This window comes from Pan troglodytes, chromosome 20, assembly GCF_028858775.2.
Source record: "Pan troglodytes isolate AG18354 chromosome 20, NHGRI_mPanTro3-v2.0_pri, whole genome shotgun sequence".
Taxonomy (NCBI): Eukaryota; Metazoa; Chordata; class Mammalia; order Primates; family Hominidae; genus Pan; species Pan troglodytes.
The window spans coordinates 22,299,170-22,362,845 of record NC_072418.2 but is presented as its reverse complement, the minus strand read 5'-3'; the positions used below and the strand labels follow the sequence as shown (position 1 = coordinate 22,362,845).

At 49.0% G+C, this 63,676-nt stretch overlaps 2 protein-coding genes across 10 annotated transcripts; one reads left to right on the top strand and one right to left on the bottom strand.

Annotated features, from left to right (window-relative positions):
• Positions 1-24,832: 24,832 nt before the first annotated feature.
• On the bottom strand, positions 24,833-39,911 carry ZNF101 (zinc finger protein 101). Of its 2 annotated transcripts, XR_010153770.1 has the most exons (5): positions 39,425-39,911; positions 30,351-30,477; positions 29,553-29,613; positions 27,857-29,158; positions 24,833-25,399 (listed from the first exon to the last, which is right to left on the bottom strand). XR_010153770.1 is itself a non-coding variant. In XM_001137465.8 (4 exons), the coding sequence occupies exons 1-4, from the start codon at positions 39,851-39,853 to the stop codon at positions 28,039-28,041; spliced, it is 1,737 nt and encodes a 578-aa protein (XP_001137465.2). In that variant the 5' UTR covers positions 39,854-39,911; the 3' UTR covers positions 25,500-28,038. The 2 variants fall into 2 exon arrangements, 1 of the variants encoding a protein (XP_001137465.2); XM_001137465.8 differs by lacking the exon at positions 24,833-25,399 and having other exon boundaries at positions 25,500-29,158.
• A 660-nt stretch (positions 39,912-40,571) lies between these two features.
• On the top strand, positions 40,572-62,890 carry ATP13A1 (ATPase 13A1). 8 transcript variants are annotated; one of them, XM_054672843.2, is made up of 27 exons: positions 44,391-45,139; positions 45,912-46,064; positions 48,410-48,499; positions 48,606-48,796; positions 50,989-51,061; positions 51,248-51,403; positions 51,481-51,550; positions 51,631-51,737; positions 52,214-52,343; positions 52,464-52,519; positions 52,743-52,869; positions 52,944-53,081; positions 53,158-53,278; positions 53,699-53,856; positions 54,255-54,430; positions 54,505-54,615; positions 55,679-55,804; positions 56,602-56,710; positions 58,462-58,661; positions 58,739-58,835; positions 60,329-60,489; positions 60,560-60,674; positions 60,763-60,959; positions 61,741-61,883; positions 62,103-62,214; positions 62,298-62,441; positions 62,556-62,890. In XM_054672843.2, exons 5-27 carry the CDS (start codon positions 50,996-50,998, stop codon positions 62,664-62,666), a joined length of 2,931 nt encoding a protein of 976 aa, XP_054528818.1. In that variant the 5' UTR covers positions 44,391-45,139; positions 45,912-46,064; positions 48,410-48,499; positions 48,606-48,796; positions 50,989-50,995; the 3' UTR covers positions 62,667-62,890. The 8 variants fall into 8 exon arrangements, with proteins under 8 accessions (XP_024207534.1, XP_003316269.1, XP_024207533.1 ...); XM_003316221.7 differs by lacking the exon at positions 45,912-46,064 and having other exon boundaries at positions 44,267-45,139; XM_024351765.3 differs by lacking the exon at positions 45,912-46,064 and having other exon boundaries at positions 44,267-45,139; positions 48,573-48,796.
• Positions 62,891-63,676: the final 786 nt, after the last annotated feature.

Sequence of the window (63,676 nt, the reverse complement as noted above, 5' to 3'; positions counted from 1 at the left end):
CAGGTGTGATGGCACGTGCCTGTTATCCCAGCTACTCATGAGGCTGAGGCAGAAGAATCACTTGAACCCAGGAGGCGGAGGCTGCAGTGAGCCGAGATCACACCTCTGCACTCCAGCCTGGGTGACAGAGACAGACCCTGTCTCAAAAAAAAAAAAAAAAGAGAAAGAAAAATAATAAATAAATAAAAGTTCACACTAGACCATTTCTCTGTGACAACCCAGGTGGCTCTAAAGTGAGGGCTGAAGAAGCTGTGGCAGAATGTGTGTCATGCCCCTTGACCATACAAGATCCACTGTCCCATAACCACCAGCTCTGCACCAACCACCACAGAAGTCTCAAAACGAACTGTGGCATCATAGAGACATGCCCTACCATGTCCCAGCTACAGAACACAGTCAGACGAGACCAGGCACATTCAGGGTAGTATGGCCATAGACTGCAGGATACGATCAACTTCTTACCTTCCCTAATTTGCCCACCCCAGATTTTCTGGCACATTCCACCTGGCTTAGGCACTGACAATGACAAGGTTTCTCCTCAGTGCGTGTCACGTGTGCTGCTGCAGGGCTGGTTTCATAGCCTTGCCTCCAAGGCCAGCACTTAGTGCTTCGTGGAACAGAACCCACCCTGCAGAACTCCAGCCTTGTGGTATACGGGAAGCCGCCATATCAGAGAGGTGCCACCGGCCATGGAGCCGACTCGCTTCATGTCACTCCCAGAATGCAAGGTGTACTGAACTCCCAAGAAACTGTCCTGACAGCACCGAAGAGTTCCTCCTTTGCTGAGCTGTGCAGCCATGGTAGGTGTCAGGCCCTTCCTTTGGTGGAGGCAGTGCCCACTGTTACCTGGATAGCAAGTCAGAGTGTCCTGCCAGGGATGTGGCAGGAATGAGGGAAGCCAGCTCACCATCCAGCCTCACAACAACTTCCTGTCTCTCCCTGGATACCAGAAGTGATATTTCTGTGACTTCAAGATGTTTAGTCTGAGTTTTGTAGGCCTCCATCCTACCCCAACAGCAGATGTGGGTCAGGGGGCAGCCTTGCAAGGCTTGAGCATGGTGGGGTCCCGTGAGGCGATCTGGGGCGAGGTCTGCTGGCAGATGAGCCCTTAGTGAAGGTGAGAGCTACCAGGAAGAGCTCAGAGGAGGGCATGCAGCTGAGCCATGAGATCCACGCCTTTGCTGCCCTCATTGTGCTCTCAGTGGAAAAGCAAACTGACACATGGTCAAGTCATGAGGGATGTTTCTGGAATCATCTACAATTTATAACAGTTGAAGGGCTGGAGCAGCAGCATCAATCCATTTCCAGCCCTTTTGCATCCTTGAACTCCCATTTTCTACTTTTACAGAAAAGCACTTTTTAGAGTCTGTATGTTCAAGTAGTGTAAAATGTCTTCCCCATCAGCATGGGCTAAGGAGCCACTGTTTGTGAGAGGCTTGGGGGCCGGAAGCACCTCTCTGCCACATGGGATGTGGGTGAGAACAATTCAGTCTTTGAAGATTAAGTGTATGTGAGCTTATGGCGAGGTTTGTGTAAAACCTGTTTGTGTGTCTGTTTGAGTCCTACAATTCAATAAGTGTTTTTTTGTTTTGTTTTGTTTTTTTTTGAGACAGAGTTTCGCTCTTGTTGCCCAGGCTGGAATGCAATGGCGTGGTCTTGGCTCACTGCAACCTCCGCCTCCCGGGTTCAAGCAATTCTTCTGCCTCAGCCTCTGGAGTAGCTGGGATTACTACTCCACCACGCCCGACTAATTTTTATATTTTTAGTAGAGATGGGGTTTCATCATGTTGGCCAGGCTGGTCTCAAACTCCTGACCTCAGGTGATCCACCCACCTCCCAAAGTGCTGGGATTGCACCACCATGCCCGACTAATTTTTATATTTTTCGTAGAGATGGGGTTTCACCATGTTGGCCAGGCTGGTCTCAAACTCCTGACCTCAGGTGATCCGCCCACCTCCCAAAGTGCTGGGATTATAGGCATGAGCCACCACACCTGGCCGATTCAATAAGTATTAATCTCCTTGATATAACAGGTTCTCTAGTTGGTGTAATGAACAAATCTACACTAATATCCCTGTCTCCTCCAACCTGACATTCTAGAAGAGAAGAAATGAGAATAAGCAAAAATATACAGTAGATCATAGTGGTTATTCCTCAGGAAGGAGAGAAACCTGGAGTAGAGGGGGCAGGCCTGGGGTCTGTGTGTCTCTGCAAGCATCTGTTGGTATCTCTGGGCCATTTTTATCTGTGAGTTTGTGAGTTTATGTGTCTGTCTCTGGGTGTGTCCACCTGTGTGTACAGTGAAAATGGTTATGATCTCTTGTTGGTCTGGGAGGCTGTGGGGGCTGTGTGTGTATATTTTTTAATCTAGATTGCTTTCATTTCATTTTCTTGCCTGATTTCCCTGACAGCATCTCCCTTAACACATTGAGTAAAACTAGTTAGGGCCGGGCGCAGTAGCTCACGCCTGTAATCTCAGCACTTTGGGCGGCCAAGCGGGCAGACCACTTGAGTCCAGGAGTTTGAGACCAGCCTGACCAACATGGTGAAACCCCGTCTCTACTAAAAATACAAAAATTAGCTGGGTGCGGTGGCATCTGCCTGTAGTCCCAGCTACTTGGGAGGCTGAGACAGGAGAATCACCTGAACCTCTGGGAGGTGGAGGCTGCAGTGAGCTGAGATGGTGACACTGCACTCCAGCCTGGACAACAGAGTGAGAACTCCGTCTAAAACAACAACAACAACAACAACAACCTGTTAGTGCATACATCCTTTTTTTCCTGATCCAGTTTTTCACCGTCAAAATGATGTGGGTTTTTCATATATGGCATCAATTGAGATAATTGTCATTTTCCATCATTTTGCTAATGTGGTATATGACAATGATCAGTTTTCATATTTTCAACCATTTTTATGTTCCAAGAATAAATCTCACTTGGCTATGTTACGTAATGCTTTTAATATGTTGCTTCCTATGGTTTGCTGGTGTTTATTTCAGGATTCCTGCATCACCATTCACAGTAGGAATTAATGCAATCTTCCTTGCTGTCAAGCCATTTCACACCTGCTTGTGAGTCCTGCCCTGAGACCTCAATTATGTAATAAGCCTCTTTATACTCACTCACTATGTTTCTGCCACATAGAACCACATGTTCTGCGTGTCAACATCAGAACCACATGTTTTCAGGTGACACTGGCAGTTGTCACCATGAACAAGATGTCTGGATGCTGGTCACCACGCCACAGGTCTGTTCTCTCGTCCGGGTTGCTAACCTGCTCTGCTGCCCAGCAGCCAGTGTGTACTTTGAGCTGCTGCTTGCTGCCCTGTGTTGCATTGCTGAGGCCTAGCCAGCCTCAGTTCCGGATTCAGCTGAGCTAAGTCAGCAGTTTGCATAATTCCTTTACATTGAGGAGCAGAAGTATGGGATTGCAGCACCCCCCACCCCCTTTTTTTTTTTTTTTTTGAGATGGAGTTTCGCTCTTGTTGCCCAGGCTGGAGTGCAATGGCATGATCTCCACTCACCACAACCTCCGCCTCCCGGGTTCAAGCGATTCTCCTGCCTCAGCCTCTCAAGTAGCTGGAATTACAGGCATGTGCCACCATGCCTGGCTAATTTTTTGTATTTTTAGTAGAGACGGGGTTTCTCCATGTTGGTCAGGCTGATCTCGAACTCCCAACCTCAGGTGATCCACCTGCCTTGGCCTCCCAAAGTGCTGGGATTACAGGTGTGAGCCACTGCACCCAGCTGATTGCAGCCCCTCTTACACAGTCCTGGGTCATATGTTTTGGCTGGGACCTAGCTGTGGTTTTTTTGTTTTTGTTTTAGTTTTTGTTTTTCTAGACAGAGTCTCACTGTGTCGCCCAGGCTGGAGTGCAGTGGCGGGTTCTTGGCTTACTGCAACCTCTGCCTCCCAGGTTCAAGCGATTCTCCTGCCTCAGCCTCCCGAATAGCAGGGATTACAGGAGCATGCCACCACACCCAGCTAATTTTTGTATTTTTAGTAGAGATGGGGTTTCATCATGTTGGCCAGGCTGGTCTCGAACTTATGACCTGAAGTGATCCATCCGCCTCGGCCTCCCAGAATTCTGGGATTATAGGTGTGAGCCACTGCACCCGGCCTAGCTGTGGCTGTGTATTTTAGAATGAAGCTGTGACTAATGCTGGGTATTGGCCTTCATCTAGGGTGCAGGCTGGTGGGGAGATTTTTTTTCTTCTGTGCAAGTTGTGGGCCCATCAAGTAGTCATTCCTGAAAAAGTAGTCATCTGAAAAACAGAAAGAACAAAAAGAGTGGGGACTGGGAAGCTGCTATTAGATGGTGTCTTGAGGTCCACACTCTCCAGGACCCTTAAATACCTCTGCTGCTGCTGTTGCTGCTCACGCCTCTAATGCAACAAAGACCCAGATCCTCCAAGGTTGTCAGAAATAACCCTCATGGCATCCTTTAGTTCAGCAAAGATGTTAGTTCAGACCTAAATAAAGCCTTGTGTCCTTAAACCACACAAAGCATCTCTCACCATGCAGGAGGCCCCTAACTGATAGTAGTTATTTGAAGATCTCTGGAGGAAAAAAAATAACACATGCTGCAGTAGAGAGGGCCCTCCCCTCCCCAAAGTATTTCCAGTGAGCAGAAAACAAAAAGTGAAGGAGAGCCGGGCGCGGTGCAACACGCCTGTAATCCCAGCACTTTGGGAGGCTGAGGTGGGTGGATCGTCTGAGGTCAGGAGTTCGAGATCAGCCTGGCCAACATACCGAAACACCGTCTCTACTGAAAATACAAAAAAATTAGCTGGGCCTGGTGGCGGGTGCCTATAATCCCAGCTGCTAGGGAGGCTGAGCCAGGAGAATCGCTTGAACCTGGGAGGCACAGGTTGCAGTGAGCCAAGATCGCACCATTGCACTCCAGCCTGGGCAACAAGGGCGAAACTCCATCTCAAAAAAAAAAAAAAAAAAAAAAACCACAGTGAAGGAAGGAAGATAGATTTTTGTTTTCTTTATTCCAACAAAAAAACCTGAAACAAAAGTCCATAATTTGAGCCATTTGGAAATTGAATGTATACTAAAAGCGTCTGACAAAATTCAACACCCCTTTCTTGATTAAAAAAAGAACAACCTAACAAACTAGGAATAGAAGAAAAATACTCAACATAATAAAAGCCGTATTTGAAAACACAGCTAACACCATAATCAGCAGTAAAAGACAAAGCTTTAAAAGGACACTCCTGTTGGACATACCACCAGCCCTCACAGACCAATTAGATGATTAAAAAAAAAAAAGGCATCCATATTGGACAGGAATACGTAAAATTATCTCTTTTTGTTAATGGCAAGATCCCTGTGAAGAAATCCCTAAGGATTCCATTTTTAGGCCAGTCATGGTGGCTCATGCCTATAATCCCAGCACTCTGGGAGGCCGAGGAGGGCAAATTGCTTGAGTTTAGGAGTTCAAGACCAGCCTGGGCAACATGGTGAAACCCTATCTCTACAAAAAATACAAAACTTGGCCAAGCACAGTGGCTCACACTTGTAATCCCAGCACTTTGGGAGGCCGAGGTGGGTAGATCACTTGAGGTCAGGAGTTTGAGACTAGCCTGGCCCACATGCTGAAACCCCACCTCTACTAATAATACAAAAATTAGCTGGGCGTGGTGGCACGCACCTATAGTCCCAGCTACTCAGGAAAGCTGAGACATGAGAATTGCATGAACCCGGGAGGCATTCATGCAATGAGCCGAGTTGCAGTGAGCCGAGATTGTACCACTGTACTGCAGCCTGGCCAACAGAGACAGTTACAAAAAAAAAAACTATATATATATATATATATATATATATATATACACACACACACACACACACACACACACACAAATACAAAAATCAACCAAGTGTCGTGGCTCACACCTGTAGTCCCAGCTACTTGGGAGGCTGAGGCAGGAGGATCGCTTGAGGCCCAGAGGCAGAGGTTGCAGTGGGCCAAGATTGCTCCACTGCACTCCAGCCTGGGTGACAGAGCGACACCCTGTCTAAAGAAAAAAGAAAGATTCCATTTTTAAAACTTAAAATTAATGTAGTTCTTCAGTATCCCTGGGGAATTGGCTCCATTGTGCCCCTTGGTACCAAAATTTATGGAAACTCAAGGCCCTTATAAAAAGTGGCACAGTATTTTTATAGAAATGTCAACCTAAGGCCAGGCGTGGTGGCTCACAACACTTTGGGAGGCTGAGGCGGGCGGTTCATGAGGTCAGGAGTTTGAGATCAGCATGACCAACATGGTGAAACCCCATCTCTACTAAAAATAGAAACGTTAGCCGGGTGTGGTGGCATGTGCCTGTAATCCCAGCTACTCAGAAGGCTAAGGCAAGAGAATCGCTTGAACCCAGGAGGCAGAGGTTGCAGTTAGCTGAGATCATGCTACTGCACTCCAGCCTGGGTGACAGAGCAAGACTCCGTCTCAAAAAAAAAAAAAAAAAAAAAAAAATCCAACCTAAAAGAAAGAGGCTGAGGCACAAGTATAATTTAACAAGTTTACTGGAGCCAAAGAGAGAACAGCTTCCTGGGAGACTCGGACCCAAGTGACCTTGGATATGAACTCCGTTCCGCCTTTGTTACAAGCAGGCGTGTGTTTTGTTTTTTGTTTTTTGGTTTTTGGGTTTTTTTTTGTGACAGAGTCTTACTCTATCACCCAGACTGGAGTGCAGTGGTGCAATCATGGCTCACTGCAACCTCCACCTCCTGGGTACAAGCGATTCCCCCACCTCAGCCTCCCGAGTAGCTGGGATTTCAGGCACCTGCCACCACATCCGGGTAATTTTTGTATTTTTAGTAAAGACAGGGTTTCACCGTGTTGGCTAGGCTGGTCTCAAACTTCTGACCTCAAGTGATCTGCATGCCTCTGCCTCCCAAAGTGCTGGGATTACAGGCATGAGCCACCACACCTGGCCACAAGCAGGTTTTTAAAGGCAAAATGGGGTACAGGGAGTGGCTGGTATAAAGTCGTCAGGAATTCTCATTGGCTTACAGAAATGACATTGATTAGTAATTGGTTATCCATTGTTAAGCTATAGGACATGGGTTATAGTGTCTGGTGCAGCATTAGTGGTTAATTTACGGCTACTTGTGATATACAAGTCCCCCATCTAAACCAAAACCAAAGAGGGTATCACTTTTACATGAGGATGTACGAAACTTCCCAGCTCAGGAAATCACCGAGCAAGTCCTGCAGATAGGGAAGGAAACCTCCCCTGCCCAATGGGGCAGATCCTTTAAAGAACTATGCCCAGAGGATCAGAAACATGCTTGGTTTATGGATGGATCCACCAAATACATTGGTGGGACCAGATGCTAGAAGGCCATGGCTTATAATCCTGTTAAAAACATAAACATTTCTGATGAAGAAAGGGGTGGGAACAGCCAGTTAGCTGAACTAGTAGCCATCCTCCGAGCTATTCAAGAGGAGGCCAGAAGGATTTGTCACTTGTATACCAACTCTTGGTCAGTAGCAAATGGTCTTACTACCTGGAAACCCCAGTGGTAACAAAACAAATGGTTAGTTGGGAATAAAGAGGTTTGGGGAAAACAATACTGGGGAGATATCTGAATCCTGGCGCACACTACCATTATCACTGTTTTCCATGTTGATGCTCATGCATCTCTGCTTTCTCTTGACAGACTATTTAATCAGCAGGATGATCAATAGGCCAAAGTTTCCACCATAACTGCAAACTTGAATACAGATGAATGGATTACAACGTGTTCAAGCCTTTCAATGACAGGCATTGTAATGTATGGTGGTGTAATTGATAGTGATTATTGGCCTAAATGCTACTAATCTAGTGGCCTAAATGCTCCACTTAAAAGATACAGAATGGCAGAATGGATAAGAGTTTACCAGACTGGGTGCAGTGGCTCATGCCTGTAATCCCAGCACTTTGGGAGGCTGAGGTGGGCGGATCACCTGAGGTTGGGATTTTGAGACCGGCCTGACCAACAGGGGGAAACGCTGTCTCTACTAAAAATACAAAAAAATTAGCCAGACATGGTGGTGAATGCCTGTAATCCCAGCTACTTAGGAGGCTGAGGTAACAGAATCGCTTGAACCCAGGAGGCGGAGGTTGCAGTGAGCGGAGATCACGCCATTGCACTCCAACCTGGACAACAAGAACTAAACTCCAACTCAAAAACAAGATTTTACAAGCCAAATACCTGCTGTCTTCAAGAGACTCACCCAACACATAAGGACTCACTTAAACTTAAGGCAAAGGGTTGGGAAAAGGTGTTCCATACAAATGTACCCCAAAATCTAGCAGTAGTAGCCATTCTTACATCAGACAAAACAGACTTTAAAACAAAAACAGTTAAAAAAAAAAAAAGACAATGAGGGACATTATATAATGATAAGAGGACTACTCCAACAGGAAAATATCACAATCCTAAATATATATGCACCTAACACTGGAGCTCCCAAATTTATAAAACAATTACTACTAGACCTAAGAAATGAAATAGATGACAACACAATAATAATGAGGGACTTCAATACTCTACTGACAGCAATAGACAAGTCATCAAGACAGAGTCAATAATAACAACAACAACAACAACAAAATGGACTTAGAACTATATCCTAGAACAAATGGAGTTAAAAAATATTTACAGAACATTCTACCTAAGAACTGCAGAATATACATTTTATTCATCAGCACTTGAAACATTTTCCAAGATAGACATATGATAGGCCACAAGTCTCAATAAATTTAAGACAATCAAAATTATATCAACTATTCTCTCAGACTACAGTGGAATAAAAGTGAAAATCAACGCCAAATGAACCATCAAAAGCATGCAAATACATGGAAATTAAATAAATTTTAGAAATTAAATACATGGAAATTGAATTAGAAATTAAAGATCAACCTGTTTCTGGATGAGCGTTGGATGAAATCAAGATGGAAATTTAAAAATTATTTGAACTGGATGCACCCACCATGTCCATGGAGAGAGGCTGAGGTGGCCGAGCTCCGGCTGGAGGTACTGGGGCACCAGGACAGCAAAGATGTCGGCTTCCTTAGTCCGGGCAACTGTCTGCGCTGTGAGCAAGAGGAAGCTTCAGCCCACCTGGGCCCCCCTCACCCTGACACCTTCAGCAGTAAACAAGATAAAACAACTTCTTGGCCAGGCATGGTGGCTCACCCCTGTAATCCCAGCACTTTGGGAGGCCGAGGCGGGTGGATCACGAGGTCAGGAGATCGAGACCATCCTGGCTAACACGGTGAAACCCGTCTCTACTAAAAATACAAAAAATTAGCCGGGTGGGGTGGCGGGCACCCGTAGTCTCAGCTACTCAGGAGGCTGAGGCGGGAGAATTGCTTGAACCTGGGAGGCAGAGGTTGCAGTGAGCCGAGATCGCAGCTGGGCAACAGAGTGAGACTCCATCTCAAAAAAAAAAAATTCCTTCATTATTGTTGTCATGCATTAAAGCCCAAGAAAGGCCTAGGAGAAACTTTTTGGTGGGCTTTTGTTACATCCCAGCCCTTGTGTAAGGGCGCTGGCTTTTAATATTTAACTTAACCACTCAGTCAGTACTGAAACAGTTGTTATGGAGGCCTGCGTTAGTGAGACCTGGCCTGCCACAGTCTCACATTCTTCAGATAAAAGTTCTTTTCTCATAACCTACACTCATCTTCCTATATACTTTAAATCATCTCTAGGTTATTTATAATACCTAATACAATGCAACTGCTGTGTAAATAGTTTTTATAATAAGTCATTTAGGAGATAATAAGGGGGGAGAAAAGCACATATTCATTACAGACACAGCCATCCAATTTTTTTCTGAATATTTTCAGTTCGTAGCTGGTTGAATCCATAGATGCAGAACCCAGGAATATGGAGGGCTGACTCTATGGGATTTCAGCAAAGGCGAAAAACACAAAATCAGCAAGAAAAATAATAATGAATTGTGTTTCTACACACTAGTGGTGACCAGGCAGAAAAGAAAATTAAGAAAACAATCCCATTTACAATGGCACAAAAACAAATACTTGAGAATAAATGTAACCAAGAAAATAAAAGACTTCTACACTGAAAGCTACAAAGCATTGCTAAAAGAAACTAAAGAGTCCGGGCGCAGTGGCTCACACCTGTAATCTCAGCACTTTGGGAGGCCGAGGCAGGTGGATCACCTGAGGTCAGGAGTTTGAGACCAGCCTGGCCAATAATGGTGAAACCCCGTCTCTACCAAAAATACAAAAATCAGCCGGGCATGGTGGTGCGTGCATGTAGTCCCAGCTACTCAGGAGGCTGAGGCAGGAGAATCACTTCAACCCAGGAGGAAGAGGTTGCAGTGAGACGAGACCACACCACTGCACTCCAGCCTGGACGACAAGAGGGAAACTCCATCTCAAAAAAAAAAAAAAAAAGAAAGAAAGATACAAATACCTAGAAAGACATCTGTGATATTATGAAATATTTATTTTGGTTTGTTCCTGTTTCCTTGGCCTACAGCTCCTAAAAGCCTTGGAATCAAAGTGATGTTGAGTTGACTAGTGACTGCGGGCTGTGCATAGCCTCAGGATGGGGTGGTTGCCAGGGGAAGCAACCATGTGATTAGATGGTTAGGATACTCTGCTTCACCCCTGACTCCCCTGTGTTACTGGAAGGAAGGCCAAGAGTGTGAGTTGTCCAGGTCCTTGGAGTTTTTGAACAAAGAACTGAACAAAACACACAAAGGAACGAAACCCAGGACCGAAGCCGCAAATGCAAGGATTTATTAAAGGGAGAAAGCACATTACAGGGTGGAAGTGAGCCCGAGCAAGCAGCTCAAGGGACCAGTTACAAAGTTTTCTGGGTTTTAAGTACTTCTTTCAAGGTCCCCATCAGTTACCCCTTATCTGGATGAAGGAGTTGGCTGGTGGCTAATTAAAGGCTGAGGTGAATTGGTGCCCTCTGAAGATGAAGGGATGGGCCATGCTTGGCCCGCAGCCAATCCAGGGCACTTTCCATCTGAGATGTGGTGGAAGTGGGAGGGCTGGAGGGAAAGTAGCCTTCGATCCTTTGCTGCTCCAGGCTTGGGGAGATGGGGTTTTTCCTTTTGGTTTAGCTTTAGGCAGTTGGCGTTAATTGGCCTTAGATTCTCTGCCCCCAGACCTTGGTGTTTTCCTTTGACCCAGCTTCAGGAAGTCAGCGCAAATTGGCCTTAAGTTCCCTGCCTCACCTGGAGGAGAGAGGTGCTGAAGTTTAAGGCTATCACCAATATCCAATGATGTAATCAAGCCGGGCGCTCGATTACATCATTTCTTCAGACCCCCAGTAAAATTTATTTAATCCTAATGGTCCTGTTAAGAATTCCAGGCCGGGCGCAGTGGCTCACGCCTGTAATCCCAGCACTTTGGGCAGCCGAGGCAGGTGCATCAGAAGGTCAAGAGATCGAGACCATCCTGGCCAACACAGAGAAACCCTGACCCTACTAAAAATACAAAAATTAGCCAGGCGTGGTGGCAGGCACCTGTAGTCTCAGCTACTCGGGAGGCTGAGGCAGGAGAATGGCTTGAACGCGGGAGGTGGAGGTTGCAGTGAGCCAAGATCGCACCACTGCACTCCAGCCTGGTGACAGAGCAAGACTCCATCTCAAAATAATTAATTAATTAATTAACTGGCACGTGAGGTGAGGGCAGTCTTATGGCACTGGGACCTGAACCTGTGGAATCTGATGCTATCTCCAAGTAGCATCAGAATTTAGTTCAGTTAGGGGGCAGCCTCCTGCTGTCTGCTGGAGAGGAATGCTCTGCAGACTTGCTTGCTTGGTGTGTGTGGAAAGAGCCCCCACATCTGGTCGCAGAAGTGTTGCATGTTATCGTTTGAGAATAAGAAAAAGAACTATTGTGTTTTTCTGTATTCTCAGAGAATTCCATGCTCATAGATCAGATGACTTTATATTGTTTTTTTGTTTTCTGAGACAGTCTCACTGTGTCTCCCAGGCTAGAGTGCAGTGGCGCGATCTCGGCTCACTGCAACCTCAGCCTCCTGGGTTCAACCAATTCTCCTGCCTCAGCCTCCCGAGTAGCTGGGATTACAGGCATGCACCACCACATCTGGCTAATTTTTGTATTTTTAATAGAGACAGGGTTTTGCCATGTTGGCCAGGCTAGTCTCAAACTGGCCTCAAGTGATCTACCGGCCTTGGCCTCCCAAAGTGCTGGGATTACAGGCGTGAGCCACTGCATCCAGCCCAGATGACTTAATATTGTTAAGATGTCTCCACTACCCAAAGTGGTCTACAGATTTAATACAATCTGCACCAAAATTTCAACTGCTATTTTGCAAAAAGAGTATATATATACTCCCTGTTTTTGCAAAATACAAAAGGATGCCATTGAAATATCTGTACACACACACTCACCATCAGAGATCATAAGAGAAGTGCAAATTAAAAGCATAATGAGGTCGGGCATGGTGGCTGACGCCTGTAATCTCAGCACTTTGGAAGGCCGAGGCAGGTGGGTCATCCGAGGTCAGTAGTTTGAAACCAGCCTGACCAACATGGTGAAACCCTGTCTCTACTAAAAATACAAAATTAGCTGGGCATGGTAGTACATGCCTGTAATCCTAGCTGCTTGGGAGGCTGAGGCAGGAGAATCGCTTGAACCAGGAGGCATAGGTTGCAGTGAGCTGAGATCACGCCACTGCACTCCAGCCTGGGCAACAAGAAACTCTGTCTTAAAAAAAAAAAAAAAAGCACATAATGAGATATTTCCTCACACCAATTAGAATGGCGAACATCAGAATAGCAGGCCAGAACTATAATAATAATAATAATAATAATAATAATAATAATAATTTAAAAAAAGAATAGCCGGCCAGGTGCGGTGGCTCATGCCTGTAATCCCAGCACTTTGGGAGGCCGAGGCAGGCAGATCACGAGGTCAGGAGTTCGAGACCAGCCTGACCAACATGGTGAAACAAAAATTAGCTGGGCATGGTGGCACATGCCTGTAATCCCAGCTACTCCGGGGACTGAGGCAGGAGAATCACTTGAACCCAGGAGGCGGCAGTTGCAGTGAGCTGCGATCATGCCACTGCACTCCAGCCTGGGCGACAGAGCAAGACTCCATCTCAATAAATAATAAATAAATAAAAAGTGTTGGTGAAGACATAGAGATATTGGAGTGCTTATGCATTGATGGTGGGATTGTAAAGTGGTGTAGCCATTATGAAAAACAGCATTGTGAAGAACAGGTTGTAAAAAAAATGAAGGCCAGGCATGGTGGCTCACACCTGTAATCCCAGCACTTTAGGAGGCCGAGGCGGGTGGATCACGAGGTCAGGAAATCGAGACCATCCTGGCCAACATGGTGAAACCCCATCTCTACTAAAAATACAAAAATTAGCTGGGCGTGGTGGTGCGCACCTATAATTCCAGCTACTCAGGAGGCTGAGGCAGGAGAATGGCTTGAACCCAGGAGATGGAGGTTGCAGTGAGCCGAGATCATGCCACTGCACTCCAGCCTGGAGACAGAGTGAGACTCCATCTAAAAATAAATAAAAAAAAGAAAAATGGTATGACCATATGATCCAGTAATTCCACTTCTGGGTGTATATCCCAAAGATTTCACAACAAGATCTCAAAGAGAAGAGAAAGAAACTTTGTCAGTTGGTACAACACCGATGAACCCTGAGGACATTAGGCTGAGTGAAATGAGGCAGTCATCAAACAATAAATGCTGTAGGATTCCGTTCATATGGACTAGCTGAAGTAGTCAAAATGCAGAAACAGTGCAGCAAGGTTTGTTGCTGAGAATGGGGGCTGTAGAATGGGGCTGGGGTGGTGGGCAGTTGGAAGTAGTGTTTAATGGATATAGATTTTAGGTTTTGCAAGATTGAAAAGGTCTGAAGATCTGTTGCCCAACAGTGTGAATAGATTTAACACTGCTGACCTATACACTTGGGGTTAACTTGGTATATTTAATTTTTTTTTCAGACAGAGTTTTGCTCTTGTTGCTCAGGCTGGAGTGCAGTGGCATGATCTTGGCTCACTACAAACTCCGCCTCCCAGATTCAAGCAATTCTCATGCCTCAGCCTCCCAAGTAGCTGGAATTACAGGCACACACCGCCATGCCCAACTAATTTTTGTATTTTTAGTAGAGATGGGGTTTCGCCATGTTGACCAGGCTGGTCTCGAACTCCTGACCTCAGGTGACCCACCTGCCTCGGCCTCCCAAAGTGCTGGGACAGACGTGAGCCACCATGCCCAGCCGTTATATTTAATCTTAAGAGTTTTTGCCACAAGAAAAAAATAATAAATCTTCAAACCTTTTAAAAGAAACTACTAAACAGAATTTCCATGTGACATCAGTTTTTGTTGTAGGTAGAAATAAATAGAAACATATGTCCACACAAGACCTTGGGCATGAATGTTTATAGCAGTGTTATTCATGACAGCCAAAAGGTGGAAACCAAATAATCCATCATTGAATGCATGGATAAAATATGTAATAGCCAGACAATGGAAAATATTAATAATTCCATCATAAATCTAAATGATGTACAGGACCATACTACAACATGGATATCCCTTCAAAAAACTATAGTAAATGAAACCCAGTTAAAAATTCCCCGTATGGTATGATTTCATTCACATGAAAGTCCAGAGCAGAGAAATCTGCTGAGAAAGAAAGTCAATTGCTGACTGCCTAGGGCTGGGTGTTGAGTAAAAAAGATGGGAGGATGGGGGGAGTGGATACCTAAAGGGTACAGGGGTTTCTCTTTGAGGTGATGCAAATCCACTGTGGTGATGATTGCATGTATCTGTGAATATACTATACCTATGAATTATGCACTTTAACTGGGTGTATTGTGTAGGATATGCATATTTGAATAAAGTGGTTGAAATAAGTAAATTCATTAGGAGTTTTGGTCCAATTTAACAGTATTGAGTTTCCAGGTTTATGCCAAATTTACGTACCCCTTTTTTGTTTTTCTTTTTTCTTTTCTTTTTTAATTTTTTTTTTTTTTTTTGAGACAGAGTCTTGCTGTGTCGCCCAGGCTGGAGTGTAGTGGCACAATCTCGGCTCACTGCAATCTCCACCTCCCGGGTTCAAGCGATTCTCCTGCCTCAGCCTCCTGAGTAGCTGGGATTACAGGCGCGCACCACCACGCCCGGCTAACTTTTGTATTTTTAGTAGAAGCAGGGTTTCACCAAATATATCGGCCAGGCTGGTCTCAAACTCCCGATCACAAGTGATCCGCCCACCTCGGCCTCCCAAAGTACTGGGATTACAGGCATGAGCCACCACACCCAGCCTTTTTTTTTTTTTTTTTTTTTTTTTTGGTGACAGTCTCACTCTGTCACCAAGGCTGGAGTGCAATGGCTCAATCATAGCCCACTGCAGCCTTCACCTCCTGGCTCAAGCAATCCTGTCACCTTAGCCTCCTGAGTAGGTGAGACTACAGAAGCAGGTGACCACACCCTGCTAATTTTTTTATTTTTAATACAGATGGGATTTCATTATGTTTCCCAGGCTGGTCTTGAACTCCTGGGCTCAAGCGATTGGCCTCCCAAAGTGCTGGGATCATGTGAGCAAATGCATGTGACCTGTTTTTCTTAAATATACCAGTGAGAATAGGAATTTGATTGCCTTGGAGATATTATGGCTTTTTACATTTCAAAATTCTCTTAAGAGTCAGGAGTGGTGGCTCAAACCTAGAATCCCTTTATTATATACGGTGACATCACTGTTAGATGTCTGTGTTTCTAAACAAGGGTGACAGTTTTTTTATATATTCAAGATAGTAGTTCTTTGCTGTATGTGTAGTTTGAAAATAGTTTCCCACTCAGGAGCTTATTTCATCATCTTAACTGGGTGTTTCTTTTCTCCTTGTTTTTTTGAGACAGAGTCTCACTCTGTTTCCCAGGCTGGAGTGCAGAGGCGCGATCTCAGCTCATTGCAACCTCCACCTCCTGGGTTGAAGCAATTCTCCTGCCTCAGCCTCCCAAGTAGCTGGGATTACAGTCGCCCGCCACCACACCCGGCTAATTTTTGTATTTTTAGTAGAGATGGGGTGTCACCATGTTGGCCAGGCTGGTCTTGAACTCCTGACCTCAAATAATCCTCCCACCTCGGCCTCCCAAAGTGCTGAGATTACAGGCATGAGCCACCGTGCCCAGCCTAACTGGGTGTTTCATAGAGCTAAAGGGTTTTTCATACAAAATTTTATTTTATCCATTTTAAGTGCACCATTCTGTGGCATGAATTATATTCATAATGTTAAACCATAACCATGCCAGGTGCACACCTGCAATCCCAGCACTTTGCGAGGTCAAGGCAGGAAGATCGCCTGCATCCAGGAGTTGGAGACCAGCCTGGGCAAAGGAGACCATCTCTACAAAAAAATAAACAAAAAAAAATTTAGCTGGGCCAGGTGCGGTAGGTCATGATTTGAATGAGGCTAGGCACTGATTACACGCCTGTAATCGCAGCTGAGATTACAGGAGGCTGAGGCACGAGAATCACTTGAACTTGGGGGTCAGAGGTTGCAGTGAGCCAAGATCGAGCCACTGCACTCCAGCCTGGGCAACAGAGCAGCGATACTCCGTCTCGAAAATAGTAATAGTAGTTAAGTGTGTCCAGTTTACTGATTTTGAACTTTAAGCAAGACTCTGTCTCAAAAAAAAAATTGTGGGATATGCTGGACGAGGTGGCTCATGCCTGTAATCCCAGCACTTTAGGAGGCTGAGGTGGGTGGACCACTTGAGGGCAGGGGTTCGAGACCAGCCTGGCCAACATGGTGAAACCCCCATCTCTACTAAAAATACAAAAAAAAAAAATTAACCAGGTGTGGAGGCGCACGCCTGTAATCCCAGCTACTCAGGAGGCTGAGGCAGAAGAATCGCTTGAACCCGGGAGGCAGAGGTGACAGTGAGCCGAGATCACACCACTGTACTCCAGCCTGGGCAACAGAGCAAGACTGCATCTCAAAAAAAAAAAAAAAAAAAAAAAGCGGGGGTGGGGAGGATATAGCAAAAACAGTGCTTAGAGCTACATTTAGAGCATTGGATATATACATCAGAAAAGAAATATTTAAATCAGTAATGTAATCTTGGGCTGGCGCAGTGGCTCACGCCTGTAATCCCAGCACTTTGGGAGGCCGAGGCGGGCGATCACGAGGTCAGGAGATCGAGACCGTCCTGGCTAACACGGAGAAACCCTGTCTCTACTAAAAATACAAAAAATTAGCCGGGCGTGGTGGCTGGCACCTGTAGTCCCAGCTACTCGGGAGGCTGAAGCAGGAGAATGGCGTGAACCTGGGAAGCGCAGCTTGCAGTGAGCCGAGATCGCACCACTGCACTCCAGCCTGGGTGACAGACCAAGACTCCGTTTCAAAAAATAATAATAATAATGTAATCTTCCACCTTAAGAAACTAGAGAGGGCCGGGCGGGCGTGGTGGCTCAAGCCTGTAATCCCAGCACTTTGAGAGGCTGAGGCGAGCAGATCACAAGGTCAAGAGTTAGAGACCAGCCAGACCAACATGGTGAAACCCCGTCTCTACTAAAAATACAAAAATTAGCCAGGCGTGGTGGCGGGTGCCTGTAATCCCAGCTACTCGGGAGGCTGGGGCAGAGAACCGCTTGAACCCAGGAGGCAGAGGTTGCAGTGAGCCGAGATTGCACCACTGCACTCCAGCCTGGGCAACAGGGCGAGACTCCATCTCAAAAAAAAAAAAAGAAAGCCGGGCATGGTGGCTCATGCCTGTAATCTCGGTCCTTCGGGAGGCCAAGACAGGCGGATCACCTGAAGTCAGGAGTTCGAGACCAGCCTGACCAACATGGAGAAACCCCCGTCTCTACTAAAAATACAAAATTAGCCAGGCGTGGTGGCACATGCCTGTAATCCCAGCTACTCAGGAGGCTGAGGCAGGAGAATCACTTGAACCCGGGAGGTGGAGGTTGTGGTGAGCCGAGATCACGCCATTGCACTCCAGCCTGGGCAAAAAGAGTGAAACTCTGTCTAGGAAAAAAAAAAAAAAAAAACTAGAGAGAAAAAGAGCAGTATAAACTTTTATCTGGCCAGGTGCAATGGCTCCACCTGTAATCCAAACACTTTAGGAGGCCAAGGCAGGTGGATCACTTAAGGACAGGAGTTCGAGACCAACCTAACCCATATATCAAAACCCCATCTGTAGTAAAAATACAAAAAATTAGCAGGGAGTGGTGGCTCAAGCCTATAACCCCAGCTGCTCGGGAGGCTGAGGCATGAGAATTGCTTGAACCCAGGAGGTAGAGATTGCAGTGAGCTGAGAGCACAACATTGCACTCCAGCCTGGGCAACAAGAGCGAAACTCTGTATAGATAAGACAGATAGATAGACAGACAGACAGATAGATAGATGATAGATAGATAGATAGCCAAGTGTGGTTGATAGAGCCTGTGGTCCCAGTTACTTGGAAGTCTGAGGCTGGAGGATCGCTTGAGCCCAGTTTAAGGCTACAGTGAGCCATCATCACGCCACCACACTCCAGATAGAGTGAGACCATCTCTAAAATTAAAAATAAGTTCCAATCCTGGAACACCCTGTTTAACTTACATTGGGCCACGTAAACTTATTTAAACTGGTGGGGTCTCAGAGTTCCCATTTCTTTGTAAATGATAAAGATTTAGTATTTTTTTAAGAGACCAGGTCTCACTATATTGCCCAGGCTAGTCACAAATTCAGGCCTCAAGTTATCCTCCTGCCTCAGAGGCCACAGGCACACGCCACCACACCCAGCTAATTTAATTTTTTAAGATATGGGGGTCTCTGGGACAGGCGCAGTGGCTCATGCCTGTAATCCCAGCACTTTGGGAGGCCGAGGCAGGCAGATCACATGAGGTCAGGAGTTCGAGACCAGCCTGACCAACAGGGCAAAACCCCATCTCTACTAAAAATACAAAAATTAACTGGGTGTGGTGGGAGGGGCCTGTAATTCCAACTACTCAGGAAGCTGAGGCACAAGAATTGCTTGAACCCGGGAGGTGGAAGTTGCAATGAGCCGAGATCATGCCATTGCACTCCAGCCTGGGCGACAGAGTGAGACTCCATCTAAAAAAAAAAAAAAAAAAACAGATATGAGGTCTCATATCTTTATGAGTAGCTGTAGCCCCAGCTACTCTGGAGGCTGAGGCAGGAGAATCGCTTGAACTCGGGAGGCAGAGATTGCAGTGAGCCGAGATCGCGCCATTGCACCCCAGCCTGGGTGACAGAGCGAGACTCCATCTCAAAATATAAATATATATAAATATATATTTTAAATTATATTTATATATAAATATATAAATATATAACATAAATATATAATTTATTTATATATAAATATATAACATAAATATATAATTTATTTATATATAAATATATAACATAAATATATAATTTATTTATATATAAATATATAACATAAATATATAATTTATTTATATATAAATATATAACATAAATATATAATTTATTTATATATAAATATATAACATAAATATATAATTTATTTATATATAAATATATAACATAAATATATAATTTATTTATATATAAATATATAACATAAATATATAATTTATTTATATATAAATATATAACATAAATATATAATTTATTTATATATATAACAAAAATATATAATTTATTTATATATATAACAAATATATAATTTATTTATATATAAATATATAAATAAATTATTTATTTATATATTTATACATAAATAAATTATTTATTTATATATTTATACATAAATAAATTATTTATGTATAAATATATAAATATATAACATAAATAATTTATTTATATATAACATAGATATATAATTTATTATATATAAATATATAACATATATAATTTATTTATATATAAATATATAACATATATAATTTATTTATATATAAATATATGATATAAATATATAATTTATATATAAATATATGATATAAATATATAATTTATATATAAATATATAACATAAATATATAATTTATATATATAACATAAATATATAATTTATATATATAACATAAATATATAATTTATATATAAATATATATCATTTATTATATATAAATATATAATATAAATATATAATTTATTATGTATAAATATATAATATATAGTTTATATATAAATATATAATATATAGTTTATATATAAATATATAATAAATATATAGTTTATATATAAATATATAATAAATATATAGTTTATATATAAATATATAATAAATATATAGTTTATATATAAATATATAATAAATATATAATAAATATATAGTTTATATATAAATATATAATAAATATAGTTTATATATAAATATATAATAAATATAGTTTATATATAAATATATAATATATAGTTTATATATAAATATATAATATAGTTTATTTATATATAAATATATAATAAATATATAATTTATATATAAATATAAATTTATATATATACATAATATATTTATATATAAACATATAATTTATTTATATATAAATATATAATTTATTTGTATATATATAATTTATTTGTATATAAATATAAATATATAATTTATTTGTATATAAATATATAATATAAATATATAATTTATTTGTATATAAATATATATATAATTTATTTGTATATATATAATTTATTTTTATATAAATATAAATTTATTTTTATATAAATATATATTTATATATAAAAATATATTAATATAATATCTATATATTATATTATATATAATTTTTATATATTTATATATAAATATATTGATATATAAAGATATAACATATATAAATATATATTAATGTAATAGATAAATATATATTAATGTAATAGATAAATATATATTAATGTAATAGATAAATATATAATTTATTTATATATTCATATAAATAAAAATATATTAATATTTAATATAAATAATATATATAAATATATTATATATATATAATAAAAAATGTATCAGATGGGCCTTAGTCCCCAGGAGGGAGGGAAAGCAGTAGGGATGGAGTGCCGGTAGGGATGGAGTGCCAAGGGCCTGGGCTCTGCCTGCCTGGGGGAATCCGTTGGTGTCACTGGGACATTACTCTGGAGGGCTTGTGAGTTGGTTGTGTCTGCAGCTGTATGTGCAGTGACAAGGTCGTGATTTTGTTTGTCTGAAGGGCTATGTGTGTATGTCCATTTTATATATTTTTTATTATTTTATTTTATTTTGGAGACATAGTCTTGCTGTGTCCCAGGCTGGAGTGCAGTGGCACGATCTCGGCTCACTCCAACTTCATCTCCTGGGTTCAAGCGATTCTCGTGCCTCAGCCTCCCGAGTAGCTGGGATTACAGGTATGTGTCACGACGCCTGGCTAATTTTTGTATTTTTAGTAGAGACAGGGTTTCGCCATGCTTGCCAGGCTGGTCTCGAACTCCTGACCTCAAGTGATCTGGCCGCCTCAGCCTCCCAAAGTGCTGGAATTGCAGGTGTGAGCCACCATGCCCAGTCCTTAATGATTTTTAAGCGTACAGATCAGTAATACCAACTATACTAACCTGGGGTTGCAACCAATCTCCAGAAAGTTTTCATCTGGTAAAACTGAAACTCTGTACCCACTGAATAACAGCTCCTCACTTCCCCCTCTCCTCCTTACCTGCTAGCAACTAACATTCAGTTTCTGATTTTATGAATTTGACAATTTTCCATGGATCATCTGTGTAGGATCACACAGTATTTGTCTTTTCGCGAGTGGCTTATTTCTGCATAATGTCCTCAAAGTTCATCCATGTTGTAGCATGTAAAAGGATGTCCTTTTATAAGGCTAAGGAATATTACATTGTTTGCATATACCATTTTTTTTTTTTTGAGGCAGGGTCTCCATTGCCCAGGCTCGAGCGCAGTGGCACAATCACAGCTCACTGCAGCCTCGACCTCCTGGGGTCAAGTGATCTGCCTGTCTTGGCTTCCCAAAGTGTAAGCCACTGCGCCCGACCAGTATATCCTTAAAAATGAAGGGAGTCGTGGCCGAGCGCAGTGGCTCACGCCTATGATCCCAGCACTTTCGGAGGCCGAGGCGGGTGGATCACAAGGTCAGGAGTTAGAAACCAGCCTGGCCAACATGGTGAAACCCCGTTTCTACTAAAAATACAAAAAATTAGCCGGGTGTGATGGAGCACGCCTGTAATCCCAGCTACTCTGGAGCCTAAGGCAGGAGAATCCCTTGAACCCAGGAGGCAGAGTTTGCAGTGAGCCAAGATCGCACCATTGCACTCCAGCCTGAGCGACAGAGCAAGACTCTGTCTCAAAAAATAAAAAATAAAAATGAAGGGAGTCGTGGCTCACACCTGTAATCCCAGCACTTTGGGATGCTGAGGCAGGCAGATCATGAGGTCAGGAGTTCGAGACCAGCCTAGCCAACATGGTGAAACACTGTCTCTACTAAAAATACAAAAATTAGCTGGGCATGGTGGTGCATGCCTGTAGTTCCAGCTACTCAGGAGGCTGAGGCAGAAGAATCACTTGAACCCAGGAAGCAGAGGTTACAGTTAGCCAAGATCGTGCCAGTGTACTCCAGCCTGGGCGACACAGCAAGACTCTGTGTCAAAGAATAGTAATAATAATAATGAAGGGAGTCTCTTGTAGGTAGCTTATAGTTCAGTAGTGTTTTTCATGTGTTTTAAAAATCTATTCAGCCACTCTATATATTTTGATTGGAAATTTAATCCGTTTACATTTAAAGTAATTGTTGGCCAAGCATGGTGGCTCACACCTGTAATCTCAGCACTTTGGGAGGTTGAGGCAGGCAGATCACTTGAGGTCACAAGACCAGCCTGGCCAACATGGTAAAACCCCGTCTCTACTAAAAATACAAAAATTAGCCAGGTGTGGTGGCATGTGCTTGTAACCCCAGCTACTCAGGAGGCTGAGACAGGAGAATCGCTTGAACCTGGGAGGCAGAGGTTGCAGTGAGGTGAGATCATGCCACTGCACTCCAGCCTGGGCGACAGAGCGAGAACTTGTCTCTAAATAAATAGAGGCCAGGCATGGTGGCTCACGCTTGTAATCCCAGCATTTTGGGAGGCAGAAGCAGGCAGATCACCTGAGGTCAGGAGTTCGAGATCAGCCTGGCCAACAAGGTGAAACCCCGTCTCTACTAAAAATACAAAAATTAGCTCAGTGTGGTGGTAGGCACCTGTAATCCCAGCTACTCAGGAGGCTGAGGCAGGAGAATGGCGTGAACCAATGAGGCGGAGGTTGCAGTGAGCTGAGATCGCGCCAGCCACTGCACTCCAACCTAGGCAACAGAGTGAGACTCTGTCTCAAAAAATAAAATAAAATAAAATAAAAAATAAAGTAATCGTTGATAGGTTAAGACTTACTATTCCCATTTTAACTGTTTTCTCACTGTTTTATAGATCCTTTGTTCCTTTCTTCCTCTTTCTGTCTCTCTTTGAGAGTTAATGATTTTCTGCTTTGATTCCTTTCTCTTTTGCGTATCTGCTATAGGTTTTCTCTTCTGGGCTACCATGAGGGTTACATAAAGAATCTTAGCTATCGAAGTCTATTTTAAGCTAATAACAACTTAATTGATTGCATACAAAGGCCCTGCAGTTTTACTCCGTCCCGCCCCCCCACCCCCACAATATGGACATTTCATTTCATGAGTCTCATGTGAGACTTTTGACTTTTGAGTTAATGCTGGAATGAGTTAAGACTCTGGGTGACTATTGAGAAGGGATTATTGTATTCTGCAATATGAGAATATGAGATTTGGAGGGATAGGGGTGGAATTATATGGCTTAGATGTGTCCTCTCCAAATCTCTTGTTGAAATGTGATCCCCAGGCTGGGCACAGTGGCTCACGCCTGTAATCCCAACACTTTGGAAGGCCAAGGCGGGCGGATCACGAGGTCAGGAGATCGAGACCAGGCTGACCAACATGGTGAAAACCTATCTCTACTAAAAATACAAAAATTAGCTGGGCGTAGTGGTGTGCCTGTAATCCCAGCTACTTGGGAGGCTGAGACAGGAGACTCACTTGAACCCAGGAGGCGGAGGTTGCAGTGAGCCAAGATCGCGCCATTGTACTCCAGCATCGGCGACAGAGCAAACCTCCATCTCAAAAAAAAAAAAAAAAAGAAATGTGATCCCCAGTGTTGGCTGTTGGGCCTAGTGGGAAGTATCATACCATTGGGGCTGATCCGTCATGAATGGCCTAGCACCATCCCTTAGGGATGAGTGAATGCTCACTCAAGAGAGTCTGAGACCTCCCCCTCTCTCTCCCTTGCTCCTACTCTTGCCTTGTGACATACCTACTCCCACTTCACCTTCTGCCAAGAATAAGAGCTCTGAGGCCTCACCAGAAACTCAGCAGATGTGATACCATGCTTCCTCTATAACCTGCAGAATCGTGAGCCAATGAAATCTCTACTTTACAAATTACCCAGTGTCAGGCATTGCTTTACAGCAATGCAAAACTGACTAAACACCACAGGATCTTTGGGAGGCTGAGGCGGGCAGATCACCTGAGGTCAGGAGTTCGAGACCAGCCTGGCCAACATGGTGAAACCTGACCTGTACTAAAAATACAAAAAATTAGCCAGGCGTGGTGGAGGGCACCTGTAATCCCAGCTACTTGGGAGGCTGAGGCAGGAGAATCACTTGAACCTGGGAGGTGGAGGTTGCAGTGAGCCAAGATTGTGCCACTGCACTCCAGCCTGGGCAAGAAGCGTGAAACTTTGTTTCCAAAAAAAAAAAAAAAGGGGGGGGGATCATCCCAATAGATGCAAAAAAGTTCAATACAACTTGATGAAACACTCAATAAATAATGAACAGAAGGGAACTTCTTCAAACTGAATTAAGGCATTTATTAAAAACCTGCAGCTAACATCATACTTGATCAGGAGACTAAATGCTTTCTCCATCAGATTAGATAAAAATATTGTCATATCACAGGGCTATCCTTAAGTCAAAATGAACCATCCAAATAGTACTCAGAAATAACGACAAAGAGTAAAGAGCAAAAAATGGGAATGATTCACATGAGACAATACTCTATGGTAAACTTTACATACTGATAAATTGATACCAAGTCCTTATTAGCAAAGAAAATGGAGTCAACATTGTATCATGCCAAAAAGAGTAGTTTTCCCCATAATAAAGGAAAGTGGAATACATATGATGGGTGAGGAATATGCAGAATCTGCCACATAACACCAGTAAGAAATCTCTATTAATAAAGACTCATGGGCCGGGCGCAGTGGCTCACTCCTGTAATCTCAGCACTTTGGGAGGCCAAGGTGGGGTGGATCACAAGGTCAGGAAATCAAGACCATCCTGGCCAGTACAATGAAACCCCGTCTCTACTAAAATACAAAAAATTAGCCAGGCATGTCGGCACGCGCCTGTAGTCCCAGCTACTCAGGAGGCTGAGGCAGGGGGATTACTTGAACCCGGGAGGTGGAGGCTGCAGTGAGCCAAGATCGCGCCACTACACTTCAGCCTGGCGACAGAGCAAGACTCAGTCTCAAAAACAAAAGAAAACAAACAAAAATAGACTCATTTTGTAATGGCCCATTCATCACAGAACAATTAAACACTACATAAAAATTAAACCTGCTTACATATTAGAAATAAATTTCACTTCACCCACAGATCCAACACTTTAAGATGGATAGAAAAAAAATGAAAACTAAAATGGATAGAAAAAAATTTTATTAACTAACTTAGGATAAAAACACTTCCTATTAAACCTCAGGTACCACTGCTTAAAGAGTATCATTCTCACATTTCCTTGCAAAAGTGGAAACCCATAATCCAAAGATCCTTTTTAAGAATGAGTCACAGGGGCCGGGCAAGGTGTCTCATGCCTATAATCTCAGCACTTTGCGAGGCTGAAGAGGATGGATTCCTTGAGGTCAGGAGTTCAAGACCAGCCTGGCCAATGTGGAAAAACCGTTTCTACAAAAATACCAAAAATTTAGCTGGGCATGGTGGCGTGCGCCTATAATCCCAGATGCTTCGGAGACTGAAGCAGGAGAATTGCTTGAACCCAGAAGTCAGAGGCTACAGTGAGTCAAGATCGCGCCACTACACTCTAGCCTGGGCAACAGAGTGAGACTGTGTCTCAGGAAAAAAAAAAAAAAAAGGCCAGGCGCGGTGGCTCACACCTGTAATCTCAGCACTTTGGGAGGCCAAGGAGGGCGGATCACAAGGTCAGGAGTCTGAGACCAGCCTGAACCACATGGTGAAGCCCCATCTCTACTAAAAATACAAAAAAATTAGCCAGGTGTGGTGGCATGTGCTTATAATCCCAGTTACTCAGGAGGCTGAGGCAGGAAAATTGCTCGCACCCAGGAGGCGGAGGTTGCAGTGAGCCGAGATTGTGCCACTGCACTCCAGCCTGGGCGACAGAGCAAAACTCCATCTCAAAAAAAAAAAAAAAGAAAAAAGAATGAGCCACTGATAAATGCTATATAACTTTGTGTAATAACTCATTCATGATTAAGTTTTTGAGCATTATATAATAATTAATTTGCATCAGGCTTTCAAAATTACTTACGTTTATAGGATTTCTTTCGAGTGGATGTTCTCACATGATTAATTTTTTAGACAGGGTCTCGCTGTCGCCCAGGCTGGAGTCCAGTGGCGCAATCTCCACTCACTGCAACCTCGACCTCCCAAACTCAAGCAATCCTCCCACCTCAGCTTCCTGAGTAGCTGGGACTACAGGCGAACACCATCATCCCTGGCTAACTTTTCTATTTTTTGTATACATGGGATTTCTCCAGGTTGCCAGGCTGGTCTTGAATACCTGGCCTCAAGCAATCTACCCACCCCAGCCTCCCAAAATGCTGGGATTACAGGCGAGAGCCACTGTGCACAGCCCATGTGAATTTTAATTATTGTTAAAATTGAAGTTTCCTGTATTTTCCAAACTACTAACGTTTCCATCCAGTGTGTATTCTTCGATTCATACCATCCATCTCCAGTGTGCACTGACACGTGTCTTTGAATGGAGATGAGAGCAATGAGAGTTTCCCCATATTCTGTACATTTCTACAATTTTTCTCCAGTATGAGTCCTTTTATGGCTCTGAATAGAACTGGAATATCTGAGGTCTTTGGATTTTTTTCCAGTTAGTCTTTTCATATCTTTGGAAACTGAATGTATTCCCATATTCCTTACATTCATAGGATTTCTCTCCTGTATAAATGAGAATTATTTCTTTCCCTTTTTTTCTGAGACAGAGTGTCACCGTCATCCAGGCTGGAGTGTAGTGGCACGATCTCAGCTCACTGCAGCCTCAACCTCCCAGGCTCAAGGGTTCCTCCCACCTCAGCTTTCTGAGCAGCTAGAACTACAGGGATGCACCACCTCACCCAGTTAATTTTTTTTTTCTTTGGAGATACGGGGCCTTCTTTTTTTTGTTTGTTTTGAGACGAAGTCTCGCTCTGTCACCAGGCTGGAGTGCAGCGGCGCGATCTTGGCTCACTGCAACCTCCAAGTCCCTGGTTCAAGCAATTCTCCTGCCTCAGCCTCCCGAGTAGCTGGGACTACAGGCACACACCACCACGCCTGGCTAATTTTTGTATTTTTAGAAGAGATGGGGTTTCACCATGTTGGCCAAGATAGTCTCCATCTCTGGACCTCATGATCCACCCACCTCGGCTTCCCAAAGTGCTGGTTTTACAGGCATGAGCCACCAGGCGATATGGGGCTTTTTTGTGTGTGTGTGTGATGGAGTCTCACTTTTGTCGCCCAGGCTGGAGTGCAATGGCGTGATCTCGGCTCACTGCAACCTCCACCTCCCAGGTTCAAGCGATTCTCCTGCCTCGGCCTCCCGAGTAGCTGGGATTACAGGTGCCCACCACCATGCCCAGTTAATTTTTTTGTATTTTTAGTAGAGACGGGGTTTCACCATGTTGGCCAGGCTGGTCTTGAACTCCTGACCTCAGGTGATCCACCCGCCTCAGCCTCCCAAAGTGCTGGGATTACAAGCGTGAGCCACCGTACCCAGCCGATATGGGGCCTTCTTATGTTGCCCAGGCTAGTCTCAAACTCCTGGGCTCAGGTGATCCCCCTGCCTCCTGCCAAAGCACTGGCTACGCCCGGCCAAATGAGTTCTTTCATGAAGTCTAAGGTAATTTGAAAAAGTAAAGACTTTACCACACTGTTTACAATCAAAGGGTTTTTCTCCAGTGTGAGTCATTTCATGTCTTCGGAGGGAACTGCACCACCCAAAGGCTTTACCACACCTTGTACATTCATATGGCTTTTCTCCACTATGAGTTTTTTTATGTCTTCGAAAACAACTGGGATAATTGAAGGTTTTACCACATTTATTACATTCATAAGGTCTTTCTCCAGTGTGAGCTCTTTCATGTGCTTGAAGGGACGTGGGACATCTAAAGACTTTGGCACATTTTTGACATTCATAGAGTTTTCCTCCACTATGAGTTCTTTCATGTCTGTGAAGGGAACTGGAACAACTGAGTTTTTTCCCACATTCCTGACATTGGTGGGATTTCTCCAGCGCGTGAGATCTGATTTCATGTGTCCGAAGGTAACCTGCGGAAATGAAGGCTTTAGCACATTGTTTACATTTGTAAGGTTTTTCTCCAGTGTGAGTTCTAACATGAATTTGAAATAAACTGGGATAATCGATAGGTTTTCCACAGTATTTACATTCATAGCGTTTTTCTCCAGTATGCATTTTTCCATGTTTTCGAAAGAAACTGGAAACCGTGAAGGCTCTCACTATTTCCCTACATTTATAGGACCTCTTTCCAGTGTGAGTTCTTTGATGGATTTGAAATAAATTGGGAGAATTAAAGGCTTTCCCGCACACCTTGCATTCATAAGGTCTCTTTCGAGTTGGTGTTACTGTGCGCCGTGCACCACTACTGGGGGAAATGGAGGCTTTCCCATGTTGTTTCTGTTTACGGGGCGTCTCTCTCCATTCCCCACCACACTCAGATCGTTTGTGTCCAGCATGAGCTCTCAGGTGCCTGTCCAGGAATGAATGACGGAGGAAGACTTTCCCACACACGCTGCATTTGCATGGTTTCACTCCAGTATGACTTTTCTTGTTCAGGTGACAATCAGGAATCTGGCTGAAAGTTTCTCTGTGTTCATTCCCTTCTTTACGTCCACAGAGCCTCTCCACCAGACTTCTATGAAAAATGACAAACGCATTATCAATGCTTGGTTTATTAATGCTTTTCTACTAATTGACATGTCTTAAGACTTATGCTGCTACCAAAATCAGGAAAAGTGGAGGTTTTCTCCTGGGTCAGAATTATTAGAAAGGAAGTGTACTGATGATTCTGCTACCCAGCTCCCCATAGCAATTATCCAAACAGTGACATCCATGTCACAGATTCTTAGTACCCTGTCCAGACACTCAACATCTACATTACATTGAAGGATAGATTTTTGGTGGCAATCTTCTAATAATCAGTTAAAAACCTAACATTGTACTTATTTGTCTTGTATTTTTTTAAAAATTTTCCTGACCTACTAAGATTCCCTCAAGAGACACTGCTTCCTCTTGTGAGTGGAGATTACCTTAGCTTAATCCCCAGATTTTGGTACAGATTCTCAATGTCCTGGTCTTTCCATTGGATTCCTAAAATGTAGACCCAGAGAAATTATTATGAATTATTTAAAATTACAGAAAAATCACTAGGTTCTAAGTTCATTAAACACTGCCACAATGCCTGATTTTTTTTTTTTTTTGGAGACAAAGTCTCACTCTGCCACCCAGGCTGGAGTGCAGTGATGCAATCTCTGCTCACTGCAGCCTCCGCCTCCTGAGTTCTAGTGATTCTCCTGCCTCAGCCTCCCGAGTAGCTGGGATTACAGGTATGCACTACCACACCCAGCTAATTTTGTATTTTTAGTAGAGATGAGGTTTCGCCATGTTGACCAGGCTGGTCTCAAACTCTTGACCTCAGGTGATCCACCTGCCTCAGCCTCCCAAAGTGCTGGGATTACAGGCAGGAGCCATCACACCCAGCAATACTTCTGCATTTCTCAACATTATCTCAACATTATCCCAAAGTGCTGGGATTATAGGCGTGAGCTGCCACAATTGCCCACCCCCCACTTTTTTTTTTTTTTTTTTTAAAGAGACAGGGTCTCATCATGTTGCCCAGGCTGGTCTCAAACTCCTGGACGCAAGCAATCTTCCCACCGTAGCTTCCCAAAGCACTAGGATTACAAGGGTAAGCCACTGTACCTGGCCCACGATGCCCCATTTATTCACCAACGTATTCTCTTTCCACATTCCAAACTGTGCAACCACACTGGTGACCAAAGCACACTTGTCTTCTAATTGACTAAGGAAGGAAATGTCCTTCTTACCGACTGAGGTCAGGTTCCTGAAGGTTTCCAGCGTCACATCTCTGTAGAGATTCTTCTGGGAAGGACTCAGCAAAGCCCACTCCTCCTGGGTGAAGTTCACAGCCACATCCTCAAAGGCCACTGAGTCCTGAAACATCCCACAGGTGTGGAGGAGGAGGGGTGAGACTCAGCACTGGGGATCTCTACTCAATACATGAGTGATCCCATGACGCCGGGCTCTCCAAACACTCACTCCATGATTGAGTCATCGGCCTCCTCCTCTCTATCTACACGCACTTCCTCCCTTGCAGCAGTTCCAGTGTGAGAACTGACCTACTCAGAGAGCCAGCCACAGAGGAGGACCACCCTCTCTGTGGTGGGTCCAGGGAGTCAGTTGTGCTGCTGCGTTGCCCCAAATGCTCTTTGCAGAGTGGATCTCTAGTACCTGTCACAACAAACTCCCACCACCTGGTGTGCAGACAGCGCTCATTTCAGCAGTCCTGAGTCTGGGTATCCTTAGAAAGGCCTGTTCACCAAGTTCGACCTTTGCTACTATCGGGGTCAACTTAGACTACGAGAGGGATCCCATCAACTTAAGTGACAAAGTGGCTTACTGTGGCTAAACGGTTTATGGTATTGACAGACAGGATGGTACTGACTGAACTGTTTTCCTTCTGAAAGCCTACTCTTTTGTTCCAAACTAGAAGCGGTGCCTAGGGCACTAGCCCCAGAAAAACACTCTGGGCACAGAGTCTTTAATGAGCTTTCCTGGGAGACAATATGTCACACGTGTTGTCACAACTTGTCCACTGGGGAACTGAGCTCATCCCATGTGGTTATACCAAGAGAGAATATCCTGAAGCTTGCAAGCAGTTTACTCTAGACCAAATTTAATCAAGTAGTAAATAAGATTCATGATCAATATTTAATTGTCCTAATGGAAGAATTTTAAAATTTCTGTCAGGTAATGTCAAAGCAGTATGGAGTAAGTGGAAAGATAACATGTGTTCCTAGAAAAAACTCAATAAGATGTCCCTTCTTCCAAATGATATCCTTATAAAACTTCATAAATACCCAATACAGCTGGGTGTGGTGACTCACACCTGTAATCCCAGCACTTTGGGAGGCCGAGGCAGGTGGATCACTTGAGGACAGGAGTTTGAGACCAGCCTGGCCAACATGGTGAAACCCCATCTCTACTAAAAATACAAAAAATTAGCCAGGCGTGATGGCGCATGCCTGTAGTCCCAGCTATTTGGGAGGCTGAGACAGAAGAATCACTTGAACCCAGGAAGCGGAGATTACAGTCAGCTGAGATCATGCCACTGCACTCCAGCCTGGGCAACAGAGCGAGACGCTGTCTCAAAAAAAAAAAAAAAAAAAAAAAAAAAAAAAAATCCCCAAAACAGACATTTTAGGTCAACAAAAGCTACTTTTCCAAACCTCCCACCACCTGGTGTGCAGGAATTAACATCTAATAATTGTCAAGCCTTCTGAATAGCAGGTGGATGGCTTACCTAACACCAAAGATTTCCAAACCATCACATTCAGGACAGCATACTATTAGCAGAGAGATAAACAAATAGATCAAGGAAAAAGAAGAGAGTCTTCAATGGGCCAGTATTCATATGAAAACTTGGTTAATAACAGAGCAGGCATGTAGAGTAGTAGGGTGGACCACTTGAGGTCAGGAGTTAAAGACCAGCCTGGCCTACATAGTGAAAACTGGTCTCTATTAAAAATAGAAAAATTAGCCTGGCGTGGTGGGCCTGGGCAACAGAGCAAGACTCCACCTCAAAAAACAAAAAAATTAAAAGTTATAGCCACCTCTAGAAAAATTTTTTTAAAACATTAGCAGGGTATGTTAGCAGGTGTCTGTGGTCCCAGCTACTTGGGAAGTTAAGGCAGGAGGATTGCTTGAGCCCAGGAATTCAAGGTTGCAGTGAGCTAGGATTGTGTTACTGCACTCCGGCCTGGGTGACAGAGTGAGACTTTGTCTCCAAATAAATAAATAAATAAATACAGATTGATATAATATTTTTTGAGATAGGATCTCACTCTGTTGTCCAGACTAGAGTGCAGTGGTACAATCATGGCCCCTGCAGTCTTAACCTCCCAGGCTCAAGTGATCATCCCACCTTGTTCCCTACTACAGGTGGGCACCACCACACCCAGCTAATTTTTGTATTTTTTGTAGAGATAGGCTCTCCCTGTGTTGCCCAGGCTCCTCTCAAACTCCTGGGCTAAAGCGATCTGCCCACCTTCGCCTCTGAAAGTGCTGGGACTACACGCATAAGCCACTGTGCCTGGCCTATTATCTTTAAATGAGGCTAAGTCATAGGTCAACAGAATGATTCCCCTCACCTCACCCCTTACACTCACAGCAACAGCAGCAGAATACATACATATAGCAGAGGACAAAAAACTGTACAACTCAGGCTTAATTTCAGAAGTCCTTTAGAATACTTCAGTAAATTATATAACTGATTACGTGGACAAATGTCTACACATACACAATATACCAAGACTGAGTCATGAAAAAACAAAAAATCTGAACAGAGCTGTAGTAGCAGGAGATTGGCATAGTAATAAAAAAAAAAAAAAAAGCCAGGCACGGTGGCTCATGCCTGTAATCCCAGCACTTTGGGAGGCCAAGGCGGGTGGATCCCCTTAAGTCAGGAGTTCGAGGCCAGCCTAGCCAACATGGTGAAACTCCGTCTCTACTAAAAATACAAAAAATTACCTGGGCGTGCTGGTGGACGCCGGTAATCCCAGCTACTTGGGAGGCAGAGGCAGGAGAATCGCATGAACCCGGGAGGCGGAGGTTGCAGTGAGCCGAGATCATGCCATTACACTCCAGCCTGGGCAACAAGAGTGAAACTCCATCTCAAAAAAATAAAATAAATTAAGAAAAATAATAAATTGGCTGGGCGCGGTGGCTCACGCCTGTAACCCCAGCACTTTGGGAGGCAGAGGAGGGTGGATCACAAGGTCAGGAAATTGAGACCATCCTGGCTAACACGGTGAAACCCCGTCTCTACTAAAAACGCAAAAAAGTAGCCTGGCGTGGAGGCAGGCACCTGTAGTCCCAGCTACTGGGGAGGTTGAGGCAGGACAATGGCGTGAACCTGGGAGGCAGAGGTTGCAGTGAGCCGAGATGGCGCCACTGCACTCCATCCTGGGCGACAAAACGAGACTCCATCTCAAAATAATAATAATAATAATTTTAAAAACCTCAACAAATACAAAACCCAGGACACCAAATAGTTTCACTGCTGAAATCCACCAAAAATTTAAAAAAGAATTGCTATCAATCCTCCTCAAACTCTTCCAAAACTGAAGAGGGGACATTTCCAAACTCCCTCTATGAGGTCAAAATTATGCTGACACCAAAGACAGACACTACAAAAAACAAAACTACAAATGCCCTTTATGAATATCAATGCAAAAAATCCTCAAATAAATGCTAGCAAATCATACCTGACAGCATATTTAAAGGATTATATGACATCATCAAGAGAGATTTATCCGCAAAATGCAAGGATGGTTCAAATATGAAAAACAATGGGGCTGGGTGCGGTGGCTCACGCCTGTAATCCCAGCACTTCGGGAGGTCGAGGCGAGTAGATCACTTGAGGTGAGAAGTTCAAGACCAGCCTGACCAGCATGGTGAAACCCCATCTCTACTAAAAATACACAATCAGCCAGGTGTGGTAGCCCACGCCTGTAGTCCCAGCTATTCGAGAGGCTAAGGCAGGAGAATCACTTGAACCCAGGAGGCAGAGGTTGCAGTGAGCCGAGATCACACCATTGTACTCCAGTCTGGGCAACAGAGGTAGACTGTCTCAAGACCAAAAAAGTCAGCTACATTTATATGCACCAAAACTGAATAATGTGAAAAAGAAATTAAGAAAACAATACCACAAACAGTAGCACCAAAAAGAATTGAATAGGCCAGGCGCGGTGACTCACATCTGTAATCCCAGCACTTTGGGAGGCAAAGGCAGGTGGATCAAAAGGTTAGGAGTTCAAGACCAGCCTGGCCAAGATGGTGAAACCCCGTCTCTACTAAAAATACAAAAATTAGTTGGGCGCGGTGGCAGGCACCTGTAATCCCAACTACTTGGGAGGCTGAGGCAGGAGAATCGCTTGAACTCAGGAGACAGAGGTTGCAGTGAGCTGAGATCGCACCACTGCACTCCATCCTGGGCAACAAAGCAAGACTCCGTCTCAAAATAATAATAATAATAATAATAATTTTAAAAACCTCAACAAATATGAAACCCAGGACACCAAATAGCCCAGACTGGGCGATAGAGTGAGACTCTGTCTCAAAAAAAAAAAAAAAAAAAAAAAGAATTGAACGCTTAGAAATTACAAAACCAAGAAGTCGAAAGACGACTTGTACACTAAAAACAACAAAATGTTGCTGAATGAAATTAAAGACAAATTGAAAAATATCTTGTGTTCATGTGTTCGAAGACTTTACATTATTCGGCCAGATGCGGTGGCTCATGCCTGCAACCCTAGCACTTTGGGAGGCCGAGGTGGGTGGATTACAAGGTCAGGAGTTCAAGACCAGCCTGGCTAACATGATGAAACCCTGTCTCTACTGAAAATACAAAAATTAGCCAGGTATGGTGGCACGTGCCTGTAATCCCAGCTACTCCGGAGACTGAGACAGAAGAATTGCTTGAACCCAGAAGGTGGAGGTTGCAGTGAGCCGAGATCATGCCACTGAACCCCAGCCTCGGCGACAGAGCAAGACTCCAGTTAAAAAAAAAAAAAAAAAAAGCCAGCACATTGGCTCATATCTGTAATCCCACCACTTTGGGAGGCCAAGGCAGGCAAATCACCTGAGGTCAGGAGTTTGAGACCAGCCTGGCCAACATGGTAAAATCCCATCTCTACTAAGAATACAAAAAAAAAATTAGCCAGGCGTGGTGGCATGCGCTTGTAGTCCCAGCTACTCAGGAGGCTGAGGCAGGAGAATCGCTTGAAACCAGGAAGTGGAGGTTGCAGTGAGCCAAGACCGTGCCACTGCATTCCAGTCTGGGTGATAGAGCAAGACTCTGTGTCAAAGAAAAAAAAAAGACTTTACATTATTTGGAAGGTACTACTTCCCAAAATGATCTGCAAATTCAATACAATCCCTATCAAAATCCCATGTCTGGTTTTTTTTGTTTTGTTTTCTTTTTTCAGAAATAAAAATACCAGCCAGTCACAGTGGCTCATGCCTATAATCCCAACACTTTGGGAGGTCGAAGTGGGAGGATTGCCTGAGCTCAGGAGTTTCAGACTGGCCTAGCCAACATGTTGAAACCCCGTGTCTACTAAAAATACAAAAAATTGGCTGGGCGTGGTGGCAGGTGCCTGTAATCCCAGGTACTTGGGAGGCTGAGGCAGGAAAATCGTTTGAACCTGGGAGGCGGAGGTTGCAATGAGCTGAGATCGTGCCACCGCACTCCAGCCTGGGCAACAGAGACCCCCCCCCCCCCAAAAAAAAAGCCCGTTCTAAAATGCATATAGGGCTGAATGTGATGGTTCACGCCTGTAATCCCAACACTATGGGAGGCCGACGCAGGAGGACCATGAGGTCAGGAGTTCGAGACCAGCCTGGCCAACATGGCAAAACCCTGTCTCTACTAAAGCTAAAAAAAATTAGCTAGGCGTGGTGGAGGGCACCTGTAATCCCAGCTACTCAGGATTCAGCTACCGGGTTCAGCTACCGGGCGTGGGGGAGGGCTGAGGCAGGAGAATCGCTTTAGCGGAGGTTGTAGTGAGCCGAGATTGTACCATTGCACTCCAGCCTGGGCAACAGGGCAAGACTTTGTCTCGAAAGTAAAAAAATAAAATAAATAAATTTATAAATATATATATAATCATACATAAAATTTATAAATATATATAATCATACAACTTATAAATATATTATATATGTAATCATACATATAATTTATATATATATACACACACACATTTTTTTAAGAGATGGGGGTCTCACTATGTTGCCCAGGCTGGACTTGAACTCCTGGGCTAAATCGATTCTCCCGCCTCAGCCTCTCAAGTACCTAGAATTACAGGTGTTTGCCAGTGTTCCTGCCCTCAGTTCATCTTGAATTGCCGTTACAAGCCGTTGAAGTCAATTTTTAGAAAAGAACAAAGCCTACTGAAATTTTTCTTGAAGTCTGAAAATGTCTCATGAATAAAATGATTATGATGTAAAAAGCATACGTTGAAAAATATCTGCCGGGCACGGTGGCTCACGCCTGTAATCCCAGCACTTTGGGAGGCCAAGGCGGGCGGATCACGAGGTCAGGAGATCGAGACCATCCTGGCTAACACGGTGAAACCCCGTCTCTACTAAAAATACAAAAAATTAGCCGGGCGTAATGGCGGGCACCTGTAGTCCCAGCTACTCGGGAGGCAGAGGCAGGAGAATGGCGTGAACCCGGGAGGCGGAGCTTGCAGTGAGCCGAGATCGCGCCACTGCACTCCAGCCTGGGCGACAGAGCAAGACTCTGTCTCAAAAAAAAAAAAAAAAAAAAAAAAAAAATCCTAACACCTAAGGTGATGGTATTAATATTACGGGCAGCAACTCTGGGAAATAACTGGGATTACATGAGATCATGAGAGAGCCCTAGGAGTAAGATTAGTATCCTTATGAAAAGAGATGAGTATCTATCACTTTCAGATGTCATTCAGTATTTTTTCCATAATAAACTATTCAGTAAACAAAAGATCATATCTGACTACTTCTAGATGTTGCCAAACTTATCCCAAAGGATTCAGCGTTAATCTGTCAAATCCAGATAACACAAAACAGAACAGAGTTATCCACCATCACAAATTCCCCAACCTGCAAAGGAGAGGAGCTGATGTGCTGGTGAATCTTTGTAAATCACTAATTTCTGCTTATCTACCATGCCTTTTTTTATTATTTATTTTTTGAGATGGAGTCTCGCTCTGTCGCGCAGGCTGGAGTGCAGTGGCGCGATCTCCAGCTCACGGCAAGCTCCGCCTCCCGGATTCACGCCATTCTCCTGCCTCAGCCTCCAGAATATCTGGGACTACAGGCGCTCGCCACCACGCCTGGCTAATTTTTTTGTATTTTTAGTAGAGACGGGGTTTCCCCGTGTTAGCCAGGATGGTCTCGATCTCCTGACCTCGTGATCCGCCTGCCTCTGCCTCCCAAAGTGTTGGGATTACAGGCGTGAGCCATCGCGCCCGACCTACCATGCCTTTTTTTTTGTGGGAATGTATTCATATTCTGCAGCCATAATGGAAGATTTCCTTTTTTTTTTTAAAGACAGGGTCTCACTCTGTCGTCAGTGCAGTGGCGCAATCACAGCTAACGGCAGTCTCAACCTCCCCGGGTTCAGGTGGCTCTCCCACCTCAGTCTCCTGAGTAGCTGAGACTACAGGCATGCGCCACCATACTCGGCTAATTTTTGTATTTGTTGTATAAATGGGGTCTCGCCACGTTGCCCAGGCTGGTCTCAAACTTCTGGGCTCAAGAGATCTTCCCGCCCCAGCCTCCCAAAGTGCTGGAATTACAGGCGTGAGCCACCTGGGCAGGAGAATCGCTTTTGACTTCCAGAGCAGACTGGGCAACATAGTGAGACCTTGTCTCTACAAAAAATAAAAACTAGCCGGGCGTGGCCCATGCCTGTGGTCCCAGCTTCTTGGGAGACTGAGGCAGGAGGATTGCTTGGGCCCCAGAGGTTGAGGCCGTAGTAAGCCATGACTGTGCCACTGCATGCCAGCCTGAGCTGCCTCAGAAGGGAGAAGTTTCTTTCTACTGTTTCTGGCCCCACCCCACCCCCAAGGGCCAGCAGGGAATCCCTCTGGAATTTCCTAAGGAAACTTCTTTTCAAAAGACAAGAGCTCCTCCCTAGGAGGCTCATCAAACAACCAGGAAAGATTAACCACGCCAGGACAGACTTTTCACCCGTTCTTCCGAGGGCAGCTGGAAGAAGTCCCTGGACGGTCCTGAAACCCAGGACCAGAAAGATAGGAGGGTGGGCTGAGGACCCAATACCCTGTGAAGTTCCCAAGAGGAGCCTCCACCCAAAGACTGTCTGATAAGGTGGCCGCGCCTAGGGAAGGTAAAAAGAGGGCAGGCACAGTGATTTTTTTTTTTTTTTTTTAACATCGGAGTGTCAGGGGGTTATTTTCTGCTTTGCTCGCATGCGAAATGTTCACAAACGGAAAATGAACTTTTTAAGAAGTGCCATCTAGGGCTCCTTGGAAAAGATGACAGTTAAAACACTGGGTCTTGCCAGGCGCAGTGGCTCAAGCCTGTAATCCCAGCACTTTGGGAGACCGAGGCAGGCAGATACCTGAGATCAGGACTTCAGCACGGCCAACATGGTGAACCTGTCTCTACTGAAAATACAAGTTAGCCGGACGTGGTGGCGGGCACCTGTAATTCCAGCTACTCAGGAGGCTGAGGCAGGAGAATCACTTGAACCCGGAAGACGGAGGCTGCAGTGAGCCCAGACAGTGCCACTGCACTCCAGCCTGGGCGACAGAGTGAGACTCCGTCTCAAAAATAATAGAAATAATGATAATAATAATAATGTGAAGTGGATGTACTGGAGGGAGAACTTAGGGTTGGGGAATGCGGGGAAATTTAGGGATTTACTGCAGCCCTGGGAGGAGCGAGGCTGGGGGACGGGGTCGTGGGTTTGAAACCCAGCTTCCCACACCTTTGGAAGACTCCGAAGGAAACGGGGACCGCCTAAGGGAGGAGGAACTGGGGACCCCACAGGCCACGGCTCCTCCCGCACGAACCCCACACCCGAGGCGGGATTCCCCCTAAGACCCTCCTGAGGCCCCCGCACGATCTGGGGAGACGCGGGGCTGCGGGCGCGGAGCTGCCCTGAGAGGGCTCCGGGGCCGGGACAGGACACCCGGGGTCCCGGCGGCTGGTCCAGCTCCACCCGGCGACCGAGGGGACCAAGGGTCGAGCTGCGCCTGGGGGACTCGGGTCCCAGACCCCCACAGTCGCCGCGGGGAGGCCCAGGTCCAGCCACTGCCGGTTCCGACCAGCTCCTCCTCAGGTCTCCGGACGCCCGGCTCCGCACGCTCACCATTTCCGGCTTCCGGGTGTCCTGGGTCCTCCCTGGGGCTGGAGCAGCCAGAACAGGTCCCACACGACAGAATCTGCCGTATCCGGGGCACCAGGGGCTCCCCGAGGAACTAAAATCCGGACCCGAATGAGGGGCCGGCGGGAAATGAGACCGCTTCCGGCTTTGGAAGTTGCCCCTCCTCCCGGCGCACCTGATTGGACAGTTTGCCGCACAGCGCCTCTGACAGGTTGGTGCCCCAGGTCCCGCCCCTGGGGCTTGAGCGACAGGAGAGGTGATCGGAATCCTCAGATAATCCGCCCGCTGTGTGGGGTGTGACTGACAGGTGCTACCCACAGCCCCTCGCTGGGACCTTGGACCTGGACTTGCATGGAAGCAGAACTTGCTCCTGTTAGGGTCAACCCAACCAGACTGTTCCCCTCCTTCCCCCATCAGTCTTACAATACAGTCCTTTGTGACCGCCACACAACTCCCCCCGGGCTAGAAGTAGACCTCCTCTCCACTGACCCCTCCAGTAACTGTTTGTTCAAAAGACTTCAGCTGAACCGGCAGACAGTTCCAGGATGCGGTCACAACACCTGCCCACCTTGCATAACAAAGCTGGCAAAAACATCTCCAGGATGCGGTCAGGACACCTGCACCCCCGACTCAGTTCTCACACCCCAGCCCAGTTCCTCGCCCTATAAAGCCCTGCTGTAGTCTGTAAGCGGGGCTGCCTCCTCTAACTGTGGGGGAGCAGCCCAGCAGGTTAATAAAACTTACTTGATTGACTTCAGGTCTTTTCGTCCTTTCGGCTGACCTTACAGCTCCTGGTTTTCCGGAGCAGGCCCTGTCGGCTTCCTGTACTCAGTGGGTCCTTCCTGCTGCTTTTTTTTTTTTTTTTTTTTTTTTTTTTTTTTTTTGAGACGGAATTTCGCTCTTGTTGCCCAGGCTGGAATGCAATGGCACGATCTCAGCTAATTGCAACCTCCGCTTTCCGGTTTCAAGCGATTCTCCTGCCTCAGCCTCCCGGGTAGCTGCGATTACAGGCGCCCACCACCACTCCCGGCTAATTTTTGTATTTTTAGTAGAAATGGGGTTTCACCATGTTGGCCAGGCTGGTCTCGAACTCCTGATCTCGTGATCCGCCGGCCTCGGCCTCTCAAAGTGCTGGGATTACAGGCGTGAGCCACCGCGCCCAGCCGCCTCCTGCTTCTTTTTCCGGAACACCGGTCACATGAGTGTGCATGGAATTCCAGACTCCGTGTTCAGTGAAGCCATCCCTCCACCTTGGAGCTGGAGAGACTCCCAGGTCACAATGGAACAGGTAGGAGGCCCTGATGTCCTCCAGAGATCAGGAATTTAAGATGAGGCTATTGGTCCCATGGCCAAGGCTTCCTACACCTTACTTCTTCTCAGGCTACTCCTTTTCAGCCAAGAAAATAAAAACATGCCTTAAAGGGAACAAAATTATTAAATGCAGGGAAAAACTGGAGTAAACCACTTTTTTTTTCTTTTTTTTGAGACGGAGTCTGGCTCTGTCGCCCAGGCTGGAGTGCAGTGGCACGATCTCAGCTCATTGCAACCTCTGCCTCCCAGGTTCAAGAGACTCTCTTGCCTCAGCCTCCCGAGTCTGAGTAGCTGGAACTACAGGCATGTGCCACTATGCCCGGCCAATTTTTTTTTTTTTTTTTTTTTGTATTTTTAGTAGAGACGGGGTTTCACCGTGTTAGCCAGGATGGTCTCGATCTCCTGAACTCGTGATCTGCCCGCCTTGGCCTCCCAAAGTGCTGGGATTACAGGCATGAGCCACCGTGCCCGGCCTGGAGTAAACATTCTATAAAGGTATTGCTACCAGAAAGGGGTCCAGTCCCAGACTCCAAGAGCAGAAGCTTGGACCTTGTATGGGAAAGAATTAATATTGGAGAAAAAACTGAAAAAGTAAGTATATCGAACTGTATCATGGGACAGAAACATGTCATTCCTATTTTTACTGAAGATTATCTTATTTGATACTATGTGATTATTAAGTCCTATTACATTTCCTTTCTGCTTTTACGAAGTCATGTATCTTAAGAATATGCAGCCGGGCACGGTGGCTCACGCCTGTAATCCCAGCACTCTGGGAGGCCCAGGCAGGCGGATCATGAGGTCAGGAGTAGGAGACCAGCCTGCCCAACATGGTGAAACACCGTCTCTACTAAAATTACAAAAATTAGCCGGGTATGGTGGCGCATGCCTGTAATCCTAGCTACTAAGAAGGCTGAGGCAGGAGAATTGCTTGAACCCAGGAGGCGGAGGTTGCAGTGAGCCAAGATCACAGCATTGCGCCTGGGCGACAGAGCATGACTCCATCTCAAAAACAAAAAAAAAAAAACAAAAAAACAGGGCCGGGCCCGGTGGTTCACGCCTGTAATCCCAGCACTTTGGGAGTCCGAGGCGGGTGGATCACGAGGTCAGGAGTTCAAGACTCGTCAAGACTCAGCCTGGCCAAGAAGGTGAAACCCTGTCTCTACTAAAAATACAAAAAATTAGCTGAGTGCAGTGGCAGGCGCCTGTAATCCCAGCTACTCGGGAGGCTGAGGCAGGAGAATCGCTTGAACTCGGAGGGCAGAGGTTGCAGTGAGCTGAGATCACGCCACTGCACTCCAGCCTCCAGCCTGACAACAGAGTGAGACTCTGTCTCAAAAAAAAAAAAAAAAAAAAAAAATGCAGTGGGTGGCCGCAGCGGGTGACACCTGTAGCACTTTGGGAAGTCGAGGCAGGCAGATCTCTTGAGGCCAGGACAGGAGTTCCAGACCAGCCTGGCCAACATGGTGAAACCCTGTCTCTCCTAAAAATACAAAAATGAGCAGGCATGGTGGTTCATGCCTGTAATTCCAGCTACTAAGGAGGCTGAGGCAGGAGAATCGTTTGAACCCAAGAGGCAGAGGTTGCAGTGAGCCTAGATTGCAACACTGCACTCCAGCTTGGGCAAGAGTGAGACTCCGTCCCAAGAAAACAAAACAAGACTAGGACCGGGCACTGTGGCTCACACCTGTAATCCTAGCACTTTGGGAGACTGAGGCGGCCAGATCATTAGAGGCCATGAGTTTGAGACCAGACTGGCCAACATGGCGAAACCCGTCTCTACTAAAAACACAAAACATTAGACTGGGAGCGCTGGCTCACACCTGTAATCCTAGCACTTTGGGAGACCAAAGTGGGCGGATCACAAGGTCAGGAGTTCGAGACCAACCCGGCCAACATAGTGAAACCCCCATCTCTACTGAAAATACAAAAAATTAGCCAGGCATAGTGGCATGCGCCTGTAGTCCCAGCTACCCAGGAGGCTGAGGCAGGAGAACCGCTGGAACCCAGGAGGCGTAGGTTGCAGTGAGCTGAGATCGCACCACCGCACTCCAGCCTGGGCAACAGAGTGAGACTCCGTCTAAAAAAAAAAGTACAAAAATTAGCCGGAGCGGTGGCATGCGCCTGTAATCCCAGTTACTTGGGAGGCTGAAATGGGAGAATCGATTGAACGTGGAAAGTGGAGTTTGCAGTGAGCGGACATCGCGCCACTGCACTCCAGCCTGGGCGACAGAGTGAGACTTCATCTCGAAAAATTAAAAAAAGAATATGCAACAATATAAGCTACAAAATTTAAATACCCAATAAATTTTAAGTTTAAATAAATTTGCTGTATCAGAGGACAAAAAGAAACATAAAATATTGTTACTGTTTGTCACACATACTGTTTAATCCTACTAATTGGTAGTTAAGTAGTCCTATTGTGGTTTTGTTCAAATAGCATTTATGCAACAGTACAGTTAATAATATAGAACTATATAATTTCTTTTTTTTTTTTTTTTGAGACAGAGTCTCGCTCTGTCGCCCACGCTGGAGTGCAGTGGCGCGATCTCGGCTCACTGCAAGCTCCGCCTCCCAGGTTCAGGCCATTCTCCTGCCTCAGCCTCCCGAGTAGCTGGGACTACAGGCGCCTGCAACCACGCCCGGCTAATTTTTTGTATTTTTAGTAGAGACGGGGTTTCACTGTGTTAGCCGGGACGGTCTCGATCTCCTGACCTCGTGATCCGCCCGCCTCGGCCTCCCAAAGTGCTGGAATTACAGGGGTGAGCCACCGCGCCCGGCCTAGAAGTATATAATTTCAAGTAAACACCAGTTTTTCATTTTTTATGTTAAAGTGGTAATTTCTTTTTTTTTTTTTTTTTTTTTTGGAGACAGAGTCTCGCTCTGTCGCCCAGGCTGGAGGGCAGTGGCGCAATCTCCGCTCACTGCAAGCTCTGCCTCTCCGGTTCGCGCCATTCTCCTGCCTCAGGCTCCGGAGTAGCTGGGACTACAGGCGCCCGCCACCACGCCCGGAGAATTTTTTTTTTTTTTTTTTTTTTGTATTTTTAGTGGAGACGGGGTTTCACCGCGTTAGCCAGGATGGTCTCGATCTCCTGACCTCGTGATCCGCCTGCCTCGGCCTCCCAAAGTGCTGGGATTACAGGCGTGAGCCACCGCGCCCGGCCTAAAGTGGTTTTTGTAATTCATTTTTCTTTTTTGAGACAGTCTTGCTCTGTTGGCCAGGCTGAAGTGCAGTGGAGCAATCTTGGCTCACTGCAACCTCCGTCTCCCGGGCTCAAGCAATTCTCCTGCCTCATCCTCCCGAGTAGCTGGGATTACAGGCATGTGCCACCACGCCCGGCTAATTTTTGTATTTTTAGTGGAGACGTGGTTTCACCATGTTGGGTCTTGAACTCCTGACCTCAGGTGATCCGCCCGCCTCGCCTCCCAAAGTGTTGGGATTACAGGCGTGAGCCACCGCGCCCGGCTAGTATTTGTAATTCTTATCTATCACATTAAGGCTCTTGTCCGGTGTGGTTGTGTTCCGGGTCGGTCCCCGACCCCGCCCCTCACAAGCCCCGCCCCCGCACCGGGCCCCGCCTCCTGAACTCCGGAGCTCCCGACCCCGCCTCCGCAGGGTCTAGGCTTCGCCCCTGGTGACAGGTGGTGCTGGTGTAGTCAAGGAGGAGGGATCGCTTTTTTTGGTTCAGGTTGTCATGGTGGCGCCCAGCCCGCCTTGCCGGCCTTGTCTTTTCCGGTCTCAGTCTGGCGTGGCAGCGGAGGCAGGCACCGTTAGGTCTTCCAGTCTCTCTCTGTCATGGCGACGCCCAGCCTCTTCTTCCGGCCACAGCCTGTCATGGCGGCACCCGAAGTAGTCCCTGCCGGGGCCAGCCTGTTCTGTTGCCCTGGCTCTTTCTAGTCCAGGCTGCCATGGCGGCGCTCAGGGCTTACCGGAAGTAAAACTTCGGAAGTGAGGCGTTCCTCTGCCCGGAAGTGAGCGCGGCGCTAGGAAAGATGGCGGCAGCGGCGGCGGTGGGCAACGCGATGCCCTGCGGGGCCCGGCCTTGCGGGGCCCGGCCTGACGGGCAGCCCAAGCCCGGGCCGCAGCCGCGCGCGCTCCTTGCCGCCGGGCCGGCGCTCATAGCGAACGGTGACGAGCTGGTGGCTGCCGTGTGGCCGTACCGGCGGTTGGCGCTGTTGCGGCGCCTCACGGTGCTGCCATTCGCCGGGCTGCTTTACCCGGCCTGGTTGGGTGCCGCAGCCGCTGGCTGCTGGGGCTGGGGCAGCAGTTGGGTGCAGATCCCCGAAGCCGCGCTGCTCGTGCTTGCCACCATCTGCCTCGCGCACGCGCTCACTGTCCTCTCGGGGCATTGGTCTGTGCACGCGCATTGCGCGCTCACCTGCACCCCGGTAAGTGTGTACGCGCGAGCCCGACCCCCAGCACGGTCGAGCCTCGCCGTGGGTCCCAGCTGCGGCCTTCCTGTCGGTCACCATCGCGACCTGGGCCACTCATCTGCCTGGCCTGGGTTCCCAGGGGCACCCTCTTGACTTTGGCGCAGGCTTAATCATGACCCCGCTGCTGACTTGCTGTGCATGCCTGGTGCGGGTTATTTCCTTTTTCTGAAGTCCTCCCTGTTATGGTCATTTAGATTCAGTGATGTAATAACTTGTAAAAGGCTTAGCGCAGGGCCCAGCATACGTCGCCCAGGTCAGGTAGGAGTTGTTTATACTAGTTCCCATATTAGCGACTACTCTTGTTCTGGAAACGGCCCTACCTTCCATCTCATCTGTCTCCTACCTTGGTTTTCAAAGTGTAAGGCGAGACCACTGGGATAGGTTTCCCCCATCTATGAAGCTTAGTTGGTTCTTAGACTGAACCAAGTCTTGCTGTCCAGTGCTTAGTGGTCTTCCATACTGTGATGGAAAGGAGCATGAAATGCAGTTAATTACAGTGTTGAAGAGAGGCAGAGGTGTTTATGAGCGAGTCATTTACATGATGTCTTTCCGCAAAATGAGGGTGGTGATACTGAGTTCTGCTGGGGATACAACAGCAAGCAAGGTCGCGCTCCTGACCCACAGTTTAGAGTTCTGAGTGACCAAGTGTTGTCGGAGGAGTTGGTGACTGTGAGCTTCCCTGGGCCTGAAGCAGTGACTGTGCCATCTCTCTCTGGGCCTGCCTCAGGTGACACCAGCAGGTTTGGAGCCATGGACACTGAGGTATATCAGGAAGCTTCTCCTCTGATTCCAGGAGTGTGTTTGCCTCAAGAAGAGGAAAAGGGAACAGCATCAAGGGCTACAGAAAGACAGAAGCCCCCCACCCTGGCTGGCTCTGAATGTGGGTAGAATCCTCATTCTCCTCTCCTGAGAGACAACCTGTTCTGTCCTTCAAAAAGACTTATCTATCCCAGGGGAGAAGCTCAACTTGGTAGCTTTGAGGTAGTACAATGAAAGACACCAATGAGGGACAAAATAAAGGAGGGGTTAAGGGGACTGTGGCACCGCTCAAACTTCAGCTGCCTTTTGACCTGCAGCTAAGCAGCTTAGCTCTTAACTTCCTCTCCAGGGATGGAGAAGTGGGAGGAGCTGAACAGCCATCAGCCAGGAGAGGTGGATCTGGGTTTGATTCAGATCTCAGAAAGGGCCGCTTCTGCTCTCTGAGTTTCAGTTTCCCCCTTCTGTAAACTGAGAACCGTAACTAACACCTACTGGGTGCCATCTTGAGAAGCGGAGATGATATCTGCAGAGTGCCCGCCCTGGGGCCATCACAGCGTATAGCCTCTTGTACCTTTCTTCCGTGACGTCATGTTTGTAGTTATGTGATTGTTGTTATTTGCTGCCTGCTTTGGAGGCCCATGAACCACCCGTGCGGTGGCGCTTTGTTTCTGCGGGTCATCATTGTGCTCCCCCCATCTCCATGCAGCTCGTCTCCATGCAGCTCGATCTAGCAGAGCCGCAGAGGGATGGATGTGGCTCACGGGATCCAGGGAGCAATGAACGAGTTCCATTCAGCATTTCTGTGTCTTAGGTGCTGGGGAAACAGCAGTGAACAAAACAGGCAAATCCCCCTGCCTTTGTGGTGGTACTGGGAGGGAGAACTCATGGTCAGCAGTTGATGCTAAACAGAGATGACATCTAACATCAGGACAGGATGGGACATTGCCGGGAACTTTACATGGGGCAGCCAGGGAGGGGCTCCTGAGAAGGTGATGTTTCAGCAAAAGCCTGAGGCAGCAAGGGAGCTGTGTGACTGTGTATTCCGGGCAGAGAAAACAGCACATGCCAAGGCCCTTTGCTGAGGCACGATCGAGCCCCATGTGCGTGTGGAGCTGTGGAGTGTAGTGAGCAGGGTTGGTGGAAGAGGCAGAGCTGAGCAGGAGGCCAGGGGGCCTGTGATGGGGCGGGGGCTTGGCTCACGTGAATTGAGGACGTACTGGGTGGGTGCCTGGCAGCGTTCTTCCTATTTGAGTTCATGTCACCTTCAGCAGAGCAGAGCCCTGGGCATTAGGTGCTGTCTGTGCACCCAGCTTCCCAGCTTTTTTTGTTGTTGTTTTTGTTTTTGTTTTTTGGGGGGTTTTTTTGTTTGTTTGTTTGTTTTTGAGATGGAGTCTGGCTCTGTTGCCCAGGCTGGAGTGCAGTGGCACAATCTCGGCTCACTGCAACCTCCGCCTCCCAGGTTCAAGTGATTGTTCTGCCTCAGCCTCCCGAGTAGCTGAGACTACAGGTGCCTGCCACCATGCCCAGCTAATTTTTATATTTTTAGTAGAGACGGGGTTTCACCATATTGGCCAGGCTGGTCTCAAACTCCTGACCTCGTGATCCCCCCTGCCTCAGCCTCCCAAAGTGCTGGGATTACAGGTGTGAGCCACTGCACCCAGCCTTTTTATTTTGAGACAGAGTACTGCCCTGTCGCCCAGGCTGGAGTGCAGTGGTGCAATCTCGGCTCACTGCAAGCTCTGCCTCCTGGGTGCACGCCATTCTCCTGCCTCAGCCTCCCAAGTAGCTGGGACTACAGACGCCTGCCACCACGCCCAGCTAATTTTTTGTGTTTTTAGTAGAGATGGGGTTTCACCGTGTTAGCCAGGATGGTCTCAATCTCCTGACGTCGTGATCCGCCCACCTCGGCCTCCCAAAGTGCTGGGATTACAGGTGCGAGCCACTGTGCCTGGCTGGTTTTTTTTTTTTTAATTGAGATAGGATCTCACTCTACCACCCAGGCTGGAGTGCAGTGTTGCAATCTCAGTTCACTGCAACCTCCGCCTCCCAGTTCAAGGGATTCTCCTGCCTCAGCCTCCTAAGTAGCTGGTATTACAGGTGTGCACCACCATGTCCGGCTCATTTGTGTATTTTTAGTTGAGACAGGGTTTCGCCACATTGGCCAGGCTGATCTCAAACTCCTGATCTCAAGTGATCCGCCCACCTTGGCCTCCCAAAGTGCTGGGATTATGGGTGTGAGTCACCGTGCCCAGCCTTGTGCTCCCAGCTTTAAGTGTGGCACCAGAGGCACAGCAAGATGGTCTCCTTTGTCCTGATGACAGACGAGGGAGTGACAGAGGCAGCACCAGAGCCCAGTGGCATTTCAGAATATACCCATAGAGCTGCTGCACCCAAAACCTCCCGGGGGGGTCTTGGAACTGTAGGTTGAGAAGAGCTAAGCCACAATGCTTTCTTTGTCTCTGTCAGGAGTACGACCCCAGCAAAGCGACCTTTGTGAAGGTGGTGCCAACCCCCAACAATGGCTCCACGGAGCTCGTGGCCCTGCACCGCAATGAGGTAGGGACTGCCTGCTGGGCTCCTGGAGGAGGGGCTTGAGTGGGATTCCCAGGCGCTGACACCCCAAGGTCAGGGGCCTCTGTGGCAAACACACCTTCTACCGCAGGGCGAAGACGGGCTTGAGGTGCTGTCCTTCGAATTCCAGAAGATCAAGTATTCCTACGATGCCCTGGAGAAGAAGCAGTTTCTCCCCGTGGCCTTTCCTGTGGGAAACGCCTTCTCATACTATCAGAGCAACAGAGGCTTCCAGGAAGACTCAGAGATCCGAGCAGCTGAGAAGAAATTTGGGAGCAACAAGTGAGTCCTTGATTTGCCTGTAGCACCTTTGCCTTTCTGTCCTGCTCCCCTCCTGATTCAGGGTGCCTAGGAAGCGGGACAGAGGCATCTGCCCTTTTATTTATTTATTTACTATTATTTTATTTTTTATTTTTGAGACTGAGTCTTGCTCTGTCACCCAGGCGGGAGTGCAGTGACACGATCTCAGCTCACCCCAACCTCCGCCTCCCCGGTTCAAGTGATTCTCCTGCCTCAGCCTGCCAAGCAGCTGGGAATACAGGCTCCCCCCACCACGCCTGGCTAATTTTTGTATTTTTAGTAGAGATGGGGGTTTCACCATGTTGGCCAGGCTGGTCTTGAACTCCTGACCTCAGGTGATCCTCCCATGTTGGCCTCCCAAAGTGCTGGGATTACAGGCGTGAGCCACCGCACCCGGCCAAATCTGCCCTTTTAGCCAAATGTCCTAGATGACTGTGATGCCGCTTGAGCAACATGCTCTAAGTCCAGTCTCCCCTGAACTTGCCTGCTGGCAGGAACCCCAGAGGGTCTGCAGCTGGAAGCCCGTGCCCTGGGGTGTGAGACCTTGAGTGTAAGGTTCTTCACAGGAGTCTAGCCTGTGGCCCCTCCTCAGCAACAGCTTCATTTTAAATTCTTTTAAAATGTTTATTTGTGTAGAGATGGGGTCTCGGCGTGTTGCCCAGGCTTGTCTCAAACTCCTGGCCTCAAGCAGTCCTCCTAAATCAACATCCCAAAGTGCTGGGATTACAGGCATGAGTCACTGCACCCAACCTAAACATTTCATTCCTCACTGTTTCGAGTCTACGCATCTCAGCGCTTCAGAATGGTGATGGAAGACCGTGACCATGTCTGCCCTTTTGTACTGAGTACAATGGCCAATGTGCGGTGCACACCCTCTCCCTTCATCTTCACCAAAACTGCAAATGCTGACACGTGGCTGGGAGCCGGAGAACTGGGCTCCAAACCCCATCATGGCCTTGTTACGATGGTCCTCAACCCAGAAACCCACAGAACACCTAGGGAGCTCTTTCCTGACTTAATCACTGTTCAGAGATTACAAATATGTTGACTACAACTATCAATCTAATACAAGGATTTATAAGAAACATTTAGCGACTTCCCCTACCCCAAGGTTGGCCAGTCACATTAATGGCCTGTGGCAACTACGTTCCCTTTCATGCTGTTCTTACTCACGCAAAGGTACCCAGCAAGATACAAGGGAAGGGCTTATTGTTTGATAGCAGTGGGGTTGCTCTTTGGTTTCCTCTTCTCACATCCCGTACATAAGACGTCCATGCAGTTAAAGGGCAGAGCGAGAATGACCCTCGTTGACATGACTGGTGCCCTGATCAGATTGGACTATGGCACAGAGTACTGCAGAACACACCCTTAGGCCCAAGTCCTTGCATTCTCAAGCCTTTTTTTTGTTTTTGTTTTTGTTTTTGTTTTTGTTTTGGAGACAGGGTCTTACTCTGTTAACCAGGCTAGAGTGCAGTGGCGTGATCATGGCTCACTGCAGCCTTGAACTCCTGGGCTCAAGCATTCATCCTGCCTCAGCCTCCCAAATAGCTGGGACCACAGGCACACACCACCACCCCCAGCTAATTTTTAAATTTTTTGTAAAGAGAAGGTCTTGCTGTGTTGCCCAGGCTAGTCTCTGACTCCTGGGCTCAAGCACTCCTCCTGCCTCGGCCTCCCAAAATGCTGGGATTACAGGCGTGAACCACCCTACTCGACCCATTCTGGGGCTTTAATTCAGGAATCATAGAAAATCTCAGCTTTGGTGGGGCTGGGTCTCAGTGTCTTCTAATGTCTGTAGCTTCAGGGCCTCCATCCTTCAATCAGAGGTTCCTTCTCTACTTGCTGTGTCACTCGACCAGATGACGGGCTCTCGTCTGACACCAGCCCCAGGCTGCCAGGAAGAGCATATTGCAGATTCAGGAGCTTCATCTGTTTTATGCAGAGCCGAGGGCTGTGGGCGGGCAGCATGTCTACCCCAGGCTCAGCCAGGATGAGGGAGAGCCACTGTCAAATGGATCCTCCTATCTAGAAGCTCGCCAGGGCTCCCGACGCCCACATATGGCTCTTGGTTTCTTGAGAGCGGCCTGCCATGCTCAGGTTGGAGGGGTCAGGGTGGAGACTCCATACCCCAGAGGCCTTGCCCTGGGAACAGGATGGGGCCTGGTCTCTTGCAGGGCCGAGATGGTGGTGCCTGACTTCTCGGAGCTTTTCAAGGAGAGAGCCACAGCCCCCTTCTTTGTATTTCAGGTAAAGCAGCAGCTCTGGCCCATCTCCCCATTTCCTCCCTTGGGGCTTTCCTAACCGGATCAAGCCTGCCCACCACTTCTAAACCTGGAAGCCTCTCCCCACCCTCACATGTCAGATCCGGTGGGTGGAAGGGGCTCATGGGAACAGGGCGGGTAGGGCAAGGACAGACAGGCTGGTATCCCACAGGTGTTCTGTGTGGGGCTCTGGTGCCTGGATGAGTACTGGTACTACAGTGTCTTCACGCTATCCATGCTGGTGGCGTTCGAGGCCTCGCTGGTGCAGCAGCAGATGCGGAACATGTCGGAGATCCGGAAGATGGGCAACAAGCCCCACATGATCCAGGTGTGGCTACCAGGGAGACCCAGGTTGGGGGTGCAGCACAGGTGCGGCTTCTGTGCTGACACCCATGCCCCGCCCAGGTCTACCGAAGCCGCAAGTGGAGGCCCATTGCCAGTGATGAGATCGTACCAGGGGACATCGTCTCCATCGGTGAGGCCGGGTTCCGCTCAGTCCCAGTGGGAGCCCCAGCCTCAGGGCCTCTGGCCAACCCTCCTGCCTCTGCCCTGCAGGCCGCTCCCCACAGGAGAACCTGGTGCCATGTGATGTGCTTCTGCTGCGAGGCCGCTGCATCGTAGACGAGGCCATGCTCACGGGGGAGTCCGTGCCACAGATGAAGGTACTTGGTGGAGGATGGGGATCCTCAAGCTGTTCAGGAGGAAACAGGCCAGGAGGTGGAGGCCCAGCGGGTGGCGGGGATCCCCCTCAGGCACAGGCGGAGGAGGCAGTGTGGGCACAGATGAGCTCTGTGGACTGGGGAGCCGGGTGGTGGGGGCGAGGAAGGAGGTGAGAGAGCCAAGGGCATCCAGGGTACATTGGTGCCCTGGGATGTCAGACCAAGGTGGGCTGGGAGCAGCCCAGAGGGGTGAGTCCCAGACGAGGCCAAGTGCAGGCCCCAGAGAGCAGGCACTGTGAGTGCAATGGGGAGAAGACAGGATGGGGTGAGGGTGAGGATCCGGGAGCTGGGTGGGATGTATTGGTCGGGTGGGGAGCCCCCTGGCTCATTCCAGCGTCAAGGTCCAGCTGTCCAGGAACTCAGATGGAGAAGGAAGCAAGGTAGGCCTGGCCATCCAGATTCACGATCTTCCTCCCCAGGAGCCCATCGAAGACCTCAGCCCAGACCGGGTGCTGGACCTCCAGGCTGATTCCCGGCTGCACGTCATCTTCGGGGGCACCAAGGTGGTGCAGCACATCCCCCCACAGAAAGCCACCACGGGCCTGAAGCGTAGGTGCCTCATGGACGTCTGGGGGTATCTGGGCTTCCACCCCCTTTGCCCGTCTGCTTGATCATGAGGGAGTCAGGACGAGGAGACAGGCATGACGGTGACTCTGCTTCTCTCCCCAGCGGTTGACAGCGGGTGCGTGGCCTACGTCCTGCGGACCGGATTCAACACATCCCAGGTGCGGGGCCAGGTCTGGGGAGGGCGGGCCCCAGGGCAGTTGGACAGCCAAGGTATCAGCCCTTTCCGACCCCAGAACATCTGCCCCACGGGCTGACTCTGGCAGCACGGCCCTGGACCTGGGCCAGGGTGCAGAGGCCACCCCAAGACCAGGCCCACGCTTCCAGGCCTGAGCTGCTGGAGGGAGTCCAGACAGCAGAAAGGCTGTTCCTTCATTCCTCCAGGGCAAGCTGCTGCGCACCATCCTCTTCGGGGTCAAGAGGGTGACTGCGAACAACCTGGAGACCTTCATCTTCATCCTCTTCCTCCTGGTGTTTGCCATCGCTGCAGCTGCCTATGTATGGATTGAAGGTAAGCGCCATGGCCTCTGTGGTCCCCTGCGCCCACCCTCCGAGGCTCCAGGCTGGCAGGCCCTGTCTCCACAGGTACCAAGGACCCCAGCCGGAACCGCTACAAGCTGTTTCTGGAGTGCACCCTGATCCTCACCTCGGTCGTGCCTCCTGAGCTGCCCATCGAGCTGTCCCTGGCCGTCAACACCTCCCTCATCGCCCTAGCCAAGCTCTGTGAGTGTGTCAAATGGGATGGGGTGCCGAGTGGGCTGGGGCCAAGCAGGACCCCTGACCTCACTCCCGCCTCTAGACATGTACTGCACAGAGCCCTTCCGGATCCCCTTTGCTGGCAAGGTCGAGGTGTGCTGCTTTGACAAGACGGGGACGTTGACCAGTGACAGCCTGGTGGTGCGCGGTGTGGCCGGGCTGAGGTAAGCGTCAGGGGCCCTGCAGCAAAGGTCACCCAGATGGGGTTTCTGGGAAGTCGAGAGACAGGTGGCCCATCCACCCCAAGCCCTTGCAGTGAGGGCCCGTCAGAGGCCCTGCCTCAGGGGTTCATTTCCAGGGGCTCCCCACAAAGTCCTGGGTGTCAGCCATGGTAGCGGCACGGGGGCTCAGCTCAGGCCTGGAACATCCCACACCAGCCATGCACCACATGACCCCCGGGCACAATGCCTGGCTTCTGGGGGCATCTGTGAAGCAGGTGCGGGTCTCATAAAGACCCAGTTGGCGCCCAAGCCACCCCAGTGACAAGCACGGAATGAATGGCCTTGGGAGTCCTTCCGCTGGTGGAGATGCAGCTTCGCCCTACCCGCCTGCACTCTGTAACCAGCTGTTCCCCGACCTTGCAGAGACGGGAAGGAGGTGACCCCAGTGTCCAGCATCCCTGTAGAAACACACCGGGCCCTGGCCTCGTGCCACTCGCTCATGCAGCTGGACGACGGCACCCTCGTGGGTGACCCTCTAGAGAAGGCCATGCTGACGGCCGTGGACTGGACGCTGACCAAAGGTGAGGGGCTGGGGCCTCAGGCCCAGCAAGGGGGAGCCACTGGCTCTCACAACCCTAGGCAGGTGGGCTGCACCCCTCAGAGGATCTTGGGGACAGGCAGGCCTACAGCTCTGATGCTCCCCGAGGTGGGTGGCCAGAGGCTCACTTTAGACCCAGGATAGGCCACGTCCTTGGGTGTCCCTCTGGGTTGGAATCTGCCCTGCCCTGGCCGAAGCCACAGTGCCAGGGTCCTCCAAGCCCAAGTCTTCCAGCTCTGGACCAACACCTGCTCTAGCCCAGAGCCCCGATCAGGCCCTGGGGGAGGCAGGAGGGAGGTGGGGGAGGCCGGGGTGAGAGGTAGGGGCTTGGCTGCCTCTTTGGAGCAAAGCCCCTCAGGACTCGTACTTATTTGTTTCCAGATGAGAAAGTATTCCCCCGAAGTATTAAAACTCAGGGGCTGAAAATTCACCAGCGCTTTCATTTTGCCAGTGCCCTGAAGCGAATGTCCGTGCTTGCCTCGTATGAGAAGCTGGGCTCCACCGACCTCTGCTACATCGCGGCCGTGAAGGGGGCCCCCGAAACTCTGCACTCCATGGTGAGCTGGCCCCAGCCTGGGGCAAGGGGTGGGGGCGCGGGGCAGCCCGTGACATCCCCCTGCATTCCCTGCAGTTCTCCCAGTGCCCGCCTGACTACCACCACATCCACACCGAGATCTCCCGGGAAGGAGCCCGCGTCCTGGCGCTGGGGTACAAGGAGCTGGGACACCTCACTCACCAGCAGGTACGGGCCCAGGCTCCCCCTACCTTCACCATGTGCCTGGCCCGTCAGCTCCTCCCTGAGTCACCTCCTGTGTCCCACAGTGCCAGGTTGAATGGTTGTGATTTTGTCCTCCTTGCCCCGCCTCCAGCTTCTACCTTTGGAGACTCCAAATGGCACTCAGTCTGTCCACTGCTGTGGGGACCCACCCAGTCCTGGCTCACGCAGAGCACACGCAGGGCTTACCTGTCCCAGTCCTGGTGTGTCCCTAGCTCTACTCTTTTGCCCTGGTCTTGGGCAGGGCTAGGTGGCATCCTCAGCCCTCTCACCCATCCATCCTCCACAAAGCCCACCCTCCGCCTCCACCACCGGCACATCTGCCGCTTGGCTTCTTCCTGGGCTCTCGTTCTTTCTGCTTGCACCCTACAGCTGCGGATCCTTCCAGAATTTAGCCTCGGGTTGCAGTGCTGTGTGCAGAGCCCAGGCCACAGCTCACAGCCTGCGTGCTCTGCCCCGTTCCTGCACCTGGAGCCCCCTTCCCAGTGACACAGGTCCTCATCGCCTTCATAGTGGCCACTTCTGAGGCCTTTCCACCCTCTCTGGATTCCATTCTCACCTCCTCTCTCATGGCACTCAGCACTCCGATTTCTGTGACTTTCTTGATCATGCGTCTCCCCTGGTGCAGTGTGAGCTCCCTAAGGCCAGGGGTCTGTGCCCAGTCTGTGGTATGTGGTGGAGCCCCAGTGAGTAAGAGTTCATGGCTAAACTCCAACATTATTGGGAGAGTCCCTACTTCATTGACTTGGAAGCTGAGCCACAAAGGACTCTGTGATGTGCCCATGTCCGCAAGCAGGACATAGAGCCACATTCGGGGGACCCAGACCCCCCAGTCACTGCCAGATCCCACCCCTCAAGCGTGCCTGGTACCCTCCTGGCATTTCTCCCCTCCCAACCCTCGCATGTGCCCACTACGGGAACAGGGCCTTCCATTGTCCCCTTGGCTCCCAGCGCATGGTCAGAGCTCAGGAAATGCAGAGTGTGGGCAGAGGGAGGGACAGATGGTGAGGGTGCCCCTGTCTGTCCACAGGCCCGGGAGGTCAAGCGGGAGGCCCTGGAGTGCAGCCTCAAGTTCGTCGGCTTCATTGTGGTCTCCTGCCCGCTCAAGGCTGACTCCAAGGCCGTGATCCGGGAGATCCAGAATGCGTCCCACCGGGTATGGGACGGTGCTCGGCTCCACCCTCTGCATGGGAAATAGAGGCGAGGAGATGACAATTACAGCTTCGTGGTAGGGGTGGGCACCCAAGTCTCACAGGCTGCATGTTTTAGCTGAGCAAGATCATAGCTCAGGTGCTAACGTTGCCACTGGCCCAAGGACACTCTGGGACCCGCCTGTGCTGACTCCTCTCTCCTCCACAGACCACTCCCTTCACTCCCCGCATCATGGGAAGATGGGGGCACTTCTCTCCACTTCCCTGTTCCACCGCCATCCTGGAGAGAAGGAAGCTGAGGCTGGGGAGTTGGGTGGGGGGCACTGTCTGCCTGTCCTGGTGGCTTCTGGTGGCTTGTGTTTTCTATTTTGGGACTTAGGGTGTCTTTTAGGGTGTAAGGGGTGAGTGAGCCGTCTCAGAGGATGATGGCCCTGGGTCACATGGGTGATGTGATTAGTCCCCACCAAGCCCAGAGGTCATGGTCCCGTCCTCCTCTTTGCTGAAATATTACCCCCATGGGCAGCTACCAAGCCAAAAGGGTCCACCTCAGGGGCAGGTTGTTCATTTGTATTGCAAATCCAAGCTAAGGGTGTCTTCGGAAGGACACACATACACGTGTCATTTGTGTAAAATGACCTGGGTGGGGGTGGATTGTGGCCCTTGGAAGCCCATTCAGCATCTCGGTTAGAGGCCCAGCATCTCCCACTGTGGCCTACCTTAGAAGGAGACTTGGCAGCCTTGTCTCTGGCCTAGAGCTTGGCCCCAGGGTGCCCTGCTGAGCCTCTGCCCCTCTTTACCCAAGGTGGTCATGATCACGGGAGACAACCCGCTCACTGCATGCCACGTGGCCCAGGAGCTGCACTTCATTGAAAAGGCCCACACGCTGATCCTGCAGCCTCCTTCTGAGAAAGGTGAGGCCCTAGCCTGGCCCACAGTGGGGAAGGGGGACCCTGAGTCCAAGAACAGCTCCCATCGCAACAGCCCACCTGTGTACCAGGCCTCAGCAGCACAGTGTCTTCAAATGCCTGGCACCACTAATCACAGCCCTGGCCCACTGGGCACCTCGGACAGCATGTGAGCGTTCACTGGGTCACAGGTCCCAGGATGTGCGGCATGTAGGTGTTTATTTACCATAATGAGGCGATAGTCTGACTGCCAGCTCGGGTTTCCTGTGCACTCATGGGCAGATACTGCTCCTACCACGCTTACTCCCCATCCTCAGTGTCATCCTCATTTCATACCCTCTTTGGCCCGGCAAGCTGCCCATGTACCGAGTGCTCCCTTCCCGAGCACAGGGACTGCTGGCATCCTCAGCCACAGTTGATGGCACAGTTTGCCCAGTGCTCAGCCTGACCAGACCCCAGGCGGAGCGCTCCGTGCGTGTTACTGCGTTGGTCCCTCCACCCCATCCTGCACCACACGGAGTGGCTTGCCTTCCCCACACCACGGAGGAGGAAGCTGGCTGGGTCAGCTCTCGGGGCCCCTGCTTTGTAGAGAAGGGACAGAGGCTCAGAAGTGAACCCACTTGCCCAGGTCACTTCCAATCCATGGCTAAGGATTGGAATCCAGACAGCCTGATTCCAGAGCTCAAGGCTCCATCCTCTCCCCGGTGACCTCTTTGAGCAATGCCCTGGATTCAGATTGATGAAGAGGCAGACATAGAGACCCAGCCCCTCCCAGCTAGAGGTGTGGGGCTTACCAGATACCTGCCCCAGAGCTAGAGGTGAAGCCCCTGTGGGCGCACACAGTTCAGGACCTGCATGAGTGTTGACAGGGCCCTAAGAAGAACCACATGGAGCAGTGTTGCCACAGGGCTGCTGGCAGCAAACATTCACAGGTCTGGGCCAGAGCGGCTTCCGGAACCTCCAGGCCACCTCTCAGAGGACTCGGTCCCTGCCCTCCCTCTGTTCTATTGGTCGCAGGCCTCCCCCTGTCCCAGCCCCAGCTACCGGGGTCTTCCAGGGCCTGGGGATTGTGGGCAGGTGGCATGGAGCGGATGAGCAGGACTGTTGATTGACAAGCGAAGCTGGTCTAGCAACAGCTGCAGCACAAGCCAGGTGGAAGTGTGCTGCCCTTCAGCTTGAGACGGTCCAGGGTGAGCAGGCAGTGCCAGGAGGGCTGGCGGGCCGCCCTTGGCCATCCTCAGCGCCCAGCATCCAAGCCAGGGCCAGCCAGCAAGAAAGGGGAAGTGGAGCAAGAAGATGTTGAGAACTCAGGGGCCCTGTCAGAGTTGGGAGGGGGCCCAGCCCCGAGAAAACAGGATTTCAGAGAGGCCACGGGCGCAGGGATAAATGAGGTGAGGGCCTGGTGTGGGGTTTCCCAAGGAGAGCGCAATAGCCCCCTTCTGTGTGTTTCAGGTTAGGGGGCCTTGCATGAGGTGGGGGCATGGCTTAGCTGGGGTCAGACTGCCCAGGTTCTAATCTGGCTGTGTCCCGGGCTCTCAGGCAAGTAGCTCAGGCCCCAGGCTCTTGGTTCCACCCTGTGCACCTGAGGGACATTCTTTGTGGAGTCCCCAGAGAAGGGCTGGGGGTCACCTGGGTGGGTAGGGAGGTGCGGGCTCCAGAGAGGAGAGACTGGCTGGTGCTGGGGTCCGAGTGGAGGGAGGGTGCTTCTGAGCCCGGTCAGCCAAGCCCCCAGCCCTAACCCTAGGTGCTGCCCGCAGGCCGGCAGTGCGAGTGGCGCTCCATTGACGGCAGCATCGTGCTGCCCCTGGCCCGGGGCTCCCCAAAGGCACTGGCCCTGGAGTACGCACTGTGCCTCACAGGCGACGGCTTGGCCCACCTGCAGGCCACCGACCCCCAGCAGCTGCTCCGCCTCATCCCCCATGTGCAGGTGTTCGCCCGTGTGGCCCCCAAGCAGAAGGTATGTGCACAGCCCTAGGGGTCAGGGGCACAGAGGTAGGCACACAGACCCTGCTCAGCCTGTCTCCGCCCATACAGGAGTTTGTCATCACCAGCCTGAAGGAGCTGGGCTACGTGACCCTCATGTGTGGGGATGGCACCAACGACGTGGGCGCCCTGAAGCATGCTGACGTGGGTGAGTGCTGTGGGCTAGGGTATTTCGTTTGTGGACGAGGTGTTGAGGACATGTCACTGAGCTAGAAAGACAGACCTGGCCCTTGGTGACAGCCACGGGGGCACTAATTCCTGTGAGGATGGGAGGGGGCGGCAAGGTCAGGGGCTTTGAGGGCAGGAAGGGATGCGAATATCCCAGGAACAGAGCAGGGCGGAGGCCAGAGGCCAGGAGAGAGGCAACAAGTTGGGAGAGTGACTCAGAAAACCCAGAGCTGAAGCCATGAAGATGGTTCATAGCCCCAGATCTCTGTCAAAAGCACACAGATGGCTGAGCACTGTGGCTCCTGCCTGGAATCCCAGTGCTTTGGGAGGCTGAGGCGGGAGGATCACTTGAGTCTGGGAGTTCAAGGCAGTGGTGTGATCCACTCTAACCTAAGTGACAGTGCAAGACCCTGTCTTTTTTTTTTTTTTTTGACGGAGCCTTGCTCTGTCGCCCAGGCTGGAGTACAATGGCGCGATCTGGGCTCACTGCAACCTCCATCTCCCGGGTTCAAGCGATTCTCCTGCCTCAGCCTCCCAAATAGCTGGGATTACAGGCACGTGCCACCATGCCTGGCTAATTTTTGTATTTTTAGTAGAGATGGGGTTTCACCATGTTGGCCAGGCTGGTCTCCAACTCCTGACTTCAGGTGATGCGCCTGCGTTGGCCTCCCAAAGTGCTGGGATTACAGGTGTGAGCCACCTCACCTGGCCTTTTTTTCTTTCTTTTTTTTTTTGCAAGAACACAGGTGTTAAATTGAATTTTAAAGATCAATCTTATGTTGGTTTTTTTGCTTTTCCAATATTTATCTGCTTTTATCTACTAAAGCATTTATTGAGTGTTGTTTGCCTCCTAGAATCATGCTCCTTGGCTATTTCTTTTGAAATCAGTTTATGTTGTTTTGTTTTGTTTTATTTTGAGACTTTCTCGCTCTGTCGCCCAGGCTGGAGTGCGGTGGTGTGATCTCATCTCACTGCAACCTCCGCCTTCCGGGTTTAAGCGATTCTCCTGCCTCAGCCTCCCGAGTAGCTGGAATTACAGGCACATGCCACCACCCCTGGCTAATTTTTGTATTTTTAGTAGAGACGGGGTTTCGCCGTATCAGCCAGGCTGGTCTCAAACTCCTGACCTCAGGTGATCCGCCCACCTCAGCCTTCCAAAGTGCTGAGATAACAGGTGTGAGCCACTGCGCTCGGCCAAAATCAGTTTAGTTTTGACCTATCTCGTGTTGTGTGTTTTTTCATTTCATTTGTTGTGGGGGTTTATTGTTGGTGGTTTGTTTTCTTAAAGTAGTTTGTAGAAAGCAACACGGGCACTCTCTGAGGTCTCCTTAGGGTGTCAGGTGAAATGGGGAAGTCTGGGAACTGTCCTCACGGGAGCCAGCTGGGGGACTTCAGGACCAGTGGCTCTGAAGCCAGCAATCTTCCCCTCCGTGGAGCCTGCTCCTCCGGGTCTGACACCCTCCTGCCCCCCAGGTGTGGCGCTCTTGGCCAATGCCCCTGAGCGAGTTGTCGAGCGGCGACGGCGGCCCCGGGACAGCCCAACTCTGAGCAACAGTGGCATCAGAGCCACCTCCAGGACAGCCAAGCAGCGGTCGGGGCTCCCTTCCTCCGAGGAGCAGCCAACCTCCCAGAGGGTGAGTCCCAAGAGGGGAGGTGCTGCACCCCATCCTGGCCAGGGCTGACAGCCTGCTGTCTACCCTGCAGGACCGCCTGAGCCAGGTGCTGCGAGACCTCGAGGACGAGAGTACGCCCATTGTGAAACTGGGGGATGCCAGCATCGCAGCACCCTTCACCTCCAAGCTCTCATCCATCCAGTGCAGTGAGTTGCCTGCCCCCGCTCCCCCTCCCTTCGTTCCCCCCTTGGCACCCCTACCCACACCCACACCTGCCTCCCCACCACCCTGCAGTCTGCCACGTGATCAAGCAGGGCCGCTGCACGCTGGTGACCACACTACAGATGTTCAAGATCCTGGCGCTCAATGCCCTCATCCTGGCCTACAGCCAGAGCGTCCTCTACCTGGAGGGAGTCAAGTTCAGTGACTTCCAGGCCACCCTACAGGGGCTGCTGCTGGCCGGCTGCTTCCTCTTCATCTCCCGTTCCAAGGTGGGCCCCAGAGGTGCTGGAAGGCCAGGGATGCATGGGCCTGCCAGGGCCAGGCTGATATAGGCACGGGAATTGTCATCCCCAAGTTACAGGACCCAGGGCCCCAGAGATGGGGGCTGTAGCTGGGATGGCTCAGGAAATGCTGGCAGGGCAGGTGCGGACTGAGGCTCCCAGACCCCTCCAGGTGGTACAGCTTGGCGTCCACACCTGTCCACAGGTAGGGGTCCCAGGGGTGGGCCCCACAGAGCCCCACAAGCAAGGAACAATCATCAAGAAGGTAAAAAAACAACTAAGTGGGTCATAGGCTACACAGGACAGGCTGGTGGACAGCTGGGGAGGCCTGTGCGACACCGACACTCAGGCCAAGGCGTAAAGAACCAGGGGGGCCAGCGGCCAGGGACTGGACACAAAGGCCCCAAACAGGCATGGGCTGACGCAGGGAGGCCCCGGTGGCTGGAGGGGGTGGGAGATTGGCTGGGCGGGACTGTGCCTGTCCCGTGGGCTCCAGGGAGGGCAGGATCTGCTTCATGATTCTCAGGCCCCTGTGGCTGCCATGGGGAGCCTGGATGGCGGAGCCAGGGCCAGGGAGGCAGCCCTGGGCTCAGGGGTGAGAGGCAGGCAGGGCTCCGGGGACTGGTGCTGACCCATGGAATTCCCCAGGATTTGGTGGCGGCTCTACACAAGGTCTCCCGGGAGGCAGGGGATGTTACTGCCTGCTATGTGGGCAGGGTGGCCCCAAGTGAGCCAGATCCTGACTCCCCCACCCGCCTTGCTGCTGCAGCCCCTCAAGACCCTCTCCCGAGAACGGCCCCTGCCCAACATCTTCAACCTGTACACCATCCTCACCGTCATGCTCCAGTTCTTTGTGCACTTCCTGAGCCTTGTCTACCTGTACCGTGAGGCCCAGGCCCGGAGCCCCGAGAAGTAAGTGCTGCCTTGGAGGAGGTGATGTCCCTGCAGCTGAGAATAGCAGGAGGATGACTCCACAGACATCAGCAGGAGAGGCTGGGGGTTGTCCAGGGTGTCCAGGGAGGGGCACTAGGCCAGGCAGAGCCCTAGCTCTGTGCCAGGGCAGCAGGAAGCCACACAGTGTGTGTGAGCCGGAGCAGGAGAGGGGGCCCTGACTCCCATGTGTCCTTGCAGGCAGGAGCAGTTCGTGGACTTGTACAAGGAGTTTGAGCCAAGCCTGGTCAACAGCACCGTCTACATCATGGCCATGGCCATGCAGATGGCCACCTTCGCCATCAATTACAAAGTAAGGCCTGGGCCCTGCCCAAACATTCACTGTCTGCCCACCCAGCCCCACCCCATGAAGCCATCTGTCCCTCATCCCCACAGGGCCCGCCCTTCATGGAGAGCCTGCCCGAGAACAAGCCCCTGGTGTGGAGTCTGGCAGTTTCACTCCTGGCCATCATTGGCCTGCTCCTCGGCTCCTCGCCCGACTTCAACAGCCAGTTTGGCCTCGTGGACATCCCTGTGGAGGTCAGTGGCCCTGTGGAGGTGACCCTGGGGCTCAGCTTGATGGGTCCCTCCTATGGCAGTGACCCTGAGCTGGGCTGCAGGTCTCCAGCTCACCATCCCTCCCTGCCCCGACAGTTCAAGCTGGTCATTGCCCAGGTCCTGCTCCTGGACTTCTGCCTGGCGCTCCTGGCCGACCGCGTCCTGCAGTTCTTCCTGGGGACCCCGAAGCTGAAAGTGCCTTCCTGAGATGGCAGTGCTGGTACCCACTGCCCACCCTGGCTGCCGCTGGGCGGGAACCCCACCAGGGCCCCGGGAGGGAACCCTGCCCCCAACCCCCCACAGCAAGGCTGTACAGTCTCGCCCTTGGAAGACTGAGCTGGGACCCCCACAGCCATCCGCTGGCTTGGCCAGCAGAACCAGCCCCAAGCCAGCACCTTTGGTAAATAAAGCAGCATCTGAGATTTTAAAAAGCCCTGCCTCCACCTCGTCTGTGCCACACGGTGTTTGCTGGGGGCTCGGGGACAGAGGGTCACTGAGGAAGGTCCCAGCACCCTCCCCACAGGCGTGTGATGTTGGTGAAACCCTCTGGCACTTTCAGCACTTGAACATGGACTTGTCCCTGCCCAGATAATTCAGTGCATATTTTCTAGTTTAACAAGCACCCCCATATTTCTGAGGTCTCTTTCACATTTTAACAACTCAGGTGCTGAGAGAAGCCTTAGGATGTGTGATATTTTTTTCTTTCCCATAATACATAACAGCATGCCTTTCTCTTGGGTGGTGTCTGAGACTTGAGGAATATGATCTGCATCATTACAAGTATTGACTCTGTCCGGTGGCTCAAGCCTGTAATCCCAGTACTTTGGGAGGCCGAGGCGGGCCCATCACAAGGTCAGGAAATCGAGACCATCCTGGCTAACACGGTGAAACCCCATCTCTACTAAAAATACAAAAAATTAGCCAGGCGTGGTGGCGGATGCCTGTAGTCCCAGTTACCCGGGAGGCTGAGGCAGGAGAATGGCGTGAACCCAGGAGGTGGAGCTTGCAGTGAGCCGAGATAACGCCACTGCACTCCAGCCTGGGCAACAGAGCGAGACTCCAACTCAAAAGAAAAACAAAACAAGTACTGACTCTGTCATGCCCTTTGGGGGCCTGCGCTGCTCTACCATCTCATGTCACAGTCAGGGAGCTCTGGCTGAGCATCAGCCAGGATGTGACCTGGAAACCTGGCTTGGCTCTTAGGTCGATAGTGTTAC

Excerpts from the sequence above, each read along its gene's own strand:
- ATP13A1 (XM_024351764.3), top strand. The coding sequence starts at position 44,744 with ATGGCGGCAGCGGCGGCGGTGGGCAACGCGATGCCCTGCGGGGCCCGG. Across the intron at positions 48,500-48,572 it reads TGGCCCTGCACCGCAATGAG|GGGCCTCTGTGGCAAACACA; the intron begins GTAGGGACTGCC and ends CCCCAAGGTCAG. Across the intron at positions 62,442-62,555 it reads TCGTGGACATCCCTGTGGAG|TTCAAGCTGGTCATTGCCCA; the intron begins GTCAGTGGCCCT and ends CTGCCCCGACAG.
- ZNF101 (XM_001137465.8), bottom strand. The coding sequence starts at position 39,853 with ATGGGGGAAGGAGGGGAACAGTCTGGTTGGGTTGACCCTAACAGGAGC. Across the intron at positions 30,478-39,424 it reads ACACCCGGAAGCCGGAAATG|GACTCAGTGGCCTTTGAGGA; the intron begins GTGAGCGTGCGG and ends GGGATGTTTCAG. Across the intron at positions 29,159-29,552 it reads AATCTGGGGATTAAGCTAAG|AAGTCTGGTGGAGAGGCTCT; the intron begins GTAATCTCCACT and ends CATTTTTCATAG.